Source organism: Panicum virgatum, chromosome 3K (genome assembly GCF_016808335.1).
Source record: "Panicum virgatum strain AP13 chromosome 3K, P.virgatum_v5, whole genome shotgun sequence".
NCBI classification, from domain to species: Eukaryota; Viridiplantae; Streptophyta; class Magnoliopsida; order Poales; family Poaceae; genus Panicum; species Panicum virgatum.
Genome location: NC_053138.1, coordinates 57,202,243 through 57,254,329, shown reverse-complemented (window position 1 = coordinate 57,254,329; position 52,087 = coordinate 57,202,243). Strand labels below are relative to the sequence as shown.

Sequence of the window (52,087 nt, the reverse complement as noted above, 5' to 3'; positions counted from 1 at the left end):
GTGCAGAGCAGTGTGGCTAGACCTACACGTGGGTCCCACGTCAAGAGCCGGACCCTGGAAATAAAAGCTCATGTTCACACTATAAAATTTTATCAAAATTGACTGAAATTTGTTGGAGATGACTCGGTATGAGCGGTAGTTATTCTGTGCAGAGCAGTGTGGCTAGACCTACACATGGGCCCCATGTCAAGAGCCGGACTCTAGAAATAAAAGCTCATGTTCACACTATAAAATTTTATCAGAATTGACTGAAATTTATTGGAGTTGACTTAATATAATCGACAGCTACTCTGTGCAAAGTAGTGTAGCTACACATACTCATGGGCCCCACATCTAGAGAAGAGCTACCGAACATAAGAGAATAGAAAAAAACTAACTAATGGGTACGTGAGTAAAACGGGTATTATTCATATATACCCTACCCATATCTAAATTGATATGGATAACTCATACCCTACCCAAATACAGTGGGTATGGATTTGGGTAAGGGTAGTGAGTACCCATTGGCAACTTAGGGCTCGTTTGACATAGCTTCAACTTTTTCTAAAGTAGCTTCTGAAGCAGCTTTGTTGGTGAAGCAGCTTCTTTGATGAAGCTGAAGCTGTTTTGAAAAATGTTTGGCAAAAGCTTATTCCTATTTTTCTTGAATGAATTGGAAATGTCAAATGACCTATATACCCCTAGCTATTTGACTTGTTTGTTCATCTAAATTATATCTTTGCACTCAGTTTACAATTGTAGTTCATGTAAAATAAAATAAAATAAATAGAAATATTGGTTAACTAAGGCTGTGTTTAGGATCCAAAATTTTTTTGGCCAAAAACGTCACATCAAATGTTTGGATACATGCTACAGTAACCATCCGCTAATTATGCGCTAATCATGGATTAATTAGGCTCATTAGATTCGTCTCGCGATTTATAACTTATCCGTGTAAAAATTTTATAAATATATTTTATTTAATACTACTGAATAGAAAGATTCTCTTTTAAAAAAACTTGCAAAGTTTCCTAAACACAGCCTAATAATCATTACTTTGTTATATTAGTGGAGGAAGTTACGCTGGAGAACTATGTCGAAGCTAGAATTCCAGACTTCACCTTCCCAGTGGATTTTGGAGGTTGCTTCAACGTTAGCTTTTTGCATGAAGCTGTGGCCAAAAAAAGTGTTGGGCACAGCTTCGGCTGAAGCTGTCCACGAAGCACTTCACACAGCTATGCCAAACGACCCCTTAGAGTTTCCATGTCTGAAAATTGTCCCCATCATCTAGAGGATTGAGGCCTGATAAAAGAATTCGTTGCTACTTTACTACCAGCTCCATCAATACTGGCCGTGTCCGCACATATTTGCATTTAGAAGCAAGTGCCCACCATCTTCATCACATCTACAATACATTGGGCATCTAGTATCAGTATCCATTCCTCTTGCCTGGATTTTGCTTCGCGTTGGCAAGCTGTTATGCGCAAACTCCGGGTAGAAACTGCCTCTGAATTTTCGGGTCAGCACTCAGCAGGAATGGTAACATGAACTGTATCATTCACAATTCTGCATGAACACGAGGACCTCGCAGAAAGTATTTCAGAAGCAAAATACAGTATATATGCAGAGACCCGATAGCTGCCGAAACTTCAGCACGCAAGCCAGTTTCACCAAATTCCTTCCAAATACGGCTGCCTTAATCCCCATGGAGCTGAGAACCTGTTTCATCAATTCCACACCAGCCCTGAGGATAAGTGCTACTTGAAATGTTACCTATGGAATAGAGACTCTGTTTTTTAAGTTGCCGGACATTGAAGAACTGAAGATTAGCGGCACAATGATTATATGAGCTGCAGCCAGCAACAACTTCAAGCAGACGGGGCATCCTGTTGCTCTGATTGCTCTGAAAACTGAAATGGAACGCCAGTGGATGAAATCTATTCACCTGTCTTGAGCTTACAGCTATCAGCTATGTGGTACGACAGTTCGGCTCGTTCAATGAGTTAATATTGGATCTTCTGCAACACTAGCACAATGGCCTATATCAAACTGATACGGCTCCGCAATACAAAGCGCGTTCATCAATTCTAAACTCTCGATAAACCAAAATATAACAGCAACATAAGCAAGGATCAGAACAGGTATTGTATCTGAAGTACCATGCCTAGCAAACCCATAACATTTAGCACAAAATATCCGAGCAAAAACTTCTTTAGGCATAACACAAAATTCAGACAGCAACCATGAAAACTGACACAATGGTTCACCAGAGTACCAGGCAATAACACATCCATACTGGAACACGTCCTTTAATCATCTAGAGGCAGCAGATATAGATAAACGATGATAACTCTACGTGGCCTTGTCGGACTTGGCGGCGGTGGCAGCAGCCTGGCCCCTGAGACGTCCAGTCCTCCTGGCAGCGATGAGACCGACCTTCTGGCCGGGGGGAGCATCACGGCGGACTGTGGAGGCGTGACCAATGTGCTGGTGGTTACCTCCTCCGTGGGGATGCTCCACAGGGTTCATGGCCACACCACGCACCTTAGGCCAGCAGTTCCTCTTCACGCGGTACTTGTGGTAGGCGTTACCAGCCTTCAGCATGGGCTTCTCAGTCCTGCCTCCACCAGCAACCTGACCGATCATGGCACGGCAGCTGCTGGGGACAATCTTCTTGGCACCAGAGGGGAGCTTGATCCTGCAAGAACAAAACATGATGAGTCACTACATCCAGGAAGACTGAATGATTATGTCTGCATAAAACAGGAACACACGAGGTACATGAACGGACATAACACTGACATAACACGGACAATCAGTGACATCTTCAAGATGCTTAGATATACAAACATAGTGATTGAAATCATCTTCAGCATGTTATATCAACATTACATTATGATGAATAGCAAGTATTTAAGTATTATGACATCGTTGCATACACATGAATAATCAAACTCACAGACCACACCGATTATAGACTCATCAGATATACAGAATCAACATGCTAGGCTAAAAAGATACCAAAATTCTCAGTATGCAACGACGGAGTTACAAAATACTGAAGTTAAAACTGCTAGAACCACCATGAAATGGATGTATTCTTGAAACTATCTCATATGCCGAATTAAATTGAAGACCATGTCTATTCTAAATAGCCATCCACATGTATTCATCTCGATTACCATCGATCAAATGCATACTAACTTAAAAAGTTATGACAGCACACCGGATCAGATCTAGTGAACCAACTGCTAACAGGAGCACAGCAGATCTCATGATACGAAACAAAATGGAGACAGAATATGATGGGATTGACCTGGAGGTTCCATTGTCCGGGTTGTGGCTGATGACGATGGCGTAGTCCCCGGAGGCCCTGGCGAAGACGCCGCGGTCGCCGACGTGGTGCTCCACGTTGCAGACGACGGCTCCCTCGGGGATCCCGCGCAGCGGCAGCACGTTGCCGATGGAGAGCGTGGCGCGGCGGCCGCAGTAGACGAACTGGCCCGTGTACATGCCCTCGGCGGCGACGAAGAGCTCCTTCTGGTGCTTGTACCTGAACGGGTGGCGGAAGGTGACCTTGGCGAGCGGCGCGCCGCGGCCCGGGTCGTGGATGACGTCGGTGACGACGCCCTTGAGGTACCCGTTGCGCTCGCCGAAGTCGAGGGAGCGGAACCGGGCGGGGCCCTTGCGGTGGTGGGTGTGGGACTTGAACACGGACCCCGCACCCTTACGCTGCGCGCGGATGACGCGACCCATCTTCTCCGGCGGCGGCGCGGCGGCGGCGGCGGCGGGAGGGGTATGCGGGAATGGGCGCTGTGCGGCTAGGGTTGGAGGAGGGCGAAGACGGAGAGTTATATAGTGTGTCGCGGCGGGTTTGGAGCAATTTACCCTAGGGCGGACGGTTGGATTGGGAGGTTCGGGCCCTCGGGGCGGATTTGGACCGTCGGATCCGGCTGTGGTAGTGGTGGGATCAGTCTGTCCGAGAGACAAAGAGGCTTGGGGAGTGAGGAGTGGGCTGGTCCTGATGGGCCGCCTGCAGTGAGTGAGTACAGTCGAGGTGTATTGGGCCGCCTGCAGTGAGTTAGTAGAGTGCAGGCTGAATGTATTGGTCTCTATATGTGGGCCCAGAAATGAGAAAAGCTTAAATGGTGGCCCAGGTGGAGCTGGCTCGTCTCTACTTGTTTTTTTTTCATTTTCCTTAATACACTTATTTTTTTCCCTTTTCCTATTCTTACGAAAATTACTTATTTCTCCCAAACATCTCGTCTTATTTACTCTTTTTAATTATATTCCCAAGCAGGTGATGTTGCTTCCGAATTGCGATGCAGTACATGTTGTAATCGAGGCATCAATTGGGCGGAGCTATGACCACCGGCACTCGATATTCTAATCTCCAGGTTACCATGAAGCAATCCTGCCCGTGACAGTACAATGTGATAAATGGAGGTCCGGATTACGCTCACTTGCAACTCCACATGGCCTTCGTCAGCCAAGCTTCTGCCCAAGAACCGCTTTGCTATCAAATTAACACACGGGCACGGCAACCATATCAAAATGTTCTTTCAAGCAAAATCAACTTTCCTAATTACAGGTCCTCTGTGTCAAGTCACTGACAATGAAACTGAAAGTAAAAACCAAGTACCCAACCAAAATTACAGGTCCACTTTGCTAACCGAAGTGCATTTCGTTACAACTCATAGTGGGGGTGAGTAAATCTAAACTTCAAAGCTTTCGTTCAGCTCAACCGATCAAGAGTTCCTCCACGCAAAACAGCCAGCAACACTGGCAACGACGACCTACGAGTAGATCAACGTCTCTTCTTGCTTGCTTTTGAGCTGCTCTTCGACGGGCTCGCCACCAGGTAGATAAACACACCAACGAACGAGACAACAGAAACCAGTGACCCATATTTCGCCACAAGCCTCTGCACATGGATAACAAATTGTTACCATCAAACGAATGCTAGAAATGTTTTTGAGCAGCTTATTTAGATGGACAAGGAAAATTGACTGAAACTTAAGGAAAGAAAGAAATTACCTTAGCCTGAACATAGGAGGAGAGAAATCCGGATTTTCCACACGTGGGGGTAAGCACCAGAAATAGCATCCAAATATCAGTATCAGAAAGAAAGATAAACTAGAATGTTTAATGCAGCGGAATGATTACTTACCCATTCAAACTTCTTCACTGGAGGTCTCTCAGCGAGAATATCGAGTGGGAAGATGGGGGTTGAGTAGGCCTCCTTCAACATGTAGAAAACACTGATTTAGCAAAATAGCATCGGACGAGCAATTGCAATGTATAAAATAAAGAATAATACAAGATGCATATCTTAAGAAATGTGGGAACAGTAGAGGTAAAAGACAAAACCTGAAGAGCGGTCTTGGTGGGAACACGGTATGTAATAACAGCTGGTGATCCCTGGAACCTGCCTTGTGTTTTGGTTTCCAGGACAAATGTGTGTGAAGCAGTGGCACCGCTGCAAGAGTAAAAGTAATGAAATCATTTTCTGTACTACAGACACACCTATAGCAAAGAGATGCATTACAAACTGCACTGACGGGTCAAGTCTTTCCAATGTCTTCGATTTCTCTCCAGTGACAAGCTCAAATGCTTCTGTTGGCCAAGAGTCATCATTAATGGTCACATCATAGGCAGTCCTGCAATAAGTTTTACAGTAAGTTCATGCAGGTGCTGTGAAAATATATGAATTAACTTGCCATGGTATGAAACAGAAAAAAAAAATCTTAGTTACATGACATGCTAAAATAGTACCAGGGATTAAGAACAGACACTGAAAACCTACGTTACACGGACACGGCAGTTTAGCAGCGTATCGCGTATCCGATACGTATCCGATACGCCCCAGATACGTATCCACGGAGTATCGGAAAAAAAGAAAATCGCGAATAAATCGATACGTGCGCCGGATACGTATCTGCACGTGGGACACGGCGTCGGGGATGGCCGGGGCGGTGGGACAGGAGAGGAGGAGGGAGGGGGCCGCCGTCCAGACCGAGCTCGACGGGGATCCAATGGAGCTGCAGCTCGCCGCCGCGCCGGCCTTCGCGCCGCGCTCCAAGGTCGAGGCCAGCCGCTGCGTCGTGCCGCTCGCCGCCACCATCTCGCCCGCCCGCGTCCCGGATCCCTCCGCCGCGTCCCCGCCGCCACCGAGCTCGAGGAGAAGCGCCGCCGGCGCAAGAGATGGGGGAGCTAGCTGCAGCGCGCGGGCCGGCCATGGTATTCGGAGAGGAGGAGCTCGAGGGGAGAGAGAGGGGAGGAGGAGGCTGCCGGTGTGGGGGCGAGGTGGTGTACAGCGGCCGGCGCCGGCGGAGGAGCTCGAGGGGAGAGAGATAGGGGCGGCGGCGCCCGCGCCCGCAAGGGCCTCTGCCGCCGTGGGGCCCGTTGCGGCGGATCCGGCCGCCGCCGCAGCCGCTCGCGCTGGATCTGGAGCTCCAGGGGGAGGGGGCGGAGCAAGTAGGAGGAAGGAGGAGGGGGCGGAGCGAGTGGGAGGGGGCGGACTGCGGAGCAGGGGAGGGGCGACGTGCATGGGAGAGAGAGAGGAGGGAGGGAGGGAGGAGAGAGAGAGAGTGACCGGAGTGCGGACAGCCTTAAGGGTGAGTTATTTGATATGTGCTGGCTGCTTTCCAGCCCAAAAACAGCCCAACTTGCTGCTTTCCAGCCCAGCCGAACGTGCTGTTTGATATGTATTGTTCTTTATTTATTTATTTTTAAAAAAGTAAAACGTATCCGCGTATCGGGTTTTTTAGAAAATTGCCGTATCCGCGTATCCGTATCCGTGCTACATAGCTGAAAACAATGCGTTGTACTATCCAGGGATGAAGAACAATATACCCAAAGTGGTACAATGATCAAGCAAGTGAAACAGCAAAGCAAACCCAAAACCTACGTGTCATTTTTACATTCTTAAAGTCAAAGCAGCCAATCTTGTAATTTGTAACACATGAAACATGTTACTACTAAGCAGCGTAGCCAAATAGAAAACAGCAACTCAAACTCCCTATCTAATTTTATTTATAAATTTCTACATTTTCCTGAAAAAGATCTCCAATTATTTACTTTTAACAAGTTCAGCTATAGCATGGAAATATTAATATCAGATTTGCAAGCAAAGCACTACAGCCTGTTAAATTCCAAAGAAATGGATTTTTGGAAATCAAAGGGTGCAATGCAGTTGTAGAATTATCCAAACCTTACTCTGATAGTGATAGAGCCAAGGTGTAGTAGTAACATGTTAATGCCCAAATTCAAACTTAAGCACATCAAAAGTATTACTGGAACTGTGGTACAAGAGAAAGCAGTAGCACATAGACATGCTGTAAGAAACTCTAGGTCATTTTATCAGGTTATGTAATGTCTAACATAGTCAACCAGTCATAACGTGCTTGTCTTGTCAATCTAGACAGATAAGCTATAAATATATGACTGATATATCATAACAAGTGTATCTTTGTGGTAAGTGAAGGAACACAATTTGGGCATGCTTCAGCTGCAAAGGCAGTAAGGAACCAATTTCCTTTTCGCAGCACGGATCAATTCCTTTAGGGAAACATACAGTGCATTACTTCTACATAAAGGAAATTATTAAGCTATGTTCATGCAAAACAAACTATGATACCGTTAACCATCTGCGTGACTGACCCATAGAGGAATAGCAATTGACCAAATGGATGATGTAACGTACCATATGAACCCTATAAGCATTTTCCATTAGCGACGGACCTACCTACATGCATGCCAGCACAATCCTTCATGCAGTGAGTGAAATGTTGACCTTACCAGCTGTTTAGCTAGATAATTACAAACATCCACAACATATGCAGGAGAATCATTGATTAGGCCGCAATTGTGAATAACAAGCTCTTGATCTAGAACACAATTAAGAACATCAGCAACATAACAAACGAGATGCTGGTTTGCTTCCTTTTCCAGCAAGGGTTTGGGATAATTGGGGGATCCAAGATCAGTAGAGCAAGCAGTGGTTGGAATTTCATCAGATTTTGTAGTCCTTGCACAATTAAGAAAATCTACAAATTAGATTTAGCAGACGTACACTACAAAAGGTAAACTAATCCGCCCGCTGAGGTTTAAGAAGGAAACCTCGCATGACTCTCTCACCCCTCACCCCACGACGCAGATCCAAGCACACCAAGGCGCGTTCAAACCTCCCAGAAAAGGAAGGCACACCCGAGTCAGATCAGATCCCGGGAGCAAGCGAAATTACTACCACAAGCAACAAACCAGATCGGTGGTGCGGGGTGAGAGGGAGCGGCTGGTACTCACGCGGATCCCTGGTTGTAGAGGTCGAGGGAGACGGCGACGCGCTCGACGCCGGGCTTGGGGCGGGAGAGCGACACCTTCTTGTGCGCGACGACGAAGGGCGCGTCGGCCGCCGAGGCGGCGGCGGCGGCGAGGCCGAGGAGGAGGAGGGCGACGAGCGCGAGGGACCGCGCCATGGCTGGGCTGCTCGCGCTCGCTGGCTAGGGTTGGAGGGTTCTCAGCTGAGGCGCCGCGGCGGAGGGAATGGATCTCGTCTCGCCTGCTCCCTCGCTTCGTCGACTGGTAAAAGAGCCCCGCCGCCCCGGGGCGTGACGCGGCCCGTGAGGCTGCACGTGGGACCCGCCACGCAGGACCTCGCCTCGTCAGCGCGTGCTACTGCGTGAACGGCTTTGCCTTTCAGTTTCAGCCGCCGAAAAGGCGACGAGAGTTTTTCTGTCTCATTAGTATCTCTGAAAAAAAATGATTTGACAAAATAACATGAATATTTCCTCATGAAATCGCTCAAGGAAAAAACCTCAAGTTCCTGCAAAAGCCTCTGCTTAACAGGGCAGCATGTTCATAGCAAAGGGATTCTCAAAATTTTCCCGTGTCGAAATTCTCCAGATTTCGGCCTTTGGACCGTGTACAAGCAGATTTGTCATTTCCATTGACAGTAGATACAATCTGAAAGTTGCTGCACCATGGCAGATCTACACAATGTGCTATCAAATGACATGCGATTTTACAATACGAAATAAGCATATTCGAGCACAAGAGTGTGATTCTGCTCCTCGGATTTGAAAATGCTTGTGCTTGATTCGTTGGTTAACTGTAATCAGCTCCCTGGAAGAGCCAAATGCCTGCTCTGGCAACTGGAGATAATATGTAAATGCCGGAGCGGAATGTCACGCCTATAGTCTAGAAGGGCTTCCCTGCAGCTTCCATCATCGCTTTTGTTCGGATCAGTCTCTCAATTTGCTTCACAATCTGGTAAGAAAATGTAGACGATGTTAATTTCAGTTGTATTCGGGTTAAGTTATTAAGTGATGTGCCTAATTTCCCAAAATAAAGACACATGCAACTCTGCCTGTGTCATGGATGCTAGCATTGCTGACTTACTTCAAGAACCATGTCCTCAAGGGTCACAGAGTCAACACTGCTGTAGCCCAGCTGAGAAGCCACTTCTGAAAGGTGTTGAGGCATGTCAGTAAAAGTTCGCCTAATTGTAAAGATTGATCTATCATTAATTTTTACTCAAAAATCAAAAGGTAGGAAGGCAATTTGAGGATTTATCTTTACTTTGTACTGAAACAGTAATATCAGAAATTCCATAGCGTTCTTTCAGATCATCATACTGCTGACGGAGCTTGCTCATCGCCTACACGTGTTGATAATAATGAAGCCAAGTTAGAGATAAACATGCTAATAACTAACGAGAGCATGTGGAAGCATCTTTCACACAGGAAAAATACTAATTACTAGGATAATATTTGACTTTCAGTCAGTTATTATGTCCATAGAGAGCATGACACAACTGCCTATCGGGAGCAGGGGTAACCTGTGAAAAAGAGTCTGGATCTGTAGTAGCTTGTGTTCCTGTGCTCTTCAGCATATCGTTCGCTGCCATCTCGAGAGGAACGTCAATCCAAATGGAGACACCATGCCTCAGTAAGCCCCTGGAGGTTCATTAGGTATAAACACCAGCATCGATAGACTGAACATGCACAAGAAACAGAACAGACTATGGGAGACACATGTGTACATACAGATTAGTCGAGTTCATGACAGCACCATCCCCACAGCAAAGCACAAGGCTGCCCATGGATGTGAGCTGCTTTAACCCTTCGGTCTAGTACCAAGACAGAAGAATGAGAAATTGAAGCCATGCAATTTAGGAGCAGCAATATTTGGACCAACAAAACTAGTCAATAATTATGGAAAGAAAAGAAGAAAGAAGGAAAGCACCTCAACTTCAAGATAGCCCTTCTCATCTGATTCCTTGAGGGCTCTAAGGGCGTCCTTGCCACCAAGAACATCAACGAGCAGTTCCTCGCTGCAGAGGTAGCGGTATATTATAGAATTGGCAAGGAGCTTGCCAATGTTGCGCTTGGCTGTGCAATCAGTGCCTATGCGTGAAGAATAATCAGTCAGTGTCCGCGTCTTGTTGGCCTGGGCAGGCCAGTTTGGCTTTTGCCCCCAAATGAACCAATCCAATATTTGACATGAGTGATGTTTATGGTTCTAGTAAACTCAGAAGAGGAAAAAAAATATGGATATGAATAAACACTGTATGTGATAAAGGTGACAAGGAATCATCAGAGCTGGGGCAGCTGTCATGCTAGGTGAGCAGGTAAGATTCTAGCATGAGCACGAAGATTGCAGCAGCTTCAGAACAGCAAGCTAGATATGGTACTTCTCGGAAAGAAACTGCACTGGCAGTTTATAGCTTGGCCTAGAGGAAAAATAGAAGGTTGCAGCCGCTCTTCAGAGCAGGAACCAAAAGAAAGGCCTTCAGAACATGTCATCTCGACAACAAATTGTTGCAGTTTGCTAAACTTTGGTTTGGTCCCATATCCAAGGCATAACTCTATCGTATCAAGGGCAGAAGATAGCCTGGTGTTCATCTCCTCATGGAAACTACTTGGCAAATCAGCTTATAAGGCACAATTATTTGGTTCGTCTACCCCGAGAAAGAGGAAAGAAAAAGAAAAAAAAAAGATTGGATGATGATTTGGAACTGGAAGCCATAGGTTGGAAATGAAAGCGAGTTTTGTCCGTGGCTCCTATGGCAATACAAAGTCCACACAACGAACAAGCTAATGTGCTGTCAATCCTATCACGAAGCTCCGTATGATGTACGAACAAGGATGAAATAGCCCTTGACCACATAGTAATCTGCTTTTTTCTCTCAAGTAGTTTGCCAGAAAATTGAAGGCTGGGTGGGACTAGAATTGCTTAGCCAGGCAGCAGCAACAAAGTCCCTATTCCATGGTGGTGATCAATTACTGCAGATTTTGTTTGCTGATGAAACTTCAGAGATTCAAGAACTCGACAATATCATCAGATAGTTGTTTTCTCTTGTCCTGTTTAGATGCAGACTGGCCTGGCAGTCTGGCACTTTGTATCTGCGCAACATGTAAATACTTACTCCCCAATCCCCATTATACAATGACAAGGCTATTCCCCAAAATATTTTATCATGACAAAACCTGGTATATGCCAAAAATTTAGCAACAAAAACAAACATAATAATGTTGATTGACTCGCAACCAAGCCAGGTTTTATGAGAGACAGAAACATTCCCATGGGCAGTTTGGTCACATTTGGATTGCTAAACTTCGAATTTAGGTTTCATTGTGTTACCAAATTTTCGTAGGAAAAAAAATACGGTCTCAATTTGATTGCTGTCCCCAACATTTGGCTTGGTTGTCGATGGTGGAAAACCATAAATGCCTTTTTAATCCCAACAAGAGGGAGGTGAAGAAGCATACCAACGATATAGATTGGAGTTTTCCTGAAATCACCGACGGCCTCGGCAGTTTTTCTCTGCATCAGGTTGCAGCCAAGAAACCATGTAAATGGACGAATATTTCAACTAGTTACAGAGAGGAATAAATGGCAGAGAGGGGGGCAAGGTGACAAAGCGAAGCTGCGTACCAGTAGATCAACGGATGGGTTGAGTTCCTCCAGAGGCAATTCCGAACCTGCAATAAATCCCAGGAAAATGGGGGTGAGAGGACATTACTATCTGTTCATTGAGAAATCGAGATGCCGATAAAAAGAAAGAAAGAAACGGAGGGGGTAGCGGTACTCGGGAAGGCGCGGAGACGATGGCGACGGATGCAGCGCCCGGCGGAGAGCGACGCCGGCGGCGAGGAGGACGAGAAACGCCTCGGGGAGACGGAGGAGGGCGAAGAAAAGAAGCCTGTCGCCGCCGCCGTAGCTGCTCTCATCGCCATGGCGCCTCTCCCGTCCGGCCGTCCGTGAAGCTGGCTCCCTCGCTTTTTTCCTCCTCCCCCGTTATCCGCAAGAGAATCTACCCCAAATTGAATTTAGCTAGGACCACCCACGATTTTGCCCCCCACAGAGATGAGTTTTCCCAGGTACACCCCAAATTATCCACCCAGAATTCCAACGCCATCAAAATCAAAGGCTCAGATGTCTTCCAGGAAGGCTTCAACGCGATCAACGGTCCAAAACGTTTGAATCCGCCAGACTCAACAGACCCGAATTTTCATTCGACTTTGGTTCACTCAGCATCTCACATCCGCCCTCACCCCACGGCGACACCTCGTGCCGCCTCCCTCCGCACCTCCGCTTCGCCACCGTCTCGCCGACCGCAACTTCCTGCCAGGGCTAGGGCGCCAGGCCGAGCCGAGCCAACGGAAGGCGGCAAGGCGATGCACCAGGCGGAGCGGCCGGCGGGTGGCGGGGCGGCATGCGCGAGGCAGCACGCTGGCCAAGTGGGCAGCGTCGGGCGGCGAGGCAGCGCTCCTAGGGTGGAGGGAAGGGGGCATGAGCCCCCTAGCTCCAAAGTGGATTGGCCCTTGATTCTCTTTTGGTATTAGATTTCGTACACATATATATAAAAGGTAGAAAGTACACTCAACACATAGCTCAAGGTGCACTACACGTGAGATGCAAATGTATAAAGTTTAATATTTTGTTGCGTTTATAAGACTTGATCAAGATTCTCAAAATTCCAATCAGATTGATAGTTGCTAGGAAAAAAAATAGCCTATGCATGTACATCATCTAATAATTGTTACAACTCCCCTATGCTGAATACTACAAACATCATAGGTGCATTTTAAGGATAACTAGTTTAAGTGGTTGCACATTTGATTTTCTTATTAAGAATAATCTAATGTGTACCTATTCATTGGAATTGGGAGCTTAGTGAAAAAGGCTTTCTGAAGTGGTCATGATCGTCACAAAGAATGATCACATGCATGAGCGAATTGGTGATGGTATGAGCAACTCGTGATGGGTAAAGAGCAACAATGCAACTACATTTAACATTTCACATCTAGAGATGGTTCCGTTTATTATCCCAAAGGCTCTTCTGATAAAGCCTTTTCGATTTTCCTATAGGTTGATCTGACATCAATCATATTATTACGTAGTGATCAAGAGCTATTTTACGGAGGTGAATCATCAAGCCACTCATAGCCGTGGAAAGCTTATTTTGTTTCGAAGCGAGCTAGGCATCTTAAAAGCTTTAGCAGCACATATATAGAACTCCTTTGAATAAAGTAATAAACTTATATTTGTGATGAGAGGAATAGACATGTTCATCTTAGGCATGTCAACAATTGCCAGTTGCCACAAAGATAACTTACATAAACATCAATAATGACGTAAATGACATCAAGTTGTACACACTACAAATCATGATGTCTAAATGTGGATCTATATTACACTTACTCTCTGTTCTCCACCTGTCATATATTTATTCTACATCTATCATAAGACACCATCATTTTCCAATGGACAACTTGATAGTGTCTAACCCATAGATTTTCATGTCGAAACTAGATGACCCAATTTCTTCTTCTTCTTCTTCTTCTTCTTCTTCTTCTTCTTCTCTCTCTCTCTCTCTCTCTCTCTCTCTCTCTCTCTCTCTCTCTCTCTCTCTCTCTCTCTCTCTTTATAGTGCCATATAAGCTAAAAATTATATGTAACTGTATAATTAATAATATGAAAACTATTCTATATAGAGAGTTGGGAATGTCCTAAGAGCATCTCCAAGAGACTCTTTATTTTCAACTTTTTATTTGACTCTCTATTTGCCTCTCCATAAAGATTCCACTCCGTATTTAGCATCTCACTCTAACAGACTCTCCATTTCCTATATTTCAAACCCCAACAGCGACACTCCAACAGCCAATTTGGTTAGCTGGACTGGCTAGCTAAGTTTGGCTAGCGAGTGAGCTAATTTAGAGAGCCGGATAGCTTGACGAGTTGGATAGCTAGTCTATTATATAACTATTTTTTGTGTTGAGTAACCAAAATTTGGCTAGTCTTTTGGAGATACTCAGCCCGCTAAGCAAGGATTGGGGGCCTGACCATAATTCAAAGTTCTGAACTTATCAATTTCTCTTGGTCGGACGAGGAAGGAATACGATCCCTCCACAAGTCCACATAATCCCGCAAGATCACTATCCAAATTCCTAAAGGGGTAGCATGGTCTTTCTCGGAAATCTTGAGGCCTAGTAATTTCTAGTCAAAGGAAGTAGGTAAAATCACAATAAACTCACGGTCACTTATCGTGATGGCAAAAAGAACATGGGAGTAGAATAGGTAGAATTGGCCGCAAGTTTAACGAAACTGCACATATTTGCAGTGGCATATATATGAAAATCTGCATTTTCCCCACCGACATCCTTTGCATATGTTATGAACTGGATGCATTTTTCACTTGAGGTAAGAATGGCGAAGCCTTTGCTCTGTCTCGCGTTCTTCTGCGCCTCCCTGTGGTGGGTCGCCGTCGCCGCCTCCGCGGCCGGCCTCCGCCTCGAGCTCACCCACATCGACGCCAAGAACTGCCGCACCGGCGAGGAGCGCGTGCGCCGCGCCATCGAGCGCACCCGCCGCCGCCTGGCGTCCATGGGCGGCGGGGTGGCCGCGCCCGTCCGCTGGTCGGAGACGCAGTACGTCGCCGAGTACCTCATCGGCGACCCGCCGCAGCTTTCCGAGGCCATCGTCGACACTGGCAGCGACCTCGTCTGGACGCAGTGCGCCGCCTGCCGCCCCGGCTGCTTCGGCCAGGACCTCCCCTACTACAACTCCTCCCGCTCGCGCACCGCCCAGGCCGTGCCGTGCGACGGCGCCGTGTGCGCCGTCGCCAGCCCCGAGACCCGGTGCGGCACGCGCGGCGGCGGCGGCAGGGCGTGCACCGTCGTCGTCCGCTACGCCGCCGGCGACATCGCGGGGCTCCTGGGCACCGAGGTGTTCACGTTCCGGTCGGAGAAGGTGAGGCTCGCGTTCGGGTGCGTCACCGCGTCGAGGCTCACGCCGGGCTCCCTGGACGGCGCGTCCGGTATCATCGGGCTCGGCCGCGGCGCGCTCTCGCTGGTCTCCCAGCTCCGCGACACCAAGTTCTCCTACTGCCTCACGCCCTACTCGCGCGACGCCGCCGTCCACCCGAGCCACCTGTTCGTCGGCGCGTCCGCCGGCCTGAACGGCGGCGACGCGCCGGTGACATCCGTGCCGTTCGCCGAGAACCCCAAGGAGTACCCCTTCAGCTCGTTCTACTACCTGCCCCTGGTCGGGATGACCGTGGGCAGCGCCAGGCTCGCCGTCGCCGCGGCGGCGTTCGGCCTCCGGCAGGTCGCGACGGGGGTGTGGGCCGGCGGCGTGGTGATCGACTCCGGTTCCCCGTTCACGAGCCTCGTCGACGCAGCATACCAGGCGCTGAGGTCGGAGCTGGTGCGCCAGCTGGGCGCCAGCCTCGTGCGGCCGCGGATCGAAGGGTTGGACCTGTGCGTCGCGCGGGGAGACGCCGGTGGGGTGGTGCCGCCGCTGGTGCTGCACTTCGGCGGCGGCGGCGGCGACGTGGTAGTGCCGCCGGAGAACTACTGGGGGTCCGTGGACGCGGCCACGGAATGCATGGTGCTGTTCAACGCCGCGGCGCGGCCGGGCGCGACGCTGCCGTTGAACGAGACGACCATCATCGGCAACTACATGCAGCAGGACAAGCACCTGCTCTACGACCTCGGCAATGGCGTGCTCTCCTTCCAGCCTGCGGATTGCAGCTCCATGTAATTCGTGCATTGTGCACGAACGTACGTGTTTATGTGTGCCCACGCATGACATATGTGTGGTGCTATACGTGTGCGTGAACTATACATACCTTTTCATTATTGAATATTATGATGAGATTTCTCAACACCAAACACCTCATATTTGAGAGCCTTTTGGAGTTGAGTGAAATCCCCACAAAACTTGAGAAAAATGGGCAACACCTTCTCTATGGCGCCATGGATGAACAAAGGAGGATGAAGAACAAATGAGCTGCTCGGGCTCGGGGAGGAGGAAGCAGTGGCCTTTTAGCATGTCTAGCTTTTTAGTACCGGCTAGTATGTCGAACCGCTGAACAGGTACTAAATGATGGAATTTAGTATAGCTAGAATCACCAACTGGTACTAAGTTGTATCTAGGCAATTTAGTACCGGTTCTTGGACCCAACCGGCACTAAACGACCTCAAAAGAATCTAGCCGTTGTTGGAGTAGACTATTTAGTACCGGATGGAACCACCAACTGGTACTAAATTGTTCCCAAGCCACTGTTCTTTACTACCGGTACGTACTAATTGCACACGTTAGTACCGGCTCAATTTGCAACCGGTACTAACGCAAAAGGACGAATGCCCCCTTCTCTAGCAGTGGTAATAACACACCAAATTTACAGATTCCGCAATCAGTACAAAATATTTTACTACATTGAGAAAATATAAATATTGGAGCAACAAAATATGAATATATAGTACTTTCTGACATCTATCACAACACAACATTTAACAACACTGATTTTCTATGAATTACAAATTTCAGTTGTAACTGCAAAAAAAAGGGCAAGCAAGAAATTTGTGCATAAATTACACCTAAGTATATAAAAACCATTAAATTAATTAGAAGTTCATGTTTGTGAAAGTAATATACATGCAAATTACATGAAGAACGTACATGACGGAATGTTAGGACAACATGTGCCAGCTTTATCTCTCAAATATGTTTATAATTCACAGGGTAGGGCCGGGTGCGCATATGGGTATTCATATTCATAGGTTGCATCAACACACAGTGTGTGTTTGACATTGGGATTGGCCGGGCCAAAACCATGTATAGCAAATAAGATGGTGAGCATACATGCCTTGACTAAATTCATTCGCTTTTTTTCTTCTTCTTTTTTTTGCAAGGGGTATAACCACCATGCATTTCCCTTCCAAGTTCATGACCATACACTGTGTTGGATTATTGGTATGCCTTGATTAAATAAGTTTGTGCCACAGAACGAGAGTGGGTATTGCACCATTTATGCAAGAATTGCGACTCGTGCAAGCAACCCCCTCAAGATTTATGACTTGTTGTTATTGTATACCCACTTCCCCAGTTGTTATTGTAACTTGCCAGGCCATACCCATCCAACCACAGAACATTACATTTTGTTGGGATATAATAAGTAGATTCAGGGGGTGAAGCCAGCTGAAAATAGGGACGTGATCTTTGCCTTTAAACAGTAATGAATTTTTAGATAAAGGAACTTTCTGGCCTCTACAATTTAGCATACACAGCCTTCAATTATTACATTTTCAGCTTCAATCGCTGGATTATTAGGGGAGTCAACAAGCAAAATTAAGCCCGAAAAAGTATGTTATTATACTTCCATCCATGGCTCTCAAATAGTTCTAAGGCTACCATCTCCAAAGAAGTGCTGACCTTCATGAACAGATCCTTTGTCCTCTTCTCATGCTGCAACATTGACCAAAATCGCAGCCAGTAGGTCCATCTAAAAATAGCCTGTATAAAAGATGAATGTTTAACGTTATCAAAGATAATATCATTTCAACAACGTCATATTGCCCAACACAGAGACGCTGCCCCTGTTAGAATAGTAAAGGCCTCTTGTGCATTAAAATTTTGAAGCCAATTCCCAAGCATAGGTTACCGATCTAGGTGGGGTTAAAGAGTAATGAACAGATTGCTACTGGTTTTTTCACAAATCCATCGGGGGTCGGCGACGGTCATGTGTAGCTCCGCCCCTTAGATTGTTCTGAAGCTTTAGGAGGTCAATATTGTTTTGCCATCGATCCATTTGGCAAAGACTTGTCATACGTAGGTATAGACGACCAAGTCCGTATATATAACAGCTAATAAAATGCTACCTACTCGTTGATACCAATGTCCAATGCACCACAATATTGTCTATAGCAGCTGTCATGTACGTACATGACATCTGTCCCATTTGAACAATTTAGCAAAGAATACAGATCAGTTACAAGGTCTCGTCCAACTTGATTCTTTACCAAATGATGCATGACTTAATCAGCCTGATATGATCATCAACCCGTTGATCATGTGCCTAGAACTTCATCAATCCTTATTATAAAATCAGTTCCATATCCTATCCAATTCTTTGTTGAATTTTTAATCTTTTGTTAATCTCAAATACATCCACTTGCAAATTGCAATGACAACGTCAACATATCGTTGGGCACTCTCCATCACTTCATTTCGCGCCATCCAAATAATTCCCCACACCCATCTGTTATATATACACACATACACTTACCCTCTCCTTCTACATGCACACACACAACAAACACTAACGATACACGCTAAGGAGTGCTCCCACAAGACAAAAATGGCGAGACCCTTGCTTATCTGGCTGGCGCTCTTGTGCGCCTCCCTGACGTTCACCGCCTGCGCCGGCATCCGCCTCGAGCTCGTCCACGTCGACGCCAGGGCGAACCGCACCGTGGCGGAGCGCGTGCGCCGCGCCACCGAGCGCACCCACCGCCGGCTGGCGTCCATGGGCGAGGCGACCGCGCCCGTTCGCTGGGTGGAGACGCAGTACATCGCCGAGTACCTCATCGGCGACCCGCCGCAGCGCGCCGAGGCCATCATCGACACCGGCAGCAACCTCATCTGGACGCAGTGTGCCGGCTGCCGCCCCGCCGGCTGCTTCAGCCAGAACCTCTCCATCTTCGACCCGTCCCGGTCGCGCACCGCCCAGCCCGTGGCGTGCAACGGCACGGCGTGCGCCCTCGGCTCCGAGACCCGGTGCTCGCGCAACAGGTCGGCTTGCGACGTCCTCACCGCCTACGGCGCCGGAGCCATCGCCGGAGTCCTCGGCACCGAGGTCTTCACCTTCGGGTCGCAGAACGCGAGCCTCGCGTTCGGGTGCGTCACCGCGTCGAGGCTCACGCCGGGCTCCCTGGACGGCGCGTCAGGCATCATCGGGCTCGGCCGCGGCGCGCTCTCGCTGGTCTCCCAGCTCGGCGACACCAAGTTCTCCTACTGCCTCACGCCCTACTTCAGCGACGCCGCCAACACGAGCCGCTTGTTCGTCGGCGCGTCCGCCGGCCTGAGCGCCGGCGCGCCGGCGACCTCCGTGCCGTTCGTCAAGAACCCGACCGATGACCTGTTCGGCACGTTCTACTTCCTGCCCCTGGCCGGGATCACGGTGGGGAAAACCAAGCTCGACGTCCCGGCGGCGGCGTTCGACCTCCGGCAGGTGGCGCCGGGGCAATGGGCGGGCACGCTCATCGACTCCGGCTCCCCGTTCACGAGCCTCGTCGGCGTGGCGTACCAGGCGCTGAGGGCGGAGCTGGCGCGGCAGCTCGGCGCCAGCCTCGTGCCGCCGCCGGCAAGATCGGGGTTGGACCTGTGCGTGGCGCAGGGGGACGCCGGCAAGCTGGTGCCGCCGCTGGTGCTGCACTTTGGAGGCGGCGGCGGCGGCGGCAGCAGCGCTTCGGACGTGGTGGTGCCGGCGGAGAACTACTGGGCGCCCGTGGACGACACCACGGCATGCATGGTGGTGTTCAGCTCGGCGCGGCCGAACGCGACGCTGCCGATCAACGAGACGACCATCATCGGCAACTACATGCAGCAGAACATGCACCTGCTCTACGACCTCGGCAATGGCGTCCTCTCCTTCCAGCCGGCGGACTGCAGCGCCATGTGATGACGTGTGCACATAGTACATGGCGCCGTACGTCCAGCTGGACACCTGTTGTCTGCATCAGTGCAGACACCATATGGAGGCATTTTGTGTCACTTGATGATATGCTTACCAAAATTTCTGTTGCTACGTATACGAACTGCGAAAGCCTTGCTTGTATTTGACTATTCGTTGTACGAATTCGACAAAATAATATGTATTTTTACGCACAAAACTAAAAAAAAATCGGCTCTTGCTATGAACTTCATCCGTTTGCTTGCGGAACTATATAATTTTTTTGAGTGATTTGTCATTTTGGTTAGAGGAAAAAGCTAGAATTCTAACTATTATATTATGAAAATAGAGAGGGAGTACTATGCAACTGCGAAACCTATACGACTTAGTTCCATTATTCTAATTCTTATATATAGTTGGGCTTCACAAGTCATCAAGCATATACACTTCATATATTTTAGGCAATTTATCCTTTTCATTTATGTAGACTATATTGTATATCCAAAATGTCTCCCTAGAGAGCCATACCAAAACGACGCCTTTTTCTTTTTTATTTCGGTGCCATGCTAAGGATCGTGCAGGGTCAAAAAGTATCTATCTATACTATAAAAATTGATAATAATTGAAATTTTTTCTCATCTGGATTGGATCACAGTACCTCTCTCACGTTGCTCCCCCCCCCCCCCCCCGCCCCCCCCGTTCTCGCGGCGGCAGCCTCCGGAGACGGGCATCCAATCAATCCGCTCTCGTTCTCGCTCCGATCCCATCAGCACTCCCGGCTTCTCCAGCTGCGCGCGCAGCACCAGGGCCTGCACGGCCGCAATTTGCAGGCTCCCCGGCCGGCCTACATGACGCCCCCGTCGCTGTCTCCGTCTCCGTCGCCTGCCTTTTCTTAGAACGTACTGCCGAGGGCTCCACCGGCCCCAGAGTTGGAGGCGGAGCAACTTCACTACAGCCGCCAGGCTCTTCTCCGGTAGGCATCTTGTCTTATTCTCTACTGCAGCTTATCTGCCTTGACATTGCCATGGTGTTATAGGCTTGTTGTTGCGTGGGAGGTTTTCTTTTTTCCCTGTTGCGTTGTTGTGTATGGAGACATGTTTGATGTTGTGATTTAGACTAGAATAAGATAATGCTAGCTTTTGTAATTGAACTATAGCACTTCACTGATTAGCTTTGAGCCTTTGATGATGAGCAATGATATTCTAACAGGTTATCATAGTTGATGACTTTTGTATGCAAACCGCACAAAGTCACAAACCTGTGTTCCATATAAGCCTTTTCTACTCATGAGGACTCCATGATCCTAATTTCATCCATATCAATATTTTTTTAATACCATCCATATCAGTAGTTTTTTTTAATACGTGCATGCCGCACGTTCGTCTCTGCTAGTTATTTATAAAAAAGAACTAGTTAAGTATGTGCTATTAAAAAAAACTAGTCAAAAAGTATTATTATCCATACAAAGATGGCGAGTACGCCTCGTTGACCTCTCACCTTCCATGCCAATTGCCAAAATTATGCCGTTGGTCTTTTGGGCCAAGTGACGTCGAGTGGGCCGTTAAGAAAATAAAATATGGCCCTCTCTAGGCCTTGTTCATTCCATGCCAAAATCACATGGTTCTCTCTGGGCCTTGCTCAGCCCGACCCGGATGCCACTTGCTCTGTGCCAGGGCGCCAGGCTCGTCGCCGGGCGCCGGCGCTCGTCGGCGCCTCCGTGGGGATGGGGAGCGCCGGCTCCTCCATGCGGTCGGCCTCCCCGTCGATCTCGTGCCGCACCGCCGCCGGTGAGCCCTGATTTTCTCCCTCTCAGAGATATCCGCCGCCCCATGCGGCTCAACCTTTGCGAATAAAAAAAGAGAGAGAAAACTTCAGAACTGTCGCGTCATATGATGCTGCGATGCGAGCAAGATGATTCCCTGGTCCGTTGAATTAGTAGCTCTCTAGGATATTCCTTCAACAGTCATGTCGCACCCGCATTATTGGCTTTATTTTTTCTAGGAATCTCATCTTGATTATCCGGTTCCCTCCTTTTTTTTATTACTATGGGCTCATAGAGGTTGCTCGTTTAAGATGCTTTTGCTAATGGTTAGGGTTGCCTTCATTTAAAATGAATTAATATCTAGGGCTATAATATATCATCATCTATCAGATCAGCTGTTTGTGTTATGTAGTCAGTAATGACTAATGAGCTACTGTACCTCTATAAAAAGAGGTCGCAGTATGTGAACAGGTACCAAAATGGTTGAAACAATCTGTTTAATTTTTATTCAATTGTATACCTCATCAGATTAATCCCTGTTATGTAGGCACAATTAGATACCTAGAGTTCTGTCTTGCAGGGTAATCTGATATCTCTGATTGGGAAAGTTCAATTTTGTCATAGGATTCTGCTATGTGGTTCTATATGAAAGCTGCTCAATAATATAGAAATACGAATTTATAATGCAAGCATTGGTTGATCTTTTGTGAAATAGTAGTTCTGATCTACATTCAGTTTATAGGTTGCGACGACAAAGAACTTCTGAGACTATATACTATGGGCTATAGAAAGAGTGGACGATGTAACAAGGTCACAGTTCTCAAATTGTTGGTGTCATTAGGTAATGAACCCTCTATATTGGGTACTGTTGAAAATACTTATCAATCTTGAATAGAGTGCTCTCTAGTGTGCTGCAGACTAGCTAAATTTCACCCTTCGTATTTACATTTGGCAACTCACTCCACAAGATTCTATCTCAACAAAGCTCTTAACAAATATAATATAGGCAAACTTGTTCACATCAGATGCTGTTGACGTACCCAAGAACCATAGCAATCAGGAGATTGGGTTTTGAGTCTTGATTCTATTTCCTATACCTGTTAAATTTTCTGTCTCAATGTTTCAACTATTATCAAACAAGTTCTCTATATATCTAGCTCCACTTGAAAATTACATATTCAGTTTCTATCATAGGCATACACACCATTCATCGATGGAGGGTTGCGCAACTAGTTACTTGATTTAACAGCTCAACGACATGATGAAATAAAATTTTCTGATGCATCTTTGACTTACTCCACGAATTATTGACCATCATCTCATCGTGGTGCAGGACCTAGTTGAGTTGATGATCTATTGTCTAACTGTTCAAGCTCAAGCACAGTTTCCTGTCTTGGATCACTTCCTTGTGCATCACTCTGTAAGTCAACACTTGCAGCACTGAGATTAATTGTGCTGCTCGGTGCTGAGCTGTAATATCCCATTGCATGCAGCACATCCAGCTCCATGCACTCCTTGAGCTCCACCACAACATCAGTCATTGTTGGCCGTTCCCGTGATGGCCGCTCTTTGCATTGCAGTGCCAATTCTGCAACTTTCCAGACAGAGTTGACATCATACTCTCCTCCCATCCTCGGGTCAACAATGCTCTCAATGTTGCCCATTGAGAGCTTCTGGCGTACCCAAAGTGCAATGTGAATGCTCTCAGTGCCAGTAACAGGGACTGCTGGTGTCTGGCCTGTGATGAGCTCCAGTAGCACAACTCCGAAGCTGTACACATCACTCTTCTCACTAAGCCGGGATGTGTTATAATATTCAGGGTCCAGGTACCCCAGGGTACCTGCTGGTTGTGTTGTGACGTGGGTCCTGTAATCGTCGGCAAACACCTTGGTGAGCCCAAAGTCAGATATCTTTGCCTCAAGTTCATCTGATAGCAGAATATTCGTTGTCTTCACGTCCCTGTGGATCAGTGGCGGTTTACATGCCTTATGTAGATACTCCAATCCTGCATTTGTGTGCATGAACTGGTAATTAAGTTGCAATTGTTAAGCTTGGGTGGGTTGGAAGAAGCTAGCTTAACTTGTTGAGGCATTTCCAGATCTAATTGGGACAATCAGATGGTTATTAGTGCACACATTTAAGTTCTATATACCATGATACATCATGTATATCTATCTTACTACTATTTTACTATTTGAGATGTGTACAGGCTTACAAACCATGGGCAGAGTCGAGAGCAATCTTGAGACGTTGATGCCAAGTGAGGGGTGTAGCAGCAGAGGCTTCACCTGCGATTGATGGTCACAACAAATTGGTTACAACAAGGTTTGTGCAAAAGCACGATAGCATAGCATGTGGTTCGTTGGTGAATTAGGACAGTAGTGTGCCAGTTACTCAATTCTGATTCTCATGATAAAACTCAGATTACGCCATGATGGTAGCAATAGTAGATAAATAAAGTCGACACATTTCAATTGGATGGGTTTGAAACCATAACCAACCCCCATAAGTAAGATTTTTTTTGGCATATGTTTGGAAAGGCTGGAATTGTGTTTTACAAAGCTGAAATGGAAACCTAAAAGTGAGTTAAAGAGTATGTTGAAATATTGGGCACCTAAAAGTAATTTTTCCCTTTCTTGTGGTACCATACCTCTTAGACGGTCCTGTACGTTTCCACCATGCATGTATTCATAAACAAGGGCTAGATGTTTCTTGTCCTTGCAGTATCCAATCAAGGAAACAAGGTTTCTGTGATGAACTCTTGTCAAGTGTTGAACCTGAAATATCAAATATGTAACAAGAACATTTCTTTCAGTTTTCAAGCATTCATTTCTTTCATTTTTCAAGCATTCACACAGAAGACAAATTCTACTGAATGGCCTACCTCAGCTGAAAATTCTCTATCCCCTTGAGATGTTTTTGAACACATCTTGACAGCAATTGGACTTCCATTCTCCAAATATCCTAGGAAGACAGCACCAAATCCTCCTCTCCCTATTTCTTCTTTGAAGTTAGCTGTCATGAGCTTCAACTCCTTGTAGGTGAACTGTCTGTTTTCAAATATATTCGACCTTTCTCGAGGGCTAGGAAGCCTTGAGTTGTTTGCTGTCCTTGTAACTACAGCCAAGCCACATCTTATATAAGCAACTTTCAGTGAATACAAAATCTGTGATTTCGTTTATGAAATATTACCTTGTTTATTTTTCATTCTTCGAAGCATAAAAAATGCCACCAGAAATAGTAGAGTTGCTACTGCTATTGGGACAACTATTGCAATGACAAGTACTCTGTTGCCAATCTTGTTCTCTGGTTTGCAGGTAGAAGCACCATTATCACACAGATTTGCGTTGTTACCAGTCCTAGCATTGGAGAAACATTGTCTGAGTAGTGAGTAGGTAAAGTGGAGAGAAAGTATGTGGTAACTGCATTTGTTTTGTTCTAGCAGTAGGGTTACTTTATTTTTCGAGCATCTAGGAATCACTGTGTAATCCTTCAGAAGGAACCCCTTTGGATTAAAAGTGAGTTCTTAAAATTAGCTACATGATGCAAACCTTAATACAAGAGATCCATTTTGACGTTTTTGTAGTAGAACTGCAGGAACCGGTCCACTGAATTTGTTGCTTGACAAATCACTGCAGTAACCCAGTTTGATATGTTGATTGAATTACCCCTTGAATTTTTGATAAAAGTGATTTCTGTTTAGAAATGTAGTAATACTTACAGGAATGTGAGTGATGGCATTTGTGCAAGAAAATCAGGTACTGAACCAGATACACTGTTATTGGATAGGTCCCTGCGATTATAATTATTGTGAAAATACTAAAGTAGACATTAGAATAAATAAGGAACACTATAACATTATGCCATTTTTAGCTTTAGTGGTCAAATAATAACTAAATTATCAAATTCGTGACACGCCGAGCACTATGTTTTGTATGATGAAGTTGCCTTACAGGTATTGAAGGGATTTTAGATCTCTAAAGGAGGCATCGATTTGGCCATTCAACCCACTGGATGACAAGTGCCTGCAGCAAATCCAATAGTTGGTCAATGTCAAAGGCATGAAACATAATCAATTTATTTTTTTAGTTCTCTAGCATCCATGTAAGTCTATAATCTTGTTTTTTGTGTGTGGTAGAAGGCCTTCAGGTGTCGTACTTACAGAGCTGTGATCCATGCAGGACCAGATGAAGAATAACTGCAGTTCAATCCATCCCAAGCAAATGCTTTTGGTGCACAAGGATCACCCATCCAATTTTTCTTCAATCCATACTTTGTGCGAATTTCCATCATGGCCTTGGCTGTGCGTGATGTCCAGACCATTGAAAACTGAGCTTGTAAGTTCTAGTTGAGACTTAGACATGTTGACAAAATGACAAAATAAACATGTCAATGCAAGAAGTTATGCACCCTATTTTCTTGCAACGAAAATGTGCCTAATCCTATGAACACAATAGGTTGCAGATGGATGCAGGAGGCTGAGAGCATTTCAAGCAAAGCTAAAGTGCCAAAACAGATACCATCTCCATCATTTGTCGCAAGTTCAGTCATTGGCAGCACTGTATATATTTCGAATGCATTCAGGATTGGTGGAAGAGTTGCATCTGGTGTGGCTACAAGTGATACAGTATGCTGGCTTGATCCCTGCACGGTCCTTTTCACAAGCTTAGCAGAAAGGTATTTCGGGCTGTACCCCTGGCTGCTGTTCCATGTAACGTTATCGACAAGGATATCAAATCGCCTCAGTGCATTGCTTGGTAACCTCTGTACGTCCGCAAAATAAAGCAACAGGAGGTATGACGTGTTGTCATTGTTTATGGAGGAATCCGAGTTCCATGTGAAGTCGATCCGGGTTCCATTCACCGGAGTGGCGGCACTCCACAATATCTTCGATGGTGTATGGAAGCTGCTGATGTTGGAGACATCGACGGCTGTCGAGGATGTTATGTTCGTCCATGCATCAACGTCACCATAGGAACTGCCAGAGCCGGTCATATGGATCAAATGGGTACCTGTTGTTTACAGGAGATCAATATGAACAGAATTGACAAAAAGATGCTGGAACTAGGAGGAGGCAACTTTAGAACATTAGGGATCTGAATCTAGATTATAACTTTGTTTTACAATGGAAGAGGAACGAGCTTTCAGTCAGAACTTTTAGAAGATTTGGTGAGTTTGTTTTTTCCAGAAAGATTTGCTGATTAAAATTTATTTATCAGAATCAAACAATTATTCAGGTCCTATTAGAATGCACTAAAAATGGAAGAATGTTGAAGAATACCCGTCCAAATGAAAAAAAAATCTCCAAACAGCATGTTTGGATGAAGCTGACTTAAAGGAACTCTGTAGAATACTTTCCTATCATACATAATTTGGGGGCGAAAAGTGGTGCTAGTCCACATTTCTTCTGAGTTTTCAGAAGCAACATCCATCTTTTTAACTCCTGTGATCCTGTCTGTCTCTAGCTACCTAACCATATATCTACCATTCAAAATTTAACTGTTTTTCCATACATCCAAATGCAACCTTTTGACTATTCCGTGTGCTTTCAATCCCTTCTACGGGAATCCAAGGGGCATGATAGTCTTGCCTTTTCCTATTCATATGTTTTCTATTTTTCGTGATCCATACGGTGCCTCATGGTCAGTGAATGGCCAGCTACCATTCAAAATTTAACTATTTTTTCATATGTTTTCTATGTTCGGCTGACCGTGGCTAGTGGCTGGTGCTGATTTGGCGTAAAAGAAAAGCACTACGTTTTGAGCCATCCATACTCACGCACCTGAACACCCGGTATGTACTGGCCGGCCGCCAGAAGTGGTAGCGGTTGAAGCTGTACGTCGCCGTCGGCCGGCGGAAGTTGAGCAGCGCCAGCGACTGGTTCACAGTGGCGTCCGGGTACATGTCGTCCTGGAGCGGCCTCAGGTCGAGCCCGGAGATGAACGGCGTGCCCAGGCCTCGGTTCACCAGGCACACCTGCAAGAAGTCCGCCGGCGCCACCGCCACCGCCTCGAAGATGTACACGGCGGCGGCGGCGGCGACGTTGACGGTGACCCAGCGGTTGACGCCGATGTGGAGGTCGAAGGCGGGGAGCCTGTCGAGCCCGTCGTAGTTGCCGTAGTAGAAGGCGGCCCTGACGAGGTACCTGCCCCCCGGTGCCACCGGCCGGAGCGTGTAGCAGCTGCGCATGCGCGCACCGCCGGGGAAGTAGCGGGCGGTGAGGTAGCAGTCGGCGAGGCCCTCGATGTTGTACGGCGGGTTGACGCCGGCGTTGAGCCCCGCCCCCGCGTCGGCGAACCCAGCGTCGGAGACGTAGCGCAGGCCGCGCGTGGACTGGTCCGCGTACACCGCGCCCTCCAGGATGCCGCAGTCGATGCTGATGAAGCCGACGGCGTCGACGTCGGCCTGCTGGCCGTGGGCGCGAGCGGCGACCAAGCACAGGAGGAGGAGGAGCGGCGCCGCCGCCATGGCTGCACGCTCGAGCTGGGCTTCACCTGATGGTTTTCGCTGGTGATGGGAGAGTGGTCGTCGATGCATGGGAATTAATTGATGGAGTAGCATCTGATCGATCTGGTGATTAATAAGCGTGTCGTCGTGTCGTGTGTGGATTGTTAGGTCAACGCCAGTGATTGGGCTGGGTGGTGATGGGAGGTGGAGTTTCTTATCGCAGGTCAACGGGAAGGGGAATGAGTGAGAACATGCATGCTGATGAGTCCAAGAGCTGTTAGCGTTCAATCAGCAGCTGATGACGGTATTATCCGTGCAATTAACAAGCGGGCCGAGCGAATACGGATCATTCATAATTCAGATATTCTGTTAAGGACACAGCTAATTTACGGCCGTAAATTAGCTGGTCGTACGGCGCACCTTTTTCGGAAAGTAAAAACGAAATAGCTTTCTAGCTTTCTATTTTAAGCAATCAAATCTCGTGTCGCCCGCACTGTCGCTGCAGGCATGCTGCCACCCCGCTGCACACGCATGCATATCTGCACTTGAGCTGCTGATAATTTTGGTCAAGCAACATCTCACAAATTCTTTGGCAGCCTTATATATACTTCAAGCTATTTTGTGTCATAGTTCTGTACAAAAGCAACCTAATCTGGTTTACTTATCCATTACAATTTGAAGTATTTGTATTCTCTGGACACAACCATATGAGCTGCAAATGCAATGATCATACTAATTCGGATCTTGCAAGCAATTAATTCTAATCTGGAGACTATGATATGATGTTTGTGCATTTGCACTACATCACAAGCAATTCACCAATAATGACTGCACATTTGCTTCCCTTCGTGACCTGCAATGCATTTAAGAAAAGAATATAATACACAATGAACATGCACAATCATAAGATGGGAATGGTGAACATCAGATTTTAGACATTGATAGACATAACATCCCCCGTTGATAGACATAACACTAGAATGAATAATTTGCTAGTTGATTTAGTATCTAATGATGCAGTTGCAGCTGTGGCGCAAGCACAATAATTTGTGCTGATGCTTCTAGTATTATTGCCTATCAAAGAATAATATTATTGCCTAATTCCTACCAATATTATTGCTTAGTTGTGAAAAATACTTCTAGTATTTGATATATTTGCCTACTGGAAAGTATTGACATGCTTCTAGTATTTGAAATATTTGCCTACTGGAAAGTATTGACATGCTTCTAGTATTTGATGTATTTGCCTACTGGGAAATAATGAAATGCTTCTAGTAATTGATATAATTCTCCATAGGAAAGTACTGAAAATGCTTCTAATATTTGATAGAAATACCTATTGCAAAGTACTAAAATCCTTATGATGATGTGAAAAAAGAACGAGACAACCATTTCAAACCAAACTGAAGATCCATACCTGAAATCCAAATTAACAGTGCGCCCCTTCCAGGCTGATGGCCAGGCGTTGATCAGGACCCGCTCCCCGGCGAAACCACGAGCCCGTCGATGATGATGATGCAGCTGGCCATGGAGAAGTGCGGCGCCCAGCATCCTTGGTATTCTACAGGTTCAACTCCATCATGCCAGTTTATTTTCTGATTCAATTCAACAGTTTGACAGTAGCAGATCAAAACAAGCAAAGCTCGATTGATTAACAGATCACCTATGCAAATAAGTAACCATTTCTCCAATGATTGATATGTATAGCAATCTGAATCATATAGGATGCACTTGCAAGATGTGAAGCACTCTAATAAGTGTGAATGTCTAAAAAAATATGAAAGGAAAATATACTGATCACAATTTCTTCATCATGATATTGACAGAGCCTTTCAGAGAATATACTTTTATAAGCATAGAAAGGTGATGCGCTTAGATCTCCATAAACAACACCAAAGCTAGAAGTAATGATTCACGAACCACTGAAATAATTTCACAAATGCTAAAACCAGAACCACGATGCACCACTAAATCCCTAGCCCCCTCACCTCGATGACGGAGATTGGAGAGCATCCATGGGGGCTCTAGAAAGGAGTGCAAAACAGAGTCAAGGTAAGAAGAGGAGAGGCCCTCACCCCTTCGCAAGGGCCGGCGGTGTGGAGATCTGCTCAGCCACCATGGTTGTTGACCTCCTCCCTTTCTAGAAGCCCTCGTTGTTGATGTATGCTAGCACACAAAAATGAAGGGCGGATTAGAATGCACACGCGAGGAAAATAGAGAGAGATGGGATGAAATTACATGTGCAAGTGATGCATCCGGACCTGCGACCCGTGCTCCGCCGCCGAACGACACCGCTGGCTGCCTGCACGCCACCACCGCACACCCCCGCGCCGCTGCCCGCATGCTGCCGCACGCCGTTGCAGCTGCTCTATGACGCCCCTCCGCACGCAGCCTCTCACGCCCCGCATCGCTGCTGAGCCACCTCGCGCCGCACCGCCGCATCCCCTTGTGCCGCCGCACGTGGGCCCTCGCGCCCCCACGTCGCCGCCGCGGCCCTGCGCGCCGTAGGTGAAGGGTGGCGGGGAGGGGAGGTGCGACGGGGTCGGGTCGGCAGAGGAGGGCCGGGAGAGAGAGAGAGAGATAGAGAGGCGAGAGGGACCAGGAAGATGAGAATGGGGAGAGAGGGGTGTGGAAGAGGAATAAACCGTGAGCCGATAAGCTTGTATATGCTGGTGCGGCCGTACGGACATCTAAAGTTACGGCCGGCCTAAAACAAATCATTACCTTCTTTTAAACCGAATTTTAATAATCGATTGAGCTTGGGTAAATAAGTCTGCCCCATGATAGTGTCACAACCAACATACTTTCTCCATTTCAAATTATAGGTTATTTGACTTTTTTGACCTCAAATTTGACCACTCATCTTATTCACAAAATTTGTACAAACATAATTGAATTTAACTAATTCTCGAAGAACTTGTATTGATAACAATAAAAAATTGATATTTTGTACAAATTTTTAAATAAAATGAGTGGTTAAATTTGAGGTTAAAAAATCAAATGATCTATATTTTAGAATTGAGGGAGTAGCAACTAACATTACTAAGTTAAAGAAACAGATACTACTTTGGACAATATCGCACATCTTCCCCTTCCAGAGCAAAACACTACCTGGGCTGTCATCTGGGTCCCACAACCACAAACATGTGGGCTAGCAGTCGGTCTGCATTTTGCTTTGGGCTTGGATGTCAGTTCATAAGCAAAAGTGGCGATTTTTTTTTTAAAAAGATGGAATATATATCCTATCATGGTGTGGATTTGTAATCTGTATAGTTTTGTGGAACAATAAGAGATTGTGTCGAAAATAAGTAACAAGAGAACTAGCTAGTAAAACCAGAAGGATAAATAGTTTTGCGTAATTACGTGCTTGCATATATAATCGCTGAAAATCTTTATTTGCACAGTAAAACTCTAGGCGTTGGTAATAAAGCGTATAAAATCCCAAGGAAAGATACATGTACTACCTCCGTCCAATAATATATCTAGTGTTAGGCTCTCTTAAAAACATTAAGGTGAGTGCAAATTGCCCTTCATTTGCCCTTCATGCGTGATTAAAAGTCCAATTTTTTTTTCATGCAACTAAATTAAATTATTCAAGCATGTCACATGCTGCATCTTCCAAATGTACTTGCATGCAACGTTCCTGTAGCATGCGGATGACGGTAGACTAGACATGGGTATTATTGACAGTTCATGGGCCAAGAGAAGCTCCTGGACTCATAAATATTTATATTCTGGGACAAATAATTTTGAATGCTCAAGGAACTAGCTAGCTGCCTAGCTGTATCTAAGGACAGCTGAGAGAGTAACTATAAACCCTCTTGTACTGAGGCTTGCAATAATTAAACAATTCTACAAGCCTTCTATTACTAATCACAGGATCCTTTTTTTTTTACCTCAGTGAGTTTCATCAATGTGATTGAATCTTTTTCAATCTAGCTATAAACTGAGGCTTGTCTTGTGACTAAGCAGCAGCAGTTGTCGTGTGCAGTTTATATTGCAGCAAGTAGAATGTTTAGTTAGAGGCCGGCATAATATTCAACCTACAAGCCACTTTCCACACAGTGACGGCGACCATACACAGCCGTGCTTTCTTGTTCCTTCAACTCTAAATTAATGTCTTGTTCAAGTTCAAATATATTAGTATATTCGACACATGCATGATGCATCCTTCTTTCCTATTCCCTAACGACAGAGTGAGAAACCCCTGTAGCTTCACCCAAGTGACCTAATGGCTCGAATAAGATTATGGTCGGTCAAAACCACAGCTCGTCGCTACTCGCTAATCGTCTCCATGCAGCCATCTGGAACCTCTGATCATCAGCAGCGTTCCTCTTCGGTCTCTGTCGCACGCTAGATGCCAAGAAAGAACCTTTTAAACCACCGTATCAGGGATGCTAATTCTGTTCTTAATGCTACTATAGTCCTGCTGAAATCTCAGTACAAATAGGCTCTTAGGGATGTCTTGCCAGCCGGCCGGCCGCGCGCACCATTTTCTATTTTTCTTCTACACCGTTCCGAGCTCGCCTTGTTCTTCTTCCACCGAGGAGCAGCTAGCAGGGTCTCGGCCGGCCGGGGATGCCTGCCGCCGTCACGATAGTGGCGGGGGCAGCGTCGCTCGCCGTGGCGTACGGGCAGCTCTTGAGCCGGCCGGACGACCTGGCGCTGGCGTGCGCGGCCTTCACGGCGATGTACCTGATGGTGCACTACGCCGCGCAGGCCATGGACGATGGCTCCGGAGGATCGTCGTCGTCGGGCGGCGGCGAAGGCGACGCGGAGAGGGAACGCGGGAAGCACATGGCTCTGGCAGTGTGACGATAGACACGATGAGTGGCGCCATTGACATGCTACACGAACATAAGAAGCGTATCCCCGTATGTAGGGATTGCCGTAGTCAATACATTCTCCTGATCAAATGATGCTTGAACATGTAATATATCTCTGACGATTTTGTGCATCATTAATTAGTACCTAAGTCTATGTTATGCGAACTGAGGGTAACTCGGTTTGGAGGAACGTACCCACCCGGGTTCAAAAAGTATATCAGCACACGGGTGTTCGTATTTCTATGTATATTTATATAAAAATAGATGATATTATTATTTCAGTGGTAGGTGATGTTTTCGTATAGGAGTATGTCAAGACGTTGAGCATCTCCAAGAGATTAGCCAAATTGTTTTAAAGATAAATTTAGTTATTATTGGACAAAAAACATCTCCAATAGACTCTGTAAAAGACTCTCCAAATTTAGTGGCTCTTCATTCCACCTCATCCTCTCTCTATTTTTAGATAACCTACCTCACTAGCCATCCATACAGAGTCTGTTGGAGTACTCTATTATTTATTTGTCAAATCTATTTTTGAGTAGCTAAATCAGTAAATTTGGCTATTATTTTTGGCTAATCTTTTGGAGATGCTCAGTTGTAAATTTGTAAAATTCAAGATCTGTTAGTTCAGCTCTCATAATGCTCACCAGGATAGAGTGTAGGTGCATGCATGTATGCATGTCTACGAGCATCTATATCTATATACACACACCATGTTTCGAAAGAAAATCCTTGTTATGATTTTGTGTTATATAAATAGAAGCAATTAATAATGAAAATAGGGTATTAGGAGCACATTTTTTATGGAGGTATTAGGAGCCAGCACATTGGAAATACCGGGGACAGGTGCATACGGGCACACACAAACAATCAGCGTGCATCAAAGTGTATCGGTATGTCCTCACATGGAGCAGCGTGCAGTCCGCCGGCTGGAAGGAGAGCACGCCATTGCCGCCGTCGTAGAGCAGCTAGCTGCATCTGCAATTCTGCATGAAGTTGCCGATGACGGTCGTCTCGTTCATCGCCCGCAGCTTCTCGTTCGGCATCGCTGCGCTGAACCTGGCCACCACCATGCACGCCGTGGCGGCCTTTGTCCACGGGCGCCCAGCTGGGATAAGGTGCGGCCAATTCGTCGACCAGGCGGACGCCGTCGCGGTGGCGCGCCGCGGTCTGATCCGCCGACCGCGAGGTGCGGCGCATGCTGGCGGAGGGACCAGCTTGCATCGCCTGGACGGATGGAGTTGGACGGCAAAGAGCAGAACCTGCGCGTGATGTGATCATGTTCGGCGGCTACCATCCCTGCGGATGCGCTGGACATGCGCGCGGCGCGGAAGCGGGTCGCGTTCCAGGCGTGCGCTGCGAGATCGACATGGAGGATCCGGCACCCCGGCGTGCTCTGCGGCGGCCGGGATGCCGCCGGCACGCGGCGACCCCGGGGCGTGGTGACCCTCGCCGCGCGGTCTTAGACGAGCCGAGGAAGACGGAGGAGGGGTTTTTGTGATTATATATGCTCGTCAATCTCGGCCGGTAAAACTTGATCCAACGGTTGTTGTAGCACCTAGGGGTGGACGGTATTTCATTTACCGTCCACCCCCGGACGGTATTTGATTTACCGACCTCCCCTAGTGTCCGTCCCCCTGTTGCCCGTGTGGCCGCCATCGTCGACGGCAACCACGCCGGCAGCGGCAAGCCGTCACGAGCTCCCCTCCCCGTCCCCAGACTCCCGTCCGGCGCTGGAAGACCATGTCCGCCGCCGCCTGGCGCCTCGCTCGCGCACCACACCTCGGCGGCATTGATTCAATTCGTGTCAGCTCCTGGGAGATCCGAGGACAGAGACCTAGGATATGAGCACATACAGCAGGCTGGACCGGGCGCTGCTGCTGCCGGACGCAAGGCAGAAAGGGTCTCGCGATCCAAGCCTGCTGCTGCGCGGGGACGTGCACCTGGAGGACATGGCACGCGGCAAGACCGAACGAGCGCCGCTTAGAACGCCGCGCGCGGTGGTGGTCTTGCTTCGAGGCAGGCGGCGTGCCGGCTGCGGTCACCGATGGCGGCTGGACTGACGCGTGGTCGAGACCCTGCCGGCTGCGGCAGGATCGGGCGGCTCCCGGAGCAGCTCGCATTCCAGGCGTACGCGGCGAGGACGAGGACGAGCCTTGATCTGCCGTGGCGTGCCCCTGGAGGACACGCGGCGGAAGCGGCTCGCATTTCAGGCGTGTGCTGCGCGATCGACATGGGGGACCCGGCGGCACCACGGCACGGCAGGACGAACCTGCTCAGATCGCCGGGGCGTGCTCTAAGGCGGCACGACACGTGGACGGGACGAACGCGGCGAGGTCGCCGTGGCGTGCTCGGCGGCGCGGCCGGCATGCGGGCGGCGACCGGGCGTGGTGACCCGCGCCGCGCGGACTTAGACGAGCGAGGAAGACGGAGAAGGCCCTTTTGTGATTATATACTCGTCAATCTCAGCCGGTAAATCTTGATCCAACAGTTAGTATTGCACCAAGGGGCGGACGGTATTTCATTTACCGTCCGCCCTGGACGGTATTTGATTTACCGACCGCGCGCCCCCTGGGTCCGTCCGGCCGGCCGCCATCGTCGACGGCAAACCACCCGGCAACGGCAAGCCGTCACGAGCTCCGCCGCGTTATCTATCACGGACGGAGGGCAGAAGGTTCTCGAGGCCGTCGATCTGCCTCGTGCCGAACGAGGAGGACCTGGCAGCGCGGCAAGACCGAACGAGCGCCGCTGAGAACGCCGCGCCCGGTGGTGGTCTGCTTCGGGGTAGGCAGCGTGCCGGCTGTGCGCGGCCACCGATGGCGGCTGGACAGGGCGCACGCGGTGTCGCTGCACCTGCACGCCGCGGCCCGGTGGGTGCTCGACCGGGACGGGTCGTAGTAGCGGGCTTCTTTGCCGGAAGCAGAGGAGGGAGCAGGTCGAGCACTAAGTCCAGAGAAGAGGTCGAGAGGTCGCTGCCGGTGCCGATGAGGCGATGACCGCCTCGGCCTTTTCTGCGGCGGGTGGCCGATGAGGTACTCGGCGATGTACTGGTCACCCTGCCCGCCGTCGACATGGGTGAGGGGGAGGCCGAGGCCGGCGCTAGTGGCGAGCGTCAGGGCGGCGCACAAGAGCGCGAGCCAGAGCAACAGTCTCGCCATTTTTTGCTTTATCCATCCTTGCGTGCGTGCGTGTGCGTGCGTGGGGGAGAACAGTACGAGCATAGATTACCTGAAAAAAAAAATTCAAATCCCCAGGTTGAACTGTGATATATTCAAACTGAGTAAACACAAGAGTTTACAGGATTTGTGAAGCATTTAGTAACATGATCAATGAGGCTGATATCATCTGAATTTAGTCACACATGATGTTTTTATGAAGAGTAAATTGGACCTATCATTAAACTAGTAAATAATTAAATAAGATATAATGTTAACGGACGGAGTTGAGCTGAGAGTCAGTTCATGAGCTTTGAAATTTTCATCCACCCTTAGTCTCCTGTCTTAGAGCATTTTCACTGGATCAACCATCCCTTTCCCCCAATAAAAAACTGCTATTTTTGTGATAAGAGGTACTTCAGCACTTATAAACTTTTCCAACACTTATTACTATTTTCCTTTACCAATCCAACACAAATGAAAGGGAGTCATTCTTCTATCCAATTAATTGGTGATTGGAGCGAACGGGTGCCTAACGCCTAACCGTACTGGTTAGATGGCCTCAGCAGCACTCCTCAGATCCTGAGTTCGACTTTCGGTTGGAGTGAATTTTAGACTGAGGTTAAAAAAAATCCCCTCGCTTGGCTACGCGCCAAAGCACTTGGAAATAGACCTGGGCATCCTCCGGGCCGGGTCGGGTTCGGGTCGGGCCAAAAAAATCCCGGTGTTTTTTCTAGCGGCCCGTGCCCGACCCGACCCGGTGGCCGGGCCGTAAAATTGAGCCCGCACCCGACCCGACAGCCAGTCGGGTCGGGTCGGGTTCGGGTCGGGTCGGGCCGGGCCTATGTAAAATGTCGGGTTCCTTCGGGTTTTTCAGGTTTCGGGTCAAAATTTTTAGCCCGTGCCCGGCCCGTCAGTCATACCGGGTCAAAAAATTTGACCCGAGCCCGCCCATCAAACTCTTCGGGTCGGGTCGGGTCGGGCTATTTTCGGGCGGGTTGGGTCGGGTCCGTCGGGTCGGGCAGCCCATGCCCAGGTCTACTTGGAAAGTGGTCTCGGCTGCCGGCCCGCTCTCACACGACAACCGTATGGGCTACGGCACATTGTGTAATTGTGCCCTCCTCATGTCAAGTTTTTTTTAATTGGTGATTGGACATTGGTAGTTTGCTACAACAACTATCACAAAAAATGAATAGTTATTAATTATGGAAAGAGATATGAGATATGAGTAACCTATTGGGATGCTCTTATTTCCAAGGTGGATTCTTTTTACATTGAAACTACTCTCGTATTATATGTCAAAATCGTGCGGCATCTTTGGCAATGCTCCCTGCTCGACCTTGCTTTCATGTTGAGCATATATCAAATCAACTAAGAACGTTTATATAAAACTCGGAGAAGGCAGCCCTAGTTATTATCCTTGATGACCACCGGAGTTCTATGATAATTTTGTCTATTTCGAGACGATCGAAACAAGAAAATTTCAAATTGATGATTCAAAAAGGAGAAATTTTTCAAAATGACCCAAAGAGACCACCAATTAGACCAAAAACAACTCTAAACATGCATTTCAAAAACTTGAAGTGAAACCTTTCAATTTGATTCATTGAAATTTTGAACGGCTCAAACAAAAATTTTTGTTAAAAACCTTTCCAATTGGTTTGGAACAAATATATTTGGAGTTGATCGAGATGGACCTCCCACTATCCCAAATCAGAATTACCTTGACAGCTGAAAACCATCAAGAAAACATGCAATTCCGGATTTTGGTAGTGTCAAATTAAACTGAAAAAACTTTCAACACTTCTTCTAGAAACTTTTGACCCCAAAACTTGTAGACTGGTTCAAAAAATGTATACAAATTTAAAAGCATTCAATGAAACTTTGTACTAGTTGATTAGCGCCTAGTTTATACGCCACAAAGGATCGAAAGTTGTGGCCCACGGGAGTGAAACAAGGTAGATAAAAACTACCACTATGCATGCAACCTAGCAGACCACTAGTCAATGCAGCTTATGTTAATTACTAGTACTAGCTAGCTGCCTAGAAATTTTGCCCCTGAACCGGCAGTACGAATAACGCCACGGTCGTCGCCGTCGCGGCAGCGCGCGCGTCCCCGCTCGACGGCGACAATCCCGGCAGGCTACATAGATTTCATTTTACGCGCCGGGAAGTCGCGCCCGCGGCCTGCAGGGATAAGGACGCCCGCCATTGTTAATTGCTCGCCGGCCGGCCGTCCTCATGCCTCGCCATGTGCATCAACATCAAACGAATCAGCAACGGCAAAGCCCTCCTGATTTTTCAGCAAAATGAGATCAAACTAATCAGAGTTATTTAGCTTAGCTCGTTGACTTAATGGATCGATGATCTGCATGGACCTACCCACTCAGTCATGTACTACAATTCCAGTGCTTGCGATGCACGACGTTGACCGGCCTGTATACGACCGCCGCGTATTCATTCGCTTGCTAGCTTCGCCCATCGATCCATCGGCCGTACCAACCCGTACACATGATATATGGGCTACTAATTAACCACCTTTGCTACCGGTCAATCTAGTTTGCCTTTCGCCCCAATCAATATCATGGCTCCATCACCTGTTGTGCTGCTCTTGGTCCTTGCCGCAGTAGTGTCCATGCTTGGATCGTCCGAGCTCGCCGTCGTCCATGGCGACCTCGATCCTCCAGGCACCATTAAGCTGCATGCTATACCATTTCCGTCGTCTTCTACCCTCCGTTCCTCAATCCTCGTGGTTTTCTGTTTTCTCAAACGTACCTAGTTTTAATACATGCAGCGGGTTTCATCAGCATCGACTGCGGCATCGCCGAGAACTGGAGCTACCGGGACTCCAACTCGGGGGGTCTCCTCTACGTCTCCGACGCCGGCTTCGTTGACGCCGGGGAGGGGCTCAACGCCGTCGTCAGCCCGCCGTACGCCGACCAGGGCCTGGCCGACCGGTACCGCAACGTCCGCTACTTCCGCGAGGGCGGCGCCGCCACGCGCAGCTGCTACACGCTCCGGCCGGTGGCGCCGGGCGGCAGGAGCCTCGTCCGGGCCATCTTCTACTACGGCAACTACGACGGCCTCAACGTGCCCCCCACCTTCGACCTCTACCTCGGCGTCAATCACTGGGCCACCGTCAACGTCACCTCCGCCAACGGAGTGTACATCTTTGAGGCGGTGGCCGTGTCGCCGGCCGACTTCGTGCAGGTCAGTGTCAGCTCAGCTGTTTGCCCAAGATCCGGGTCTAATCTTGTAATCTCTAGTTTTTATGCCCATTTAATTTAACACTTTTTACTCTATCCCATAATACAAGGCGTGCATGTAATTCATCAAGATTTAAATTCTGAATTTTTTAACCTATACAATTAATCTTGTACAATGGAGATTTTATATCTTATAAAAATAATACCATTGGATTTGTGTTTTTAAGTTTTATATGACTATAATTTTTTCGCTATAAAATAACTTTTTATATTAAGACAATATCATTGAGTTTTTGTGTCTGCTATACAATAGTTTTTTATACAACCAATAATTTGGGATGGAGGAAGTATCATACTAATCACTTTGTGATAATGACACTTCTTGACTAGCAATGTCTCATTACACACGATCTAAGAGTACTTCCAAGAGCTTCTCCAAATCCCACTAGCTAAATCTCATTTAGCTATCCAAAAGGTGGGAGATCCAACAGATTTTTCATCCATCCCCTGCTTCTTCCTCTCACCTGCCGACCTCTGCTACCATGGCCTCTCATCTTGTCTTGGACTATTCTTGAGCTCAACAACACACCTCACTTTCAGCTCCAGCTCGTCGGCATTCCTCGCCCGCCCCGTCGATCGTCGCCAAGCCGCACAACATCTGTTGCGCGCCAACCGAGTGCTTAGAACCAGCCGCCTGCCTGGCGAGCACCCGCCCCACCGCAGTCGTCTGTGCAGGCTGTCACACACGGTTTTAAGGACAAAATCGAATGCATAACTATATGTATGCCAGGATCAAATTTCATACATATAGTGATATTATAAGTGAATAATCAGCAACAGTATCACGTAAAAGAGAAAAAAACAACAAATAAAGGACTATCAGAGTTATACAGTTTATCCTGGAAACGGGGGCTTCAAACTCCACAGGCAATCGACTGGGGGTTGCGTACGCCTAGAACTCAGCAACATCTTCAAAAGACTTCACCACAATTTTCTCCTTCTGAGCAGCAATAACCAGAATGTGATTTATATCCATCTTTAAGTTTATTAATCATGTGAGGGTCCAAGCCGCTCTTGACCGTGAGCACGGCTAACCGGTTAGTTTTAACTCTGCAGAGGATGTACACTTTCACCACAATTCGCGTAAAAGTTCCGAAGAACTTTGAACCCAACCACGCATGTGCTAGCTAGGCACAATATCACACTTCCGAGGTGTGATTGCATAGGGACGCTACGAGGTCTTTACAAAGATTCCCTAACCCATGACAATCCGCTAAAGTTTCAAGCCAAAGCAGTCATAACACTGTCCTAATGAGGTGGTACCTTGCCAAAGGACCATTAAACAATACCAATTGCCCTAAGAGGACCGAGCTATACCCCGTCGATGCATCCCCTCTTGCCCTATCGGTAAGATTGTCACCAGCTAGAGTCTCTAATTAATTAGCCAAGACCAGAGCCATGTAGTATTGTGGTTGTACGGTTTTCTTGGGTGGTTCTCCACGTTCCAATTAAATCATCATAATACTCTTGTAAATAAGTATAGACAGAAAGATGGTTAGGGTCACTTGTCTTTTTCCAATGAAAAGTTACTCTTACTACTCTTCAGCTTTTGCTCACTTGAAACTCTTGATTCTTCAATCTTCGAACGGCGGTCCTTCTACTCGGAGCAATCATGGGCAAACATACAAAGCAAACAACAAGATACAACTAAGAACATTACACCATAACAAAACAAAGGCTTAAAAAGAACGTACTAAAGGATAGGGCTCGCTGCTATGGTTATGAGAGCGCAAGAAACGCGGAAAATGGAGCTAAAACGGCGATTCTATAGACTAAACAGTGCTTCAGGGATCTAGTCGCGATTAACTATAGAGTTAAGAGCTAGCGGAAAAGATTTGCAAGACACAGAAAACTATGCTCACAGAGGATAACAAGGTCATAAAGCTATCGCACACGTTGCAAGGATCACGTGAGCGCGAGAATCGATGAAAACGTGAAAGATATGGCTAAAACAAGGTTCTAGGGGTTTATTTGTGAAGAAACAGAGCTTCCAGGGGCTAGATCTGAAGAAACCAGGGGCCTAAATATAATTAAACCTAAACTTCAGAGGGTAGCAAGGAAAAAGGTGGGCTGCGGGCGGCTCTGGACTGCGGGCAAGATTTTCCTAAAGCTAAGGGGTTTTACTATAAATATTTGGACCAAAACCTAATTGGTTTTGTATAGGGCTAGACCGTGGGTTGAAACTGGGTAAACATAGGGGCCTTTTTGAAAAACTGCAAAGGTTGACCGGTACCCTGTGGTTTGACTTTGGTTTAGATCCAATCTGGTCGAGATCGGACGGGCGGGGAGATTTGGGGATAGGGTTTTGCGGGCGGTAGGAGGCGGCTCTGTGGCGAGCGGCAGTGGAGCAGAGCCGGCGGCAGGAGCGAGAAGGGGAGGGGAAAAAGGGGTCGGAGAGCTCCCTTGCTACCTTGCGAAACTCTGGGGTGGTGAACTTGTCGAGGAGAAGGCATGGGGTCGACGGCGAAATGGCGACGACTCGCGAGAAGGAAGACACCACGATGAAGAGGACGACGAGCTGAGCACTAGGGTGGTGTCGGATTTCACTGGAGATGCACGGATGTGGAGGATGGTGGGATTCTGGAGAAAAGATTATTTTAGAGATTCCCAAACAAGGAGCCTCCCTATGGGTAGTCTATATTTTTGTGTGGAGTTGCCATGAGAGGTTGGTTTAATATATAGGGAGAAAAGTCTCACCATCCCACATCAACTAGCAATGTGGTACTAAACCTCCCTCCCATGCTAATGGGCTTTACGTGCCTTTAGCCCATTAGGGAACACATGAATGGGCCCTTGAGGTCCATTAGAGTTTTATGTACTTTTGATAGACTTAGCCCATTTAAAATTCGGAATTAATTATTTTCGAAATTAAAATAATTCTAGAAAAATCTAGAATTCATATTTAAAGTCTGAAAAATATTCCAAATGGCCCAAAAATTCTAGGAAAAATCCTAGAAATATATTGGGACCTAACGAACTCAAATATAATATTTGGAGCTCATGAGAATATTTGGAAGAGCCTCTAGAAATTAGAGTTTGCTCTAGGGAAAATGGGAAAAGAATCCAGAAAAATCCGGAAAATTCCCGGGAAGAACTTTTGATGATAGAACACGTTTTGAAAGGTTTTCACACTCAACAACACTATGCATGTGACATGAATGCATCACCAGAAGAACAACATCATTTAATTATAAAAACAACCAATAATTATTTTCTTTTACACTAAATTCTCTGTGAAGAAAAATAAATGTTGAGAAAATTTTAAAATTGTGAGAAAATTGTTGTTTTATTTTTAATGTTAATCACATCCTGAAATTCCAAAAATTTTAGGGTGTGACACAGGCGCACCCGCAGCAGGTGGTGCGGCCAAAAGAGCGCGAGCGGCACGGACTCCATGGACTGGGTGGCCTCCGCCGCCGTTGCGGCCCGCGCCTCCTGTGGCCGTGGGCGCGAGCTCCGCCGCCGCGGCCGGATAGGGCAAGGTGGAGCTAACGGACAAGGTCGATGGAGGCGAGGCGGCGCCAGCGGGGGGACGGGGGCTCCACCCGGCGAGCTGGCAGAGGGCAGCGGCCGGCGGTCGGAGGTGGTGCACGCGGAAGCAGCAGAGCCCCGTGGCGGTGAGTGGACGGAGAGCGGCGGCCGGAGGGCGAACGAGAGGAGAGCGGAGGAGCTCAGAAAGCATCGCGCGGGAGGGCGCACGGGGAACACGGGAGGGGATGGTGAGCTGCGTTCGCCAGGCAAAAACTCGCGGATGGGGCTAGTTAGCGAGTGGGATAGAGGATTGGGTTTTTGGAGAGTCCGTTGGATCTTATTTTTACTATAATTTTGCTATTTTTAGCTAACCAACCCATTTTAGAGAGGCCGTCGGAGATGCTCCTACAGATTTCACACATGAATCTTATCTCCCCACGGATCTTTCCTCCATTCATAATTCCAACCAAACTGTCATTTGACTATTTTACAGTATATATAGATTCTCTTGTTAAATCAATTACTCATCATAAGTAACTTGAGCATGTACATACAGGTGTGCTTGGTCAATACAGGGTTGGGTACACCATTCATCACTGGGCTTGACCTCAGACCGCTGAGAGCGAACATGTACCAGGAGGCTACGATCAACCAGTCGCTGCTTTTGCTCAGTCTTTCCCGCCCATCAGCCAATTTCGGTTTCAATCGGTACCAGTTCTGGCCAGGCTCTATACCATTCAGGTCAGTGTGACCTTCAGACTCGCTATCAGATGATACCTCTCGGTAATCAGATATTTGAAATAATCAGCATTAAGTGGTTAATTATTTCTGTAGATTGTCTCACCACGATTTGGTTTCTTGAAAACAATAACAATAATAGGTACCCCTCTGATCCGTATGACCGACTCTGGCAAAGGTATGGCAACAATGCAGCATGGACCAACATAACAACCACAAAGAATGTGAACGTCTCAAACATCACTAGCTTCGACAAGCCAACGATGATACTGGGGAGTGCCATCACTCCGGTGAATGGAACTCGCATCGACTTCTCATGGACCTCGGATCCCGCCTTGGACAATGACAACCCAACCTACCTTTTGTTTCTCTACTTCGCGGAGTTAAGCAGGGTGCCAAGCAATGCGCTGAGGCAGTTTGATGTTCTTATCGACAACTCTGTATGGAATGGCAGTCAGAGCTTTACCCCCAAGTACCTTTCTGCAGAGGTTGTGAAAAGGATGGTGCAGGGTTCAGGCCAGCATACTGTCTCGCTTGTGGCCACACAGGAGGCCACACTTCCACCCATCCTGAACGCATTCGAGATATATTCAGTAAAGCCGATGACTGAGCTTGGGACCAATGATGCAGATGGTATGTCTTTATTAACACTCCTTTCACTTGGTAAACTGCTGCGAATCACTTGCATTGATCAGAGAGTTGCCTTCTTTTTATCTTTCCATATGAACAGCTAAGGCTATGATGATGATCCGCGCAACGTATACACTAAAGAAAAATTGGAAGGGTGATCCTTGTGCACCAAAAGCATTTGCATGGGATGGCTTGGACTGCAGCTATCCATCATCTGGTCCTGCATGGATAACAAATCTGTAAGTAGCACACTTAAAAGCATCCTACTATGAATCTCGAGAGCATTAAAGACAAATAAATGCAAGCATTAAAAACCTAAAACGAATGGAATTTTCCATGTACTGGTATTAACCTGATGTTGGATTTGTTCCAGGAGTCTATCATCAAGTGGGTTGACTGGTACAGTTGATTCTTCTTTTGGGGATCTAAAATCCCTCGAATACTTGTAAGCGACCAATATTGTCATTCAAAGTATAGTGGTTCATACATAAGAATATTAAAAAGTCTTCAAGTTCTCACCTCCATACATATAATACTTACCTGTTAATTCTGCTTATGGAAACTTAAAGCAGTACAAAATTCAACTTTTGCTAATCGAGTATATTATCTACTCTGGTGTTTTCTAATAACTATATGGAAACTTCCAGGGATCTGTCAAATAATAGCCTATCCGGTCCAGTGCCAGATTTTCTAGCGCAAATGCCATCACTGAAATTCCTGTAAGTATTTTGTTTACCTGAAGTTACTTTATGATAATTGCATCACAATATTGAGAAAACTGAATTTCTGCAGTGACGTGTCAAGCAACAAACTTAGTGGACGGGTACCTGCTATTCTACTAGAAAGGCATCAAAATGGATCTCTTGAATTGAGGTTTGCATCGTATAACCAACTCATATTTCAATAGTTCACTGCATTTAATAAATTAAAGGAGATAAAGTAGAAATCATGTCTTAGATCCTGCTATTTGAATCAAACAAGTACGTTGTCAAATTTTCTCTTTCTAAATTGAATTAATTTCAAGAGATGTTGCTCCAATGCTAGGACTGGTAACAACGCAGATCTATGTGATAATGACGCTTCGACCTGTGAGTTAGAGAAGAAAAGCAGCAAAACACTTGTTATTGCAATAGTGGTTCCAATAGCAGTAGCAACTCTACTGTTTGTGGCTGCATTTCTCATCCTCCGTAGAATAAGAAATAGGCAAGGTGACATTTCTTTTTGGGAATTAGTTTCAGAAACATCAAGGAATTCGAACATCTAAATTTGAATCTACTGAAGATTGTTCATATGTGACATGTGGTTCTTTTCTAGACAAATGGGTGGCAACCAACTCAAGACTTAATAGCAAAGAAGACAGATCAAACATATTTGAGAACAGAAAGTTCACATACAAGGAGCTAAAAGCTATGACTGCTAACTTCAAAGAAGAAATAGGGCGAGGAGGTTTCGGTTCTGTCTTCCTAGGATATTTGGAGAACCAAAGTCCAGTTGCTGTCAAAATGCGTTCAAAAACCTCCTCTCAAGGGGATAAAGAGTTTTTAGCAGAGGTAGTCGATTCAGTTGTATTTTATCTTCTTTATGCATTTTGAAAACTGAAACAAAATGTTCTTATTACATTTTTTAGGCTCAACATTTGACCAGAGTTCATCACAAGAACTTGGTTTCCTTGATCGGATATTGCAAGGACAAGAAACATATGGCCCTTGTCTATGAATACATGCACGGAGGAAATCTAGAGGACCGTCTAAGGGGTAAATTACCAACTTCCTGGACCCTCAGAAAGGAAAAAAAATACCTTTGTGCCTAGTTGGTTTAACATGCTCTTTTACTCACCACCATGGTAAATGTTTTGATACGTACATTGCAGAAAACAAAACAAAAATGATTGTTAGTGATAGGGATATTTGTTAGGTGGATGTTTCTAAAACATAAAGTGTAGAGTATTGTATTTATTTTCCACCATATCTAACATATGTTGTCGAGATATCTCAAGGGCCCTAACTTTTATGTCATGACACACTTTTGACATGCAACGTGACCAGATTTCACCAACCATCTTTTTCATCATTTTGCACAGAACTTGGTATATAACCATTTTGTTGTGATCACTCATCACAGGAGAGGCCTCTGCTGCTACACCCCTCACTTGGCATCAACGTCTAAAGATCGCGCTCAACTCCGCCCAAGGTTAGTAAGACTAGACTTGCCCGAATTAGAGAATTTGTAGCAAGCGATGCATCCTGAATTCCTGATGCAAGTGCATCTGTGTCATACTTTATACTCTATCCGTTCTAAATTATAGATCGCTTTCGTATTTATAGATGCATAATTTTTAATATGTTTCTAGACATAGTCCCCCTAAAAAAATGTATCTAAACATAGCGTATATTTAGGTGCATAGCAATGCACCTAGAAATGCTAAAATGATATATAATTTGGAGCGAAGGGAGTACTTGATAAAGCCTGCATGCATATATGAAATGCTGCCTATTTACCTAAATCTGACAAAATTTTCACAAATCCAACTAACCATAAACTCTACCGCCTCATAATCATCGATGCAGGATTGGAGTACCTACATAAATCATGCCAACCTCCACTGATCCATCGAGATGTAAAGACAAAGAATATTCTGCTATCTGCTGACCTTGAGGCGAAGATAGCTGACTTTGGGCTCATGAAGGCGTTTGCCGACGAGTTCAAGACCCATGTCACCACCATGCCTGCTGGTACCCTGGGGTATCTTGACCCTGAATACTACAACACATCCCAGCTCAGCGAGAAGAGCGACGTATACAGCTTCGGAGTTGTTCTTCTGGAACTTATCACAGGCCAGCCACCGGCAGTCCCCATAAGCAACACCGAGAGCATCCATGTTGCCCTATGGGTGCGCCAGAAGCTCTCGGAGGGTGACATTGCAAGCATTGCTGACCCAAGGATGCAAGGGGAGTATGATGTCAACTCTGTCTGGAAAGTTGCAGAGTTGGCGCTGAAGTGCAAAGAACAGCCATCAAGGGAGCGACCGGCTATGGCTGATATTGTAGGAGAGCTCAAGGAGAGCTTGGAGCTGCAGGTGTCCTATGCAATGGGCTACTATAGCTCAGCCCCGAGCAGCACACTCAATCTCAGTGCAACAAGTGTTGATGTGTATAGCGATGATGCCCAACTAAGTGATCACCCAGGAAAGAAAGCTTTGCCTGAGTTGCAGCAGGTAGGCATTGCATCTGCAACTCATATAGGTCCTGCACAAAGATGAGACCAACCGATCAACTTTTGTATGTTTTAGTCTCTATTTTGTATTTTTTATCCTTTCACGAGGAAAGTCTAGATTTTGTATATAAGGTGAGGATTTGTCATAAATTTATATGTTCTATAATTTGAGTTATAAGAATCTTCCAGGTCCCAGCTCTATGACTACACCTATGAATGTTGTCAGCTCAGTCTAATAAAAAATACTCATTCCCTACATATATGTTATATCTAGGTACATAGCAAAGTCTATGAACCTAGAAAAATCAAGACAACTAATAATTTGGGATTGAAAGAGTAGAAGAATTTCAAAGTGGAGCCTAATGTCCAGAAATATAGAATACTCTATCAATGATCGCTCGAATTATGACAGAAATTGGCCAAAAACCAAAAAGGCCATGCTTGCCATGGTTTTCAGATTTTTCACCAAAGCTTTATGTGATCAAGTTCCTTTATTCTCCGTCTCCATCTGTTTCAAAATAAGTACATTTCATGAATATTTCAATCAAACTTGTGGTCTTCAGAAATGACCTATGTGCATTAAAGCTGCTAATTAACCAAACCTATCTACCACAAGCAATGTAGTGATGGAACATTAAAAAATGAGGACCAATGGTGGTCACCCTTGGATGACGAGTGATTAACAATATTGTGTGGATTTGATATCTCTTGGCTCATGATGTGCAGGTGTAGGATGTGACATGATGACCGACGGTATACGGTCAAGGTCAAGTGAAAAGTTCATGCCGATAGACCAATGGCGGCAAATGATGAACGCAAGTAGACTTGGACTGAGGGACCCGAGGAATCTGGGCAGAGTCATGGGTGATCCGCATGGTGCACAGAAGAACAAGAGTACAAGGACGTGATGAAGATAGCATCAATCGAGTCAAGGAGTAAGGTGATAGCAAGTTCGAGAGGTTGCCCTTGCGGCGGGAGTGCGAAAGACTTGAAGATGTCGTGGCACTTAGCGGAGGCTGGACATGCATCAACATCGTGGCCGCGAGCCGGCCATGTAGAGATGGTAGGTTTGCTGGTTTGGGCCTCAAATTTGGGGGCATGTACGGTGTGGTCGGATGGCGTTGATGAGGACACATAGTGTCATTACAAAGTTTGTGTCGAGGCGAAGAAAAGTCGCGAAGATGGTGTGTCCATCCGGTACTACAAGAAAACTTGGACGGTTTTACCCCTGAAGGGGTATTGGGTTGTGTGCTTCTTGTAAGGGCATTTTGGACATTTGCCAGGTGCTTATATATATATATAGACCGTTCAACAGCTATTATCTCTTTTGGTGGAGATCCTCTCATTTATTTTGTGGGAGATTTTTTAGAGTTCGAGAGAGGGAGAGAGGAGTGGCTTTTTGTTTGAGCTTTTTGCCACCCAAGCTTTGTGTGATGCTAGGAGTGTCTTTGTAACCGGACCTCATAAAATGATCCAAAGATCAATCTCGTTTTCAATCTTGTGCCCTCGAATGTTTTTCTTTTTCTATGATTTTCAGGCAAATTTTCCAATGATTTTTGTTCATTGTGATTTAGGAGCAAATTTTCATGGATTTCTTGAGGGGTTTTGTTGTTAGGATCTTTGTGAGCAATATTGGTTAAATTCCCCCTCAAATCTCTTGCAAATCGGCTCGGATTTCGAGTTTTTCCCAAATCATGTTCTATGACTTCCCCATGGTTAGTTTCGATGACATGTATTAGCACTAGAAGGAGAGTGTCATATCAGAGATGAAGAGGGATTGAGAACACATGATTTATTTAGTATGCAAATTCGGTAGTAGCAGATCCAAATTCGAAACCCTCATATCCAAATTACTTGAAGAGATGAGGCAGTGGAAGGTGGGCATTCGGTAGTAGCAGATCAAACACAAATCAACAAGGGTCAACAAGGATGAGTCACAAATCAGCATGGATCAACAGAAATGACTCACAACATAGATTCGCAGCGAATACTTGATTTTCTCGAGATCTTTTTTCTAGATCTCTCTTTTTCGTCGCACATCTATGGTTAAAATTTCATCTCATTTGTTGTGTTTTGAGGGAGTAATTTGCATCTGAAATCTCGATTTTGGTCTCATCTTTCCCTTTTTGCTTTTGTTGGTGCGCATGTCATTTCGAGCAGAGAGGAGAACCCAGGTGCGCGATCCGAGGCGGGGCAAGCGGCACTCGGAGGTCTGCGCGCAGCAGCGCACGGCGGCACTTAGCTTGCGTGGCACATGAGGCGGCACACGCGATGCCGCCGGCTCGCAGTGCACGCTCGCGCCGAAAATATTAAGAGGAGCGCGTGCAGGTGGGAGGTGATATGTCGCCGAAGGTCCGCCTCCAGTCCGGGGAAGCTCCCCCAGTGCTGCTGCTGCCGCGCTGTTCAGGATGCCGGGGCTAACAAGAGGTGGGAGGTGGGGGGAGCGGCCGACAGTGATGTCGCCGCCGACTGGGGCGGCGGTCATGGTAGCGGTTAGAGTTAGGTTTCAGAATTTCAGTGTAGAGACTTCCATGGCCAGCGGCTATAAAGGGGAGGACGGGGCCGGCGGCAGCCCTAGGTGGCGGTGGGTCAGCGGGGGGTGCAAAGCGCCACCAATCAGACGTGGCTGGACCCCAGTGGGCGGTGGACGGCAGCGGGGCAAGAAGTCCGAAGTCAAAAGTGAGCTCTCGAAAGTGGGTTAGGTGGTACGGTAGCTAGAGCCACCACCGATCGAGGCTACATACGAGGGGGCGGAGGTGGGCTCATCAGGAGAAGAAGATGAAGAGCCCGGCGCGAGACTTCTGCGAGGACCTGGACTCCCAGAGCAGAGCAGGCCGGGCAACGTGCAGGCGGCCCAGCACGTTGCAGCGAGGCAGGCAGCCCAGCTGGCGTGCGCGGCCCATAGCGCTAGGGACGGGGCAAGGTTAATAGTTGAAGTGTGTACAAAGTTTGTGCCAATTTGACCAATATAGCATTCAGTTCCGGAGAAAAATCTAGTTGATGCCTGTTGGGTGATCGAAGGTCGTCGAATCCAATGCTGAGGGCAACTCAGCTTTTCAGTTGGACCTTGAGATCCCACGTAATTGGCAGATCTGGGCCTATGGCTCCTTTGGATGCAGCCCAAGTCGTGGTCCAAAATATTCAAGTATCCCTCTTCGTCAATCTCGAGGATTTGCCTGCTCAGTCTTCGAAGATACTCATAGGAGTAGGGTTTGTGTACGTGTGTTCATAGGGATGTGAGTGTGCGTGCATTGTGAGTATCTGCGTTGTACTATGGCCCTGTTTAGTTCTCACATTTTTTTCCAGTACCCGTCACATCGAATGTTCGGACACATGCATGGAGCATTAGATGCAGTTGAAAAAAAAACTAATTATACAGTCTAACTGATTAGCACGAGATGAATCTTTTAAGTCTAATTAATCCATGATTGGACATTATTTGTCAAATAACAACAAAATATGCTACAATACCAAAACCAACAACTTTTCACCAACTAAACAAGGCCGATGTAATCTCAAAAAAAAATGCCCCTCTCTGCATCACCAATCCTTTATTCTTTTATTATATAATAATTCTTTTTAGTAGGAATCTAAAATAGACTCTGCCATGCCACCCAAAAATAATTGATCACGTCTAAAATTTTGTCAAGCATTAGCCATCTAAATTAACCTCAAATTTGACAAATTAATGCTGGAGGAGTGGTATCTGAAATGGATCGCAGTATCACGACTTTATTATTGTTTTCTTTAATTTTTGCGTGTAGCATTATTGTTGTACTATAGAAATAAATTCTAATACATGTATATATGGATGGTTGCTGGTGTTTACATTGACAGTTATTGGGCTGCTGAAGTCAATAGAAGCAGGCATCGGCAGATCGCGGCTGTATGTATAGGATCAGTGAATATTCAGGATCAGTTTGGTCTCCAGCAGCATCCATTTTTGCAGCAATTAGGGTCGAATGTACAGAAAATCTTCTCCGGGCAGCAAAAGCAGACGGCATCCTCGTTACCGACGAGTACTATGAATAAAACCATCATAGAGAAAAAGAGAAAAACAACTATCAGTGATCAATTCTTGAATATGTTTACATGCTGTAAAAAAAACCTAGATTATGTACTGCTATCTAAGTAACCTATTTACTCCATTAATACATAAGTCGTAACTACTTAGCGCTCTGATCAAATCTGGTCTAGTCGTCCAACTTTTGAAAAAACTGCTTTGACCCTCAATAGTTTCAAAAATATTTAGTTTGAAGACATGAAAGATCATGTCTGTAGAGTGTTTTAAAATTTACTTTCATAATCTCGTAATCACGATATATAGCTATATTATAATAAGAAAATAGAGGTCAAAGTTAAAGGCTTGAAGACAAAAAATCAAAGTAATTATAACTGTAGTTAGTAACATAAAAAAATATAGAGCAAAATAGAGAAGAGTCGGTGCTTGTAAAGATTCGTTACATACCGTGCGGCTGGAGGGCTGTGCTCCAGGAAGGCCGGCAGGTTTTAGAGTTGCTGCGGTAGCTGCTGCATTAGTCTCCACACATTGCCTAGCGTTTTATATAGTCAGCCCACAGCCATGCACACAAATGGTATATACCTGCTTTGAGGCTAGGTAAAACGGGTCCCTACATATT

The 52,087-nt window shown here is 46.6% G+C and overlaps 6 protein-coding genes, 1 long non-coding RNA gene and 1 pseudogene across 15 annotated transcripts; 4 read left to right on the top strand and 4 right to left on the bottom strand.

Annotated features, from left to right (window-relative positions):
- Nucleotides 1–2,090: 2,090 nt before the first annotated feature.
- On the bottom strand, nt 2,091–3,830 carry LOC120699836 (60S ribosomal protein L8). Its single transcript, XM_039983923.1, has 2 exons — nt 3,296–3,830; nt 2,091–2,677 (listed from the first exon to the last, which is right to left on the bottom strand). The coding sequence occupies exons 1-2, from the start codon at nt 3,733–3,735 to the stop codon at nt 2,332–2,334; spliced, it is 786 nt and encodes a 261-aa protein (XP_039839857.1). The 5' UTR covers nt 3,736–3,830; the 3' UTR covers nt 2,091–2,331.
- A 696-nt stretch (nt 3,831–4,526) lies between these two features.
- LOC120699835 (translocon-associated protein subunit beta-like) lies at nt 4,527–8,566 on the bottom strand. The gene is made up of 6 exons (XM_039983921.1): nt 8,284–8,566; nt 5,541–5,639; nt 5,350–5,458; nt 5,150–5,221; nt 5,017–5,022; nt 4,527–4,903 (listed from the first exon to the last, which is right to left on the bottom strand). The coding sequence occupies exons 1-6, from the start codon at nt 8,454–8,456 to the stop codon at nt 4,787–4,789; spliced, it is 576 nt and encodes a 191-aa protein (XP_039839855.1). The 5' UTR covers nt 8,457–8,566; the 3' UTR covers nt 4,527–4,786.
- A 234-nt stretch (nt 8,567–8,800) lies between these two features.
- Nucleotides 8,801–12,290, bottom strand: LOC120699834 (probable inactive shikimate kinase like 1, chloroplastic). The gene is made up of 9 exons (XM_039983920.1): nt 12,071–12,290; nt 11,917–11,963; nt 11,751–11,805; nt 10,225–10,385; nt 10,026–10,108; nt 9,818–9,935; nt 9,559–9,637; nt 9,379–9,443; nt 8,801–9,246 (listed from the first exon to the last, which is right to left on the bottom strand). Exons 1-9 carry the CDS (start codon nt 12,216–12,218, stop codon nt 9,178–9,180), a joined length of 825 nt encoding a protein of 274 aa, XP_039839854.1. The 5' UTR covers nt 12,219–12,290; the 3' UTR covers nt 8,801–9,177.
- Nucleotides 12,291–14,691: 2,401 nt separating this feature from the next.
- Nucleotides 14,692–16,026, top strand: LOC120701563 (aspartic proteinase nepenthesin-1-like). Its single transcript, XM_039985562.1, has one exon. It carries the CDS (start codon nt 14,692–14,694, stop codon nt 16,024–16,026), a length of 1,335 nt encoding a protein of 444 aa, XP_039841496.1.
- Nucleotides 16,027–18,598: 2,572 nt separating this feature from the next.
- On the top strand, nt 18,599–20,192 carry LOC120701562 (aspartic proteinase nepenthesin-1-like). The gene has a single exon (XM_039985561.1). It carries the CDS (start codon nt 18,626–18,628, stop codon nt 19,946–19,948), a length of 1,323 nt encoding a protein of 440 aa, XP_039841495.1. The 5' UTR covers nt 18,599–18,625; the 3' UTR covers nt 19,949–20,192.
- A 1,375-nt stretch (nt 20,193–21,567) lies between these two features.
- On the top strand, nt 21,568–26,979 carry LOC120699833. Of its 9 annotated transcripts, none has more exons than XR_005685649.1 (8): nt 21,568–21,726; nt 22,444–22,542; nt 23,035–23,591; nt 23,911–24,026; nt 25,019–25,459; nt 25,657–25,805; nt 25,883–26,038; nt 26,159–26,979. It is a non-coding gene; the product is annotated as an uncharacterized LOC120699833 (long non-coding RNA). The 9 variants fall into 9 exon arrangements; XR_005685652.1 differs by lacking the exon at nt 21,568–21,726 and having other exon boundaries at nt 21,737–22,542; nt 23,035–23,121; nt 23,282–23,591; XR_005685651.1 differs by lacking the exon at nt 21,568–21,726 and having other exon boundaries at nt 21,737–22,542; nt 23,035–23,121; nt 23,195–23,591.
- Nucleotides 22,684–28,425, bottom strand: LOC120699832 (annotated as a pseudogene).
- Nucleotides 28,426–33,976: 5,551 nt separating this feature from the next.
- On the top strand, nt 33,977–47,635 carry LOC120701098 (probable LRR receptor-like serine/threonine-protein kinase At1g05700). Its single transcript, XM_039985259.1, has 13 exons — nt 33,977–34,142; nt 38,828–39,339; nt 43,423–43,607; nt 43,747–44,237; nt 44,335–44,473; nt 44,608–44,679; nt 44,882–44,953; nt 45,027–45,107; nt 45,279–45,442; nt 45,549–45,784; nt 45,862–45,988; nt 46,356–46,424; nt 46,802–47,635. The coding sequence occupies exons 1-13, from the start codon at nt 33,977–33,979 to the stop codon at nt 47,491–47,493; spliced, it is 3,006 nt and encodes a 1,001-aa protein (XP_039841193.1). The 3' UTR covers nt 47,494–47,635.
- Nucleotides 47,636–52,087: the final 4,452 nt, after the last annotated feature.

Excerpts from the sequence above, each read along its gene's own strand:
- LOC120699834 (XM_039983920.1), bottom strand. The coding sequence starts at position 12,218 with ATGGCGATGAGAGCAGCTACGGCGGCGGCGACAGGCTTCTTTTCTTCG. Across the intron at positions 11,964-12,070 it reads TCGTCTCCGCGCCTTCCCGA|GTTCGGAATTGCCTCTGGAG; the intron begins GTACCGCTACCC and ends GATTTATTGCAG. Across the intron at positions 10,109-10,224 it reads AGGGCTATCTTGAAGTTGAG|ACCGAAGGGTTAAAGCAGCT; the intron begins GTGCTTTCCTTC and ends TCTTGGTACTAG.
- LOC120701562 (XM_039985561.1), top strand. The coding sequence starts at position 18,626 with ATGGCGAGACCCTTGCTTATCTGGCTGGCGCTCTTGTGCGCCTCCCTG.
- LOC120701563 (XM_039985562.1), top strand. The coding sequence starts at position 14,692 with ATGGCGAAGCCTTTGCTCTGTCTCGCGTTCTTCTGCGCCTCCCTGTGG.
- LOC120701098 (XM_039985259.1), top strand. The coding sequence starts at position 33,977 with ATGACGGTCGTCTCGTTCATCGCCCGCAGCTTCTCGTTCGGCATCGCT. Across the intron at positions 45,108-45,278 it reads AATGGATCTCTTGAATTGAG|GACTGGTAACAACGCAGATC; the intron begins GTTTGCATCGTA and ends CTCCAATGCTAG. Across the intron at positions 45,989-46,355 it reads TCTAGAGGACCGTCTAAGGG|GAGAGGCCTCTGCTGCTACA; the intron begins GTAAATTACCAA and ends CACTCATCACAG.
- LOC120699836 (XM_039983923.1), bottom strand. The coding sequence starts at position 3,735 with ATGGGTCGCGTCATCCGCGCGCAGCGTAAGGGTGCGGGGTCCGTGTTC. Across the intron at positions 2,678-3,295 it reads CCGGACAATGGAACCTCCAG|GATCAAGCTCCCCTCTGGTG; the intron begins GTCAATCCCATC and ends TTGTTCTTGCAG.
- LOC120699835 (XM_039983921.1), bottom strand. The coding sequence starts at position 8,456 with ATGGCGCGGTCCCTCGCGCTCGTCGCCCTCCTCCTCCTCGGCCTCGCC. Across the intron at positions 5,640-8,283 it reads CTCTACAACCAGGGATCCGC|GACTGCCTATGATGTGACCA; the intron begins GTGAGTACCAGC and ends AACTTATTGCAG. Across the intron at positions 5,459-5,540 it reads ACATTGGAAAGACTTGACCC|CGGTGCCACTGCTTCACACA; the intron begins GTCAGTGCAGTT and ends TTACTCTTGCAG.